At 39.1% G+C, this 72,089-nt stretch overlaps 2 protein-coding genes across 3 annotated transcripts; one reads left to right on the plus strand and one right to left on the minus strand.

The window, feature by feature from the left end:
• Nucleotides 1-436: 436 nt before the first annotated feature.
• LOC139977878 (low-density lipoprotein receptor-like) lies at nucleotides 437-34,722 on the plus strand. 2 transcript variants are annotated; one of them, XM_071987582.1, is made up of 14 exons: nucleotides 437-1,202; nucleotides 2,001-2,045; nucleotides 13,722-13,847; nucleotides 17,846-17,953; nucleotides 18,761-18,883; nucleotides 20,452-20,676; nucleotides 21,841-21,960; nucleotides 25,209-25,530; nucleotides 26,712-26,930; nucleotides 27,200-27,470; nucleotides 28,090-28,231; nucleotides 29,288-29,503; nucleotides 31,015-31,173; nucleotides 32,753-34,722. In XM_071987582.1, the coding sequence occupies exons 1-14, from the start codon at nucleotides 1,109-1,111 to the stop codon at nucleotides 32,779-32,781; spliced, it is 2,199 nt and encodes a 732-aa protein (XP_071843683.1). In that variant the 5' UTR covers nucleotides 437-1,108; the 3' UTR covers nucleotides 32,782-34,722. The 2 variants fall into 2 exon arrangements, with proteins under 2 accessions (XP_071843683.1, XP_071843691.1); XM_071987590.1 differs by lacking the exon at nucleotides 2,001-2,045 and having other exon boundaries at nucleotides 439-1,202.
• An 8,071-nt stretch (nucleotides 34,723-42,793) lies between these two features.
• LOC139972805 (uncharacterized) lies at nucleotides 42,794-49,425 on the minus strand. Its single transcript, XM_071979202.1, has 3 exons — nucleotides 49,364-49,425; nucleotides 44,724-45,717; nucleotides 42,794-44,094 (listed from the first exon to the last, which is right to left on the minus strand). The coding sequence occupies exons 2-3, from the start codon at nucleotides 45,699-45,701 to the stop codon at nucleotides 43,327-43,329; spliced, it is 1,746 nt and encodes a 581-aa protein (XP_071835303.1). The 5' UTR covers nucleotides 45,702-45,717; nucleotides 49,364-49,425; the 3' UTR covers nucleotides 42,794-43,326.
• Nucleotides 49,426-72,089: the final 22,664 nt, after the last annotated feature.

Raw genomic sequence — 72,089 nt, forward strand, 5'->3', positions numbered from 1 at the left:
ATGGAATATGTTCCAATTACATCAGTAACTGATAAAATGTTCACACATAGACTCTCCTTTAGAAAGCTTTCTATTTTCTTAACCATTCACTTTTATACTTTATATAGGAACTCTGTGAACTGTCTGTTATAGTCTCCCATGGTTTGTCAAACTATTTACACAAGGATGCCACATATCAGAAAAAGTGTTAACACTTAACATGCATTTTGAAGAAGGCTAGAGAAACACAGGGCATCAACAACAAAAAAATATATAAAAGATTGAATGTTTTATGTGTCAAAGGTTATATCACAAAGCTTGAGGCGATACGCTGGGAAAAAATAACAACATTCGTGATTGCTTGCTTATTTTACATCATCGGGTTCACGACCTTTTTAATATATTTCTCTGATAGGACTTCCGGCAGGAGTTGGTTCCAAGTTTCGACGTGGTTGTTGTATATACGACGACACTGTATTAATAGAACAGCGGGTTCTCGCGGGTACCATATTACACATGAGTCAGGGTGATCAGTAAAGCAACTCATGTTTCCACTTGCTAGTATATTTATAGGACGAATGAGGAGGATAAGCAAGTCGTCGAGGTACTCGGTTTGTTTCTTTTAACCATTTGGAATGACCTGTTACATTTGAATCAATTCGTCGGTAAACTTCTCGGCTGTCGGTTTTTATAAAGTTCTTGAATACATTTGGGGCCAGATTTTGACATGAGTGGATTCATCACGCACCGGAAAATCGAATGACCTTTATCCCTATTCCCGTGAAAGTTATGAAACTGGTAAATTTTGCCGTTTTTTTTTCCAACAGTTATAAACTATAGTTGAGTCATTTGCGATGCTAACAACTCTTTCATCTGGGTGATATAGTTCACAGCAAACACGGATTTCAAGTGTGTATAGGTCGTTCTACTTATTAACTGCGACCTGTGTTGGATTTTATATTAACAAACACAAAAATGGTTTCAAAATAGAAATCATTATTATGAATCAGGATAACGCTAATGCTAATTGCTAATTTAAGTTAAATTTTGTACATTTTTGTTGAGAAGTTCATCAAGGTTTTTTTTTTTTACTTTCGCTACTCTCCGGGGAACTGTGATCTTTAACATCATGTTGCATCGAGTTTCAGTCACGTTGCTAAACTGTTTCGTAGTACTTGTCTTTCGAGGTGTCCTGTGCTGTACGTTCACTTGGCATTCAGTCGGTAAGTAACCTAGATTTTTTAATTTTGGTTTAAATATTGAGTTATAAATCATGCAGGTAAATAAAATGTTCGAAATTAAGAAGATTATACAGCGAGTGCAAGAGCTAATTAGGTTAGATTCATGATGCTCACAATGAGGCAAGTGATTGCCATTGTCCCGTGCTTTCAATATAACAGCAGCTATCTGACTATAAGTAGTCATCTGAACATGCGGCAAGCCAAATACGCATAATAGGCAAATAGGTATATATATATATATATATATATATATATATATATATATATATATATATACACACATATATATATATATATATATATATATATATATATATATATATATATATATATATATAGCCTATATGTATAGCCTATATGTATAGCCTATATAAAGCCTATATATAGCCTATATATAGCCTATATGTATATATATATATATATATATATATATATATATATATTTATACATTCATATGCAGGAAGATACTTATCTCATTATGTGGGATGTCAGCACGTGATCCGGCGAACATATGACATGCATAGGAAATTGCCATCATTCTGGACATATATACAAAGAATGCTGAATCTATATGGTGCGCACGTTGCTCAATTAACTGCGAAACGGTAGTTCACGATCCGAGGTGCTCCCCGAGAGAGGAGGGTCAAGGCTTCCATTGTTGCCATAGGGACATACATGATACGTGTACAAGACCTATAGTATTTATTTTCTCCGGGTCCCATCTGTCCCAGGTAGTTAACATGCGTGATCAATGAAGTATCTCTTTATTCATTCGGTAGATGTTCCACCAACTCACGAGCAACCGTATGGCAACTTATATGCAGGTAAAGATATTCCTTCGTGGCATCAAAGATCATTTGCCACCCTTGTGATGTTTCCTTGTGTCCTCGAGTGCACCACTTACCCTCCCCCGCCCCTCACGCCACCTCCTCTCCCCCCAATACCTTCCATTTCATGAAACCTATGAGTACATGCACATGAACGCTTTACATGAAAATTCAATCTTGCCGTCGAACATTCATACAAGTGTCGTAGTGAATGCTGTTTCTTCCAGTGTAGAAACGAGGACCTCCAACCCCTTTTCCTCACTGACAATGCCAAACACCCTCACCAATTGAAACGCCTCATCAACCCCCCCCCTCCCCCCCCCCACGAACTATAAACCAACAAAATAGTGTGCTCTTGTTCAGGCCTTCAGACCAATTTATTATAATTAACGAGTACAACGAAACCAGGATAATCAGGAACTTCAAAACAACGAGATATTGAATTAGGCCTATCATGTTAGAAACCTGTCTCTCGGAAGTCGAAGGCAATGTTCATTACTTCCAGCTATATACTTACTGACCAGTGTTTAGTTTATTGTTTTCATTTTGCAAATATTTTCGTTCTTTAATATTAGGCCAGAGGTCATACATATAGTACCATTCCTTTAAGGATAGGGCCTTTCAAACATCGAGAACTTCAACGAAAAATGTTATGGAAGGGAGCTGTTGTTCTTCCTGTAAACGTATCTATATACAACATTACTTTTGTTACTTGCCGTTCGCAGGCAAGTAACCTTTCCAGTCAAGTTGGCGTGTGTGTGTGCGTGTATGGTAGGCCTTTCGGGAAATAATTGCTGATTTAATGTACGTAGGAATTCAAACTATTACCGGTATTAATTATATTTAAATACCGGCATTAATTCTCAGCCAATCACCATGCAGCTCCATATGCCGGTATTAAATAGAATTAATACCGACATTACAGATACTTACATTAAATTAAAACCGGCGTTCAATAGAATTAATACCGGCGTTAAATAGATCATCTTTGTTTAGTTAGCACTGCAATTTTAGTTGCGCTATATAGTGTAATATGCAATGTTATTTACAAGCTTCCTTATGTGTTTCCAGCTCTTGCGCCAAGTGTGAAACTTCCCCGTTAGCACGATAACAGCTTCAAAATTTGCTAGCGTGATTGGTCTATTTAATGCCGGTATTAATTCTATTTAACGCCGGTATTAATTCTGTGTAATTCTATTTAATGCCGGTATTCATTTTATTTAACGCCGGTATTTATTATATGTAATTCTATTTAATACCGGTATTAATTCTAATTTATACCGGCATATGAAGCTGAATGGTTATTGGCTGAGAATTAATGCCGGTATTAAATATAATTATGACCGGTAATGATTTTAATTCGTACGGACAATAAATCAGCAATTAATTCCCGTTTGGCCTATACCATTTGTGTGTGTGTGTATGTGACGCCCTAGCTTTTAAACTCGAAATCTCAATATGAGTAACATTTGCAGTTCTCATTTATAGCATTTGGCTTCCCCATAAGTAGTACAATAACCCTATTGTTTTGGGTGGAGGTCAAAGATCATTTTGGTCAGCATAGGGCAAAATGCGAAAATCTCCAAAACACTGTATCTCCCGGACCTGAACATCAAAGAAACTCATATATGCATTGTGGCCTTATGTAATGTAAAGTGTTTACACAATTTGGTGTATGTCAGAGTTCATTTAAGGTCACGAGGGGTCAAAACATGAAATCCTTGTAAACATGATATCTCCAGATGGCTCCCTTGTTTTGTATGTAATTTTCCATTAATGAATACAAGAACTGTATTGTTTTGGGTGGAGGTCAAAGGTCATCATGGTCAGCACAGGGCAAAATACTGTATTACAGAACCTGAACAACAAAGGAGCTCGTATATGCATGGTACGATCACCGTCTGTAGTGTAAATATTTTACATATTTTAGTGTAGGTTAAAGGTCATTTAAGGTCATCAGAGGTCAAACCCTTCAAACCTTGTAAGCAGAATATCTCAAGATAGGAAACGTCATGAAACCTCTAGTGACACATGGGTTGACTATAATGAGTACAAGATCCCTAAGGTTTTTTGTATAGAGGTCAAAGGTCATTTAAGGTCAGCAGTTGCCAAAATGTGAAAACTATATGTGTCTTCCAAAGACGACAATTTGGTCATGGTTGTATATGTGCATGGACTGTTACTGACTCTTATGATGAAAAGTATGTGAAGGGGACACAATGCATAATAAATCACATGCATATGAAATCTGTATACTTGCAAACATCTACTTTCAGTAGTATTTCAAACCACACTTTCAGTATTTTTTACCTCACTATACCATATCACTGCACATAACAGTTGAAAGATGTTATTGCTAATTTCAGCTAACCAAGAGGTCAAAGCTTATCTGCAAAGTACAATTAAAGATGATTTAATTTTGTCCATTAAACACAGACAGTAAGCTGAATTCACTTTATCACTTTATTGTGGAGTGTGGAGTGCTAGTATTATGCCTCAGTGGTTAAAGCCGGTGCCTTTCAATCATAAGGTCCCGAGTTCTTGTCACTCCAATATTAATGTACGTCGTCCAGTTACAGAGTTGTTGACAATTGACAATTCCAAATCTAAGAGACTGACTTCGGTCGGCTTGCGGCTTTGGTAAGCCAATTAGGCTTCTTCGCGAGTTCCTGCTTGCGGGAGGATCTAAAAAGCATACATATATACATACATTTCACCATCACTTGAACTTAACAATAGGTCAACCATTTATCTGATCATATAGATGCAGTGACAGAAATTGTCACAATATTTTCGTACTGGTAGAAATGGGATATCCATTCTGATGGCAGACTTCATCTGTTAGCCAATTTTGAGAAATTTGACATAACTGCTACGATCTCTAGGGAGTAAAACTGGTTCCTTTTAGAGCAATTACAGGGTCACTGATAATGATCTTTTTTTACAGTTTTCTGTTTATAATCCGTCACCTCAAAAATGATTCAGAAGAATTTGTGAGGAGTTAGTTCCCAAGTAGCAGTTCCTTGAGATGCCATATATCTAGAATATACCAGAATAAGTCAACTATTTGAACGCTTGTTCTGCATATAGCTGCAAGGCATTGTAACCATGCACTGGGAGGGTGGATCTTCACTATAGTTTTCACAATTGCTTCAATAGTTCCACAGAAATAGCTCAAATAGTTATGGGAGATTAATGAAGTAAGATAGCCAGCTCGTACGTTGGTGGCAGATGGTACTCATATAGAAGCTTTAACATGATTGAGGACATTAAGTTAAGAGATTAATTCTTACATTCGAGACATGATCACTTGCGGCATGTAGGGTTATATTTAATCACACGATTGTTTGTAACTCAAAGTGGCAGTGACGGAAATTGTTTTCGATCAGAAGGGAGTGGGTGGAGGGGGGGGGAGTCTAGAGGGTGGGGGAAATCCGTGTTTGCTGCACATTGACACAAATAGTTTATGGTCTTTATTCATTTACTTTACTGTCTGAGTTTGACTTTGAAAATTCACCTTTTGCTTCGTTCAAGTTTCACTGTGATCAACTTTGAATGAACTTACTGTATCTCAAAACGCGAACAGCCGCACGTAGGTGTTGAAACTTGATTGCACGAGCATGACTAGATTGAGCTCCCCTTTTACATTTCAAACTAAATTTACCCAGTCTGAACAATCCCTTTGAAAACAGACATCTGTAGGCGTCACTCAGCGACAAGCGTAACATAAACAAGTCAGTATGATGTCGCCAGTTAAAGAAACATCACATTGTCATGAAATATCTATTTTGCAAGTCAATAATTTAATAAAATCGATATTTTCTCAAAATGGTTATATTAAAGTCTATATACCTATATAATAGTTCTTCTTTAAGACTCTCTCTCTCTCTGGAGGATTTATGGTTTAAATCTGACTTTTTGTAAACAGTTCATCGGTTGCATATGGAAATGTGTAACTTGTAGGACAAAACAAAATACCAAACTGCTACCACACTACCCATATCTCTACCCTACCCTAAATCGCTCGACCCCCCCCCCCCCCCATCCCGCCATGTCTCTCTCTTCACCCCTCTCTCCACCTTTCGCTTATACCCTCTGGAACTGTGTATGCATAGATAGGAAGGTGGTCTAGCCGAAGTGACATGCATCCATCTTACCCCTGTTTATAGCCTTGCACAAAACATGACACAATTGGTGTATGTACTTCTTGCCTTAAAACATTTGATAAGTTTACTTGCTGATAATTTAACTCAAATAACATATCAACTCGTTATCTGCACTACTTAACGTCTCATTATTAACACTTTGCAGGGACTAAAATTAAGCGTATTTCGTCGACTCAGGAAGCCCATGTATTAGCAGATGTAACCAATCACAGGGAACTATTTTTACATGTGACCTAAACCAACATCGAGTCCACCAGCCGCACACTGCCCGTGTCTCCTGAAGCCCACCAGCCGCACACTACACGTGTCTCCTTAAGCTCACTAGTTGCACACTACCCGACTGGTCTCCACCCCGACTCAACGGTTAGATCTCTATGTTCCGACGTCTCTATGTTCCGACAATATCAAATAATTTTTGGACTCATAACTTTTTTGGACCAAATTTCTTTTGGACCAGCATGTTTTCGGACCAACATTTTTTGGACCAACATGATTTCGGACCCAAAAAATTGAATCCCCCCCCTCCAAAAAAAAAAATAGGCCCGAAAAATGTGGGTCCAAGAAAAATTGTCTCCCCCAAAAAATTGGGTCCGAGAAATTTGGGCCCCAAAAAAATGTTGGTCCGAAAAAATTTCGTCCGAAAACATGTTGGTCCAAAAAAATGTTGGGTCCAAAAATTATTTGGTATTGTCGAAACAGAGAGACGTCGGAACATAGAGACGTCGGAACATAGGGATGTCACCAACTCAACTTGACCGATAAATCTGTGCTGTTTTTAATGTAGTAGTGAATCATCCATCGCACACTGCCGACTGCCAATATGGGGGGGGGGGCGGGCATGTTCAGTTTTTTCCCCGACTGACAGCCGATACGTTTAAGACTGGCAAAATCTTGATCAATCGTACTGTCAAGTCTTAAGGCACACGTACGCTGACCGACTATCTATAAGATTTTCCACGTAGCAACGGTCGAGTCGGGTCGTGGTCAATGGGGCAGTGTGCTGCGGGCTTTAACACCATGGGTTCTCACGACTGTCCAATACTTTGGTCACGCTGGTCGAGTTGAATCGGGTCCGCGTTCAGTCGTGGCAGTGTTCGGCCGGCTTCACATGTATATAGTCACTCGTTAATACAGCCTCTCCTGAATGAAGCATTTATTCCAGTTTTCAGTAGTACTAGTGCAGAAAGGTTTGGTGTAAAATTATTCCGAAAAACAAACGACCGAAACTCAGAATGCTTTAAGCGTAACGCTGTCTTCGTTTATTATCTTACCATGAGATAAATCAAGCGTTTACAGAACAAAAACACAAGAGGGGGGGGGGGGAGAGAAAAAACAACAACAAATTCCACATTCGTGGAATTGTATAATTGATGCTGGTAGACATCCAACATCTTGCCCTAAATTGGGACAAACGTACGATCTCCTATTGTTTAACAATGACCTGTGACCTAAATTTTTCAATAAAGGAACTGTGACTTTGGTTTAACTAGAGGTGAACATTGTTCGCTTCTTGACAATATTAGAGTAGACCCCCACCAATTTGTGACACATAAAATTGAAAACAATTGAAACGAACATTCAGTTTATTTTGGTCTGACACTTAACATTCCACTCCTACAGGAAGTCGCATGTCGTTTACTGTCAGAGTGGTTGAATGATTAAGCATATTCAATCTAGTGTTTATAACTACGACTTTAATATTGATCTTGAGAAAACTTGGCATTGACCCCAGTATATCATCCGCGAACCCTTGGCCTAACCCAAGCTATGACGGAGAAAGAATGATTTGCGAATCTCATGACATTGCATAATTTTTACAATTTTTGATACTTTTCTTCAGCAGAATATACTATGATGGTTCACTGACTGGTTTCTTTAAATGCGTTATAATTATTTCCATTTTATCATAAATATAAATCGATTACATTTATGTTCGCGTTTTTCTTCTTCTGCTGAGTTTATATATACGTTACTATGTTGAATGCTTTCAAAGGTTTTGAAAAAAGTATTTGGTTTATTGATTGCCCTGGTTGGTGGTAAATCAGACATGCTGTTTATATAATGTTACTGTGGTTAATCGAAGTATTCATTGTGTCGCCATGTTTCGTGATTTCTCTGTAAGATAGGTCATATAGTTTCATATTTGTATTGAGATAGGGACTTGATTGAAGGGTTATTATTGTACAATCAAGTTCAGTGGTTGTCCAATCCACTTTAAAGTTACCGGTATCATTTTTGTTAGATTTAATCGCCTACAGTAGAAGTGTAACTGAAGTTCACCGGAGCTGCATTACTTCACATAAATATACCTTGGTGGACTTTAGCCGTTCCATTGATGCGTTGTTGTCTGGCCTCTACCGTAGTACGATTTTTTACATTGTTTTATGCTTGACTTGCTACTTGACTTGTGAATTCACTTGATTTGAGATACCGACTTGTGATTTGACTGCAGCGACAAAATAATTACGTTACAGACCGGTGGTCTATTCCAAAGTAAAGCAGTGGGTGCCAAGAGCCTGCAGTAAGGACCCGGGGCAAATATGTCACAGGGTCTCCCGTTTTATGTTTCCTTCATAACATGATAAAAATGACAATTAAATAGTAATTACTATAATATTTTCTCGTACCCCCTAAGTAACCACGGGCTCAGGGATGTGAACCCCACTGGGTTGCGTGTGTGTAAACAGAAACTGTTGGCAAACTAGTTTGCCAAACTGGCATAAAAAACTTGGCCGCATAGTCATATCAAAATCTGGCAACCATGGAAACAACAACGTTCATTGTTGGTAGGACTTGTCGGTCAATCGTTCGTTCACGAGGGCCTAGTATGTTCAAGCTTTTGGCTTTCTTATTTGCCAACAGGGAATTCGCTACACATTAGTGGCCTTGGAATATACCACTACGATGTCACTTTCTAATTTATGATGCTAAGGTAGCCTAGCCAAATAATAGACCTAACACTAACAGTTAAGCCTCGCCAATGCAGAGGCTAGGACTAGGCCCAGTTATCCTAGCCTAAAGTAGGCTATGTTTTCTTTTTTGCGCAACTACGATAACACCATTAAGTCTAGGTCGAACTCAGCCTAGCCTAAGCTTTGTATGATACTAAGATAACACTTTACAGTACAGTTTTTCTTTTTCATAAAAAAAACCCCTAGATGATCGGTGAAAAACCTGGATTATCTGTAAATTAACCTGGTTTTTAGCGGTTGAAAATCCAAGATTATCTCACCCATACCCAGAGATTTTAAGTGTCAAAACAATTAAAGGTTCGTTTAAAGCACGTGAAACCCAAATGGGATACGGCTACTTTGTCTTTAGTCTGACGTTAGGCCAGAGGCATCAATGACATTGTAGCATACTACGATGTGCCTAGGCTCCGTTCTACTTACAGACGGAGTATAGTAGCCTAATGATTTCCTACGTTCTTGATCACTGTGGGCTAGCCTATATTTTACCTTGTAAACTGGGACACGAAACCTTCTTATCAAGTGACCTCTAAACGTTAACTTTCTTTAATAGCTTTATAATTATATATGTCAGTTATTATCCAATCAGACTAGACAAATAAGAGCTGATTTATCCATCCACCCTATAGACAGATAAAAGCTGATTAAAACCACGGTCGGATTTGTCTCCTTGGGGGGGGGGGGGTGGGGGACTATGAAGCAGTCACTATATGTCTTCAGTTCCCATAAATTATCTGTCTAATCTGTCATAACGGAGGGGTACGAAAACCCTAAGATATGTGGTTTAGATGTTTCTAATCGATAGGTCAATGTTTCTACATTCTTTTCTTTTTTGGCGAGATTTCAAATTCCTGAAAATTGCCTTGTCAAAGGACATACTATCACAAATTGTAAACTAGAATGAATGCGGCCAACGTATGTTGCATGTAAGATGGGGGCCCAGTTGGAGGGAAGGTTGTATTGGGGCGGGGGGGGGGGAGGGAAGGGGAGCGGAAACGAGTGACTCGCAATTCGCTTATATATTACAATACTTGTCACAATGTTGTCTCTGATGGAAGGCGTTCGCTAGAATCACACCATCATGTAGAGATTGTTGTAGGCTATGCCTATGGGTAAAAGTGTTTTACATTACGTACCGAATGATTAATGACTAGACGTGTTTTATCAGAATATTTGGATGCCTGCTTCATTGTGGTAGAAGGTTTGGTTGCGTCCATGTCTCATCAACCGTTCAGAAGGTCGTGAATGTAGAGTGGGGGTCCACGGCATGAAACTTTATATTTACAAACATTTAAACCAGCCCTTCTGGTTGCATAAAATCACTAACAAGTAACAAATATAGTGACGGAATAATTCGATACATCGCAACCAGAACCGGTAAATGTTAACGATACAACTCATCGTACGATCCAGTTTTCACTTTGGTACTAAACGTTTAAGATTTACAGTAGTAACTTGCATGTGTTCTCTGTGTGTATCGAGTGAACTCATAAATACAACTCACTGGGGGCAAAACACACATACAGTAGGCTACACATGATGTTGGTGAGTGTCAAAGACCTCTTCAGGTCAACAGACTACAGTTTTGGAGACCTTGTGTATGTATACACGTAGACAGTAAAGTTTGGATAACATCGCAATTTTGTTTGAAAGAATTAAACAAACAAACAATAATTCAAACATGAAAACGACAAACCCGACTGACTGATAATGCCACATGATCATTTCAATACTATATAGGCTTATCGGTCGGCAACCTTTAATAATCACACGAGAAACAGGGTTTAACGTTGGAAACCAGGTTCATCATTTGAACTATCATTTTGAAACTGGATTGTTACAAGTTGCAAGGGACTTACGAGACATACGTCTGCCCAGACGATGGGAAAACAGACTTGATATTAGTGGTGTACCAAGATATCCTTACAACCCCACCCCCCCCCCCTTTTTCCGCTCCTATACGCCCCATGCGGTTGTGGAAACAACTCTTTACTCTAATTGCTATACCTTTTCTTAACCATCGTTGTGGAATTTTATTTTCCATAAACTGTTGCTTCTTACTTAGGTGCTCAAACCTGTTCACGCTCTCGGCCTACGATTTTCCTATAGTCTGGTCATTTGGGAGGGAGGGGGGGGGCAAACATACGCACGTACGCACATATACACACAAGAGATGATACCGGTCCTATTGGCAACGGAAAGGTGTTGTTTAACTCATCTTTTAGTGCTTAGAGTGATGCTTGAATGAAATATTTTATTACATGTATACAGCATGCCAATAAGATACATAATAGCAAACTTCTGTTCGAGGCGATACCACTGCATTGACAGAACTTTAACGTTTATGGTGCGCCTAGTGTGCCAAAAGTCCTGGAATCGAAATAGCCTATGTCAAATTAAAATTGACAGATGTCGTTTTCTTGTGCTCTGATTGGACGACATCGACATATGTCGAATTTAATTGACATACGTCGATTTAAATTGTCGTATGCCGATTTCATGACCTATGGTACACTTGGCGCACCATACATTCAAGACGTATAAAGTTGGTCTTTAGTTCAACCACAATCATGCTGAATAGGTTGTTGAAAGCCGTAAACTGTTGGTATCAAGAAGCAAGCACGAAGGCATATTCTTCCAGTTGATTTGGGTGTGGGTTGGCTTTAGCTCCCGGATTGAAATCAGGAGAGCGCCCCCTCCCCCACTGACAGACATTACAAAACAAAACTCCTTGTGTACAGTACGTAATGATACACAAAATATATAACAAGCCTGTGCGGTACAAGCCTAAACAGTCGAAAATTCGTAAAAATTGTTTCAAAATTTAAATAAAAAACATAAAGCACTAATTTGCATCCACGCAATCTCCATCATATCAAAATGTCTGAAAGTGGGAGAAGCCACTTCCTCCTTAGAAGAAGTGATATCTCCCTCTCCCTGCATAAAACCAATCCAACACCAATCTCTCACCCACCCCCACCCCCTCTCTTCCATCCCACAGACATGCTTATATAGAGAAGCATGAATATAGCTTGCACGAAAATCCATAATTATGTCTTCTTTTTTTCCGCTCCACATTTATATTTGTCTCACGTTGAAGTTTGTTGGTGCACCTCTAACTGAACCAATCTGAGGTTCTCTTCTTGCCAAAGTTACGTTGTAGAGTTACTTTATGTCATAAATTACTTACTAGAATGACGTGCCTGAAGTCATGAGAAAGTCCAAAAGTCTTAGAATTAATGAATTGGAGATAAATTATAGCTGTTATCTTAGTGCATATTTGTATAACGGGTTCATATATGACGTTATGTATCGATCCGGGCCTTGATTTCTCTTATGCAAGTCAACCTTCCGTTTTTTTGTTTTGTTTTTTTTTCTGGTCGTAAATTACCGAAAATGTTGTTTTAAATATATATGATGACGAACTTAATGTGACCTCTCCTCATGACATATATAGCGATTGTTGCTAACCACATGTGGTTTACATTATATAACCTTTTTTTCGCATTTTTGAGATATAATTCAAAATTATCCCAATAAACAGTTATGACAAACCAATCAAAACAGTCGTCATATTTTTCCCAATGATTTTTTTTCCCTTTTAGTCTTGAAATACGCAAAATAACTCATTTCCCAACACGACGTATACTATTCCTTTTTATGGGATGTAAAAAGGTGAAGAGTTTAGTCTTCAATAAAGGGAGAGGACAAGCAATGGGTGTGTATGTCACGAAACATTTGTATGCTTTGAACTCCCCACCCCTACCCCACTCCCACCCCAAATGACGATGGACAGACAGGTCTTCGAGACCATCGAAAAGTTTATCACGAAGGACGAGTTAAGCCGTGTTCTGTTCAGTATGGTCAGAGTGTGGCCAGGTTATATCGAAACTGAGCTGTCACTATGTGCATAATTTAAAAAAAAACTAATAATAATATTTCAGTTAATTCATTTATTGAATACATCCACTATTATGTCCCGCTAGGTATGGATAAAATGTAACTTTTAAACACAAAAAGTCAAACACAAAGGCAAATTTTTTTTTAAAGAAAATTGCGATGTCAACCAAATTTGATCCCCTCTCATCGCAATATATCACATTTTGAGGCGCATTTGTTTATTACTGTGTATATAATATGAATATATGTTTCCGATTTGACAACGTGTATTGGCGTTGATTAACTCTTGCGAATTGTCACATATATTGGCGTACATTCATTGCATTTCTTTGGGTAAACATTTTAAGAGCCTACCGTATACACTGGCCCGACTGAACTCGACCGTCGTGACCTAGTTTGCGATAATTCTCAAGCCTCCCATACTTTGAACGACTGCATAACTACATGATCGTTGAAAAGTTTTGACGTTACGTTTTACATCTGTAAAATTTATACATTTATTAAATCGCATATTGGTCACCTTTCGGCGTTCCATACATATCGACCTCTTTGTTTTGTTTTTTTCTTTCTTTCCTGATATCTTTATGAAATGCATGATATACAATGTACATCGGTTGTTTTTTCACTATCCTCTACAGATGCTAAGCAAGTATGTCAAGACAACGAATTTGAATGTGACAACGGTAACTGCATCGATGGGTCGTGGGTTTGTGATAGTTTCAATGATTGCAGCGACCGTTCGGATGAAGTGGAGTGTCCCAACAGTAAGATCAATATTATTTATGATTTATCTTATCTTTCTTCCTTTCTTTCTTCTTGATAGAATAAAAGAAAAACATCAGTTTTGTTCCATTTAGTTTAATCTGACATTAATATTACACACATTTTTTTCTCTTTCATTTTGCCTTATATCAAACCCACGAACTTGATGGCAATATGACTTAGATCCTGGTGATCATATATATTATATTCAATCTTTTGTAACTTTATGTATGTATTTGTATGTATTTTAGATCCTCCTGCAAGCGGGAACTGCAAAGAAGCCATCATTAGCTTATCAAAGCCGCAAGCTGACAGAAGTCAGTCTCTTAGATTCATATTTAACGTCCATGATTATGAATTGTCAACTGTCAACAACTCTTGTCTGTAACTGGACGACATACATTAATCTAGGAGTGATTCGAACTCGGGACCTTATGATTGGAAGGCACCGGCTTTATGAGTCTGAGCATTATACTTTATAAGTCTGAGCAAGATGAAAAATAATAAATCGTTACACATCATAAAACAAAACTAATATCAATGTCGTAACCCTGCGTGGTTTCTCTACTGCAGGGCAGACATGCATAAACAATAAAGTACAAATCGAGGCCACCATGGTATGAACGTCTAGTCTATTCGGTCCGGGGTATATATATATATGTATATATATATATATATATATATATATATATATATATATATATATATATATATATATATATATATAAATATATATATTTATATATATATATATATATATATATATATATATATATATATATATAAGTGTTAAGATACGGTGATCTATGAAATATGTAATATGATCTCTTCGACATCTAGGATTGCTATATATCATTCATTTGGTTTGAGTTACCACAATACACAAATGAAATGAGCCGAAGAAATGAATGAGATGAATCACTTGTACTGAAACAATGGAGTCTTCAATGATTAAGACAATATTATACCAAACCATAAGTATAACAACGATATCACACAACACGACATGATAGACAATATAAAAGCGCGTACCATGGCAGACAAAATATGAACGTTTAAGACGAATGTAACAAACCATACGTTTAACAACGTATGACAAAGTACAGATAACATATAAGCGATACAGTACAATGTCAGAGTGAAGACTGCACTTAGAGCGATATGGCTGCAAGTGGCAAACAATAAAACTTATTTTGAAGAGAAAATTACTCCACATTACTATTGTCAAAATCAAATGCAATGTGGTTAAGTCAACACGTGTTAAGCTCATCTAATAGTTAAGAAAAAAGAAGTGTTACAAGATGCATGGTTTCTCTTCCAAACATGGTCTTTGAAGACTTTCGGTTATTGTTCAACTATAGGGTGAAGAAAAGAAATGAGATTGAATAAAACTTGTAATCATTCGTTGTAATTATTCTTCCATATCATGTATTCTCTGTTGCTATATGCAGCGTGCTCCACGCAAAAGCTTTGAATAGTTAACTTTTGAAGTATTTATGGAAGAAAATTCTTTTTTGCTGCCTGTTATTGGTGATAAAACCGCAGACATCTTTAAATTTTGATGAGTAGATACGGGCCATGCATGGAGGAGCCCGAAGTTAGTTAAGAAATTCGGTCTTTTTTTATGTGTGTGTTTCAAGAAAAAAAAGAAAAAAATTAATGATGATAACAAGTACAACGAATGAAATGATAAACATTTCCTAAACCACCATCCTCCCAGACATTTTTACCGAATGACATCAAAACGGCGATTTTTACCTTGTCACACATTTAACCAGGGAGTTGTTCCATAACAACTCCCTGATTTAACACACATACATGATGAGCATAAAACGACTTGTTTAAGCTGTTCACCCAGTGGTGGAGCTAGGGGTATTGGTCAGGGGGGGGGGGGCGAGAATGGTCTGTAGGGGCGCTTCCGACACTATCTAAGCGGAGCGCCACCACGGGTTGGCGCGGAGTGTACCGAAATTTTTGAATAAAGATACTCCCTAGATCGCCGGAAATGACCCTTTCCGGGCCTTGCTAATTTGCAGATAAACAAAGAATAAGTAGGTGTCATCGCCAAAATAATGTGACAAATGTCAATAGGTAGATGAGAGCGCAATAAAAAAGTCAATAATCGCGAATAAATAAAAAGTGGTAAAAAGCTGGAAAGGGCGCCAGCAGTCCATTTGAGTCCGTCAGGGGGGGGGGGGCATCCGCCCCTGACTGTATGGACGCTTCGCCACTGTGTTCACCTACGCCGTACTGACCTGTCTATGATAAATGATAAGTAAACAAACCGTGTGTATACATACTCTGTTTATAGCTCCATGATATACTGAAGTGATGGCACTCTTTCGGCACAGATATAGGTAAAGACTTGTATATGGACGCATTCTCTGAATGTAGTAATATGATCGTGAAAATGTACGTTAACATCATGTACTGCGACATGCTCTCTGGTCCAATAAGATGGTCCACACGTCTCTCTGGTCCAATAAGATGGTCCACACGCCTCTCTGGTCCAATAAGATGGTCCACACGCCTCTCTGGTCCAATAAGATGGTCCACACGTCTCTCTGGTCCAATAAGATGGTCCACACGTCTCTCTGGTCCAATAAGATGGTCCACACGTCTCTCTGGTCCAATAAGATGGTCCACACGCCTCTCTGGTCCAGTAAGATGGTCCACACGTCTCTCTCTGGTCCAATAAGATAGTCCACACGTCTCTCTGGTCCAATAAGATGGTCCACACGTCTCCCTGGTCCAATAAGATAGCCTATACACGTACTGTTAGTATTTGAGATGCAATAATGCATATTTTGTGACAATTCGTATCAGGGCCATTCTCGGTCACGTGTGTGACTGAAAAATGGGGAGATTTGCACTTTACACTAAGTAACTACTTTGAGGTAAAGAAAGTTGGGTTGATTGTAGTACTTAAGTATGCACTAGGGGACTCTTTCACAAAACCATATAGCTTAGCCAAATTCAGAACATTCATGTGCTGGCAGAGGTCATATAAAGGTCGGTCACGTGTTTGACGTGAAATGAAACTGGGTTTTTTGCACAAAAAAACATTGGCAAATTCATCAGTTTCTAACAGGGCTGGATAACCCTAATTTCTCATGTTTCTACCTTAATGTGTTTCCATATAACAAGACATTTCACCTCAATATTTCACTTCTTAAAATTAGCATAATACTACATGAGCCAAAAAAATCCGGTCACGTGTGCTGAATTTTCAGTCCATAGTATGCAATCTTGCAGTGCAAATGTTGACTCTAGTAATGACCACAGAACAGCACTGATGTTGATATTCCATAGAAATTACTTTAAAACAGTTTTACTGCCATGATTTGGAGGGTCACGTGTCTGACATTGTTGGGTTACGTGTGTGACATTCTACATTTTCATGGATAAATGTCACACACGTGACCATCGGTCACGTGTGTGACGACTAATTAGAGGCTATTAATTAATCGTAGGAATAATTATTTGACTGGATATTTTGCAGAACTAACAGTCTTTACCAAGAACGGTTGCATATCAAGTGTGGACATCATAAGACACATCAGTTACTTTTTATGAAAACTTTTGCATTACTTTGGTCACGTGTGTGACATTAAAGTTATGCTAATTACCACCCATTATTAACGAAGAATTGAAGATCAGGAACCTCTGCTTTAGGAATGAAATAAATGAACCCATGTATAACTGCCTCCATGTGATAGTTGATAACTGAAATATTATTTCTAGATACTCATGTAGAAAAAACAAATATACAGTTAAAAACTACAAATTTTGGCTAAAACTTACAATAATGCAAATTTATGCAAATTAGTATGTTATGGTTGTAATTTTAATGAAAAAATTATGAAACAGAAAACTTGAGGAATTCCTCTAAAAAAAAAAGTATAACATTTGGTCCTGATGAACACTTTAGTTTTTTCATGCCAGTTTCATTTTCCAGAGAATGGCCCATCATCATGACACGTTATCTTTCTATATACAGCGTGCACACAGGACTACTTTCGTTGTGATAATGGAGAGTGTATCAAGCTAGGATGGCAATGTGATAACGACACGGATTGCACTGACGGTAGTGATGAAGTCGGGTGTGGTGAGTAATGCAAACCTTTCAGGGCCAGAGAACTAGCGCTCATGGTTCACAAGAAGGGGACCGGGTGGGGGGGGAGGCATTATATAGCCCCAGATCCCACGTGGCACGGGAAAATAATTGCCACATACAGTATATCTATGGAGCTATGTAGAACAATGCCTCTCGATCTTTGAATCAATTTGGCCACATGCCAAGCAAAATAGGTTGGTTTACTGTATGTTCACATCAACCCTCCCCCCAGCCATCCCACCCACTGATCGATCCGTACATCTTTGTGTCGACCATTTTATTAATTGAGCCTATAGTTCTCATTATTTTGAAAAATGAAAATCTCAGAAGCCTCATTAGGAGACTGGATAAAAATAGCTTTTACACCTAACAAGAGATTCGTGATCATTTTTCCAAGGAAGCATTCATTACGGATGGTTGGCAAGTATACAGTTTGGAGGGCAAACATGTGATTAAAATGCAAAAATGCACTTTTTTTAAAACTCTAATTTGACCCCACCCTTACCCAACCTCTCCCACTTAAATGTGATAATAGTAACAAGGTCAAATTCAGAAAAACGTGAACATTATACATCCTACAAAGGATTGTGGTATGGTATCAATAAGCGTTTGGCTTCGGATGTGATTATAACTTGATGTTTGTATCTTTTGCTTTATCGTTTTCGTCGAGTGTAGATCTCGTGACAACCATGCCATATATGGCTTCCTTTTATAGATCTATATCATCATATAAATGTATTTTGTACTATGTTACTTTCGTTGTTCTTTTTTCCCCCTTTTTTCTTTCTTCATAAATAGAGGAACCGTCTGATTGTCCTGCGCACATGTTTACCTGTGCTGACGGGTTCAGCTGTATTCCATTGTCGTGGCAATGTGACGGTGCCCAAGACTGTACTGCAGGGTCCGATGAGGCTAATTGCTGTACGTGCATTCCTCGTTTATAGATATCATCACATATACCATTTGTTACTGGTCACTTTGGCTTCATTTTGATAACATCATGTATTTTTTGCTAATTGAAGTTATGTCTTCGTTAACAGGTAAAGCCTCGGGGGGCGATTAACACCGCGGGTGGTTCTTAAACAGGGAAGAAATCCTTGAACAACAGAACACAAATTAAATGAAACAATAGAATACCAATGAATGACATTCAGCACCCGTTTATCCATGCCCTTTTTTGTTGTTGACACGTTGTGATGCATGTGATGTGAGGTTCCATTGAATATTGCATTGCATCTGATGGGCTGTGTGTTAGACTTTACAGTCCAGTCGCTTTAATTAATAAACCCCAGTCATGTCTCAATAGTTAAAAGTGATTTAGAAATGCAACATAGACATAGAAATACGTAGAAAAATACATAGAAGAAACATAGAAATGCAACAAAAGGTATCCATAGAAATACGTAGAAAATACATAGAAGAAACATAGAAATGCAACAAAAGGTATGCATAGAAATACATAGAAGAAAAATACATAGAAGAAACATAGAAACGCAACACACTGTAGAAATGCAACATAGACATAGCTGTGTTTTGTAAGTAATTACAACATATAACAGTTAAGTTTGTGAGTTAAGTTTTCCTTTTTTTTCTATAAATAATATTAACTTTCAAATGTTGAAACAATATATAGATTATTGAAAAGCAGGAAGAAGGGCGGGAGAAAAGAAACGATACAGACATATGTTATCTCCACCCATTTCCCCACAGCTCCCCCTCCCTCCTCCCCTCCCCTTCCCTCCCGATCACTGAAAAATTGAGTTGTGCGATATTTAAACTACACAACAATACAGGTCACTAGCGTGACTACTTACGTTTCATTTCAAATGAGTAGAGCTTTCGTGTAACATTTTTTTAATTTGCTATTTTGTATGTGCTTCATATCGGTGGAAATCACATCCTAATAACACTGATATTGTATCACGAAGGGTTTTCACATTTTGTAAACAGCAACAGCAGAATGGATTATGTCATCATGCATACTTCAGCTGCAAATAAAAAAAATATATCATTTAGTGTTATTAATAATATTTCAATGAAATATCTAGATATGAGAAATTTCTACAAAAAGAAAAGATCGATTTTTTTTATTATATACACAGATTACTTTGATAAATCATCAAATATTTAAAATGTAGTAAATTTCAAGAAGTAATTCGACAAGAAGATTATTATAGCCTCAGTAAAGATTCCATCCGTGATGGCATCACAGACCACCCACTGTTGGCCATTTTCTAGTGTAAGGGGTGGGCGAGAAGGGGGGGGGGTTAGTAATTTCAAAACAGTTTACATTTAATCAACCATATCTCGAGCTAGGAATAAAATACTGAGATGTGGGAGGGAGGAGGAGGGGTGGCTGGGGGTGGTGGGAAGGACGTCAACCAACAGTATTTAATATTGTTCTTTGTAAGATAAACCTTACTATAGGTTGTCTGTCACATGTATTTATTTGAAGTATTTTTGATTACTTTATTCCTTTTCGAGGGCAGATGTAGAAGTATATAGGCAAACTTACACTTGTTTGAACGGTACAGAAGTTGACGCAGTCTTGAGATGTGACTCTAACTCGGATTGTCCCGATGGAGAGGATGAGGAGGGATGTATAGACTGTCCTGGTAGATTATGTGATGACGCTCGATGTATTCGATCTAGTAGTTACTGCGATGGAGTAACCGACTGTACACATGGAGAAGATGAACCGGCAACTTGTAATTGTAGGTTTTTTGGGGGGAATTTAAATTTCTTATTTCCTCATTTTTGCCCCGATGGAATAAGAATTCAATTACCGGCCCTCCCAAGGAGCTGCTAAATGTAAAAAAATTGCCCCCCTTTTTGTTGCTTGAGTTATTTTCATAGTTTTGCTAATATGTGATTTTGAAAGTTAGTGTCACCAAGCAAAAAAGCAAAGGTAATATAGTTTGCGACACGGTACATATAGTTCGGTTGTCTATATTGTAATAACGTCTATATACCAGGCCATAAACATCGGTATTAGCTTTGAGTGGGTTGCTTATTGCTACAAACGCCCTCTAATCCGTTTCTTTTGCAAGCCTTTTTTCTATTTGTTATGAAATGGTGTGATGTTGTTTGTTACCTTAAGACACAATCCTGTGTTTTGGTAATAACAGATGGTATTGCTAAAAATACCGTCTTTCAATGACTCCTAGCAATGCGCCATGAACATTCTTTGAGTGGTGTGTGCGCATTATAAGTCTCATTATTATTATTATTAGGTCTAGTTGTTATCATATATGGTGTGATGTTGTTACCTTTAGACACAATCCGGGGTTCTTGTAATAACAGATGGTATAACCATGGAGCTATTTATAGCTCCATGGTATAACTGAAAGTAATCAAGCCAGCTTGCTTGTATGCATCATTATGGAGAATCAAGAGAAGATGTATACTGTTGCTATGGTAATTCGATGTTATTGTACGCCATCTGCAAATGATAACAACACAGGCCAGTATACAGTATTGGACACAAACATGAAGCCTCTACTGTTGCGATTTTAACCTAGCGACAAAGGGGTTATTTAATCCTTAAAGAGTGGCAAAGCAAGCTTTTACAATGTATGTGTGGTGGGGGGGGGGGGAGCGGGGGGCACAACATGGGATGGGTCTGGGGATGTAAAAATATAATTGTATTCTAGTTTTGAAGGTGGTCAGGGTGGGACTTTGAAAATTTTGATTTGATTTTGTCATGTCTAAATGGACCCCTTTTCTGAACATGTTTGAGTTTCATAAAGTAGCACTGTCGTGGAGTACTTCTCGTGTTCAAAAAGTGAGGGCGCTGCTGCCAACCCCCCCCCCTCCCCTCCCCGATTTATCAAAGTATTGCAAACCAATTTTCGGACATTTTCCTTTCTGATCATCAGTGGCCTGTATGGAAGATAATGGTGGATGCCAGCAACGTTGTGTACAAAGTGGAGATGCCGTCATCTGTAGCTGCTTTGAAGGATACCAAGTGGATGTGAACAACATTACAGTTTGTAAAGGTCAGACGTAGTACCAATAATTACCAAGGGCGTAGGAACCGGGGGGGCTGGGGGGGGGGGGCGCCAGCCCCCCCAGTGAAAAATGTGGAGGGGCGGAAGTATCATTCCGCCCCCCCCCGCTCCGCAAGTCAGAAAACCCCTTTTTCATTTCCAAATGAGAAAAAAAAATCTCATTTGGAGCACCAAATTGCATCTAAGGCCAGGTGAAAATACAAAATTAAGTTTACAAAAAGGAGTGGGTGTTGAAGTGTGCTATATTGCACCAAATTGCATCTGAGGCCACCTGGAAATGCAAAAAATTCCAAAGGGGAGGGGGACACCCCTCCCCTTAGACCCCTCCCCCAGGCCGGCCATCAGTCTTCAGCCCCCCCACTCAAAAGTACCTTCCTACGCCACTGCTCTTTGGTAATATCAGGCGTAGGAATCTATCAGAAATATACCCGCAATTAGACGCTATATATTTCTAGAAGACAGCAACCAAGTAGGCATATTCAACAAAATCTTCAGATAATACTTCTACGCAAGGGCGTAGGAACCGGGGGGCTGGGGGGCGCCAGCCCCCCAGTGAAAAATGTGGAGAGGCGGAAGTACCATTCCGCCCCCCCCCCCCGGTTCGCAGGTCAGAAAACCCCTTTTTCATTTCCAAATGTGAAAAAAAAATCTCATTTGGAGCACCAAATTGCATCTAAGGCCAGTTGAAAATACAAAATTAAGTTTACAAAATGGAGTGGGTGTTGAAGTGTGCTATATTGCACCAAATTGCATCTGAGGCCACCTGGAAATGCAAAAAATTCCAAAGGGGAGGGGGTGTCCCCCTCCCCTTAGACCCCTCCCCTTAGACCCCTTAAGTCTTCAGCCCCCCCACTCAAAAGTACCTTCCTACGCCACTGATAATTACGAATCATATATAACAACCACAGCAGTCAAACAAGCAGGGGTTCAGCACCTCCATCCCTCCCCCATCCCCCTCCTCCGCCATCCCCATCGCACTCTCTGACAGAATATCATGACACAAAAATTCCTAGGGTAGAGTACAGAAATATATGACATCTATATTTTACAGCACAAACTTAAAACGTTTCCAAATTTGCCAAATGTTGTACCATTTTTGCAACGAGGCACCCCACCGACCATTTTACCACATTTTGCTCTAAGATTCCTCTAAATTTCGCAATGTGTAGTTTCACGGCAGTCTAGGGGGGGGGGGGAATCGTTAAATGAAAACGGTTAATGGTACAGATGTATATATATCGTAATGATTAGCTATATGAAACCATGAAAGAAGTACCCAGTTTATTGTGTCGCCCCAAACTCCGGTGGTCCATACAATTAGGTTTATTTTCGATGTTTGTTGGCGTGGCAAGTGGACGACGGCACTTGCAAGATGCAAGAACAAAGGCTCACTAACAAAAGCAAAGAATCACAAAGAGATTCTGGAGTAATGCTTGGTTTTCCTGATGAAGGAGGAACGAAGCTCTTGGCCATCTATGGTACAGAAAAGAGACTGTACGCGTTGCTGAATGAGCTTGCAGTTTGCATTTTATAGCTGTCACATGTTAACTTTCCACCAATAAGACTAGTTTAATACCCAATTTGCATATCTCTACAAGTCCGGCAACCAATCATTGATGAATCTTACCACCACTTCTAGGAAATAAGTCAAAGGTCAACATAATTTAAGGTAAAATTCACATATAATAGCACAAGGGCGGCGGAACCGGGGGGCACAGGGGGCACGTGCCCCCCCCACTTTTCCTCAGATTAAAAATGTGCCCTTTTTCTACATAAAAACTTCTAAATAAAAAAAGAGTTTACAAAGCGAAACCCACGTCGAATGAAATATTTCGGGAAGTTTTAAATGTATAATACCACAGGCGTAGGAGCCCAATTTGATTTGGGGGCTGTAACGACTTGCCCGAAAAATATTACCAAAATTTTTCGCGCGCTACGCGCGCGTTCAACATCTTAATGTGCATATCATATAGGCATACATTGGTTATTACATCGCATGCCAATAACATACAATCATTTGCCGTGTTATAACCCTTCCAAATTGGTTACAATTATTGGCAAAGTCGTTACAATAATAATGATCATAATAATATCAGTTTAACCATTGAAAAACACATAGAAAATTATTTTTCTTTCAGTATTTTCACATATTTCATTTGCTTTCATGCATGTATCGATCGCGTGTGCACGGACTTGGACTTTATAATGATTTCACCTCATTTTGTTTTTTTCCTTGTTTCCCAATTTGCACATTAGATACTGCAGTGCTAGTATGCATTGTTTCCTTGAGGAGGGGGGGGGGGGTGGCGTTGATGGAGTGATGTGTATACGCAAATAAGATAATACAATAAGAGTTATAAAGGGTACTAAATATCAGGCTGCATCAGTCCAATCGAATTTCTGCAAAGTGCCCTTCGACGTTGGTGCCCCCCCCCCCCCCCAGATTAAAAGTGCTTCCGCCGCCCTTGTAATAGCGATCTCTAGAGTAAGGCAAAATATGTCACCAAAAACAGAACTAGTATTGTTCGATACAGGTGACAAACGCCTACAGTGGAATTACCACCTTCCTTACCCGGTTTCGAACCTCTGGACATACAATCAGCGTCCATGGCCTAGTTGGTTAGGGTGTCCGCGTACAAAGCGGGAGGCCCGGGTTCGAATCCCGGTAGAGGCTGGAAGTTTTTTCACTGTTCTTGATTTTCCAACTCATTACGATTTTCATATATATATATATATATATATATATATATATATATATATATATATATATATATATATATATAAACATATATATAAACAACCACATAGTATATATATATATATAAACAACCACATAATATATAATATATATATATAATATATATATATATATATATATATATATTAATTTAATAATCGTTACGACATATCTAGTTGTGGGTAAGACATTATAGGCTCTAGATCATATGTTCTGATAATTCGATATTAAAAGTCTGTTCCACAAGTTTGAAGCTGTTGGCAGACATTTCGTCATCTTCGAGGTATGAGTGTACCTCACTAACGTCGTGCTCTCAGATCCGAATAAATGAAGTGAATATTGACCAAAATTGAGACAATGAAGCCCTCCCTCCCTCCCCACCCCACCCCCACCCTCACCCGCCAAAATGACCTTGCGGTAGACAATATTCACGTATGAACAAAACGAGATATTCTCAATTCCCTGACAAAAGTTGATACTTTTTATTTTTCTGTTTCAGACCGCGATGAATGTACAGAGAATTTGAACTCATGTCCGGGTGCTCCCATTCATTGCCACAACGAGGTAGGCTCATACACCTGCGTTTGTCCATCTGGATTTCAGTTCGACACTAACAAATTAACCTGTTACTCCAGCAACTGGATCTCTCCGCCAGTCATCTTTTCGACACCGGACGATATCACTTATCTTGCCCGTGTAGAGTTCAATATTACCATGTCACTGACTAGTGCACACGAGTTCCACGATATCATGGCTATAGACTTTGATCCAACTGGAGGGGCTTTCTTTTTCTCAGAAATCAATCCTCAAAGAATCGTTATGTAAGATTTTCAAATATATTACGCTATTGAACGTGTAAACTTAACGGACAGGGCGATGGACGAGGGCTCAGATTGGGCTGGGGTAAGTGGGGGGGGGTGGGGTAGAGGGTACACGGGGAGCGAAGAACAGTGAGAGATGTGACTTTGATTTAAGGGAGAAACCACAAAGTTATCGCCATTTTGCTTCTGACAAAATGGATTATCTGTTTATTCCGTACCACATGTTTTCTAATATTTGAATTTCTTTGAACAAAAGGTGCTTAAGGTGTACAAGGGCACTTCACCAACTTGGAGCAGGTGCTTGTAGTACCAAAAAGCGGCCCATGGCTCCGTCGCCCCTGTGTTCGGTCCAGAGTTACAAGTGCAAAGAAACTGCATTTACTACGACTTACAAACAAAGAAGCAACCAATTAACATATGTAGGCCTTAGTTATAACTGTCTGTATTTGATGTAAACAGTAACGATTTATGAAGGCCTACGCTTTAACTGCCTGTATTTGATGGAAACAGTAATGACTTGTTGTAGGCCTAAGCTGTAACTGTGTGTATTTGATGGAAACAGTAATGACTTGTTGTAGGCCTAAGCTGTAACCGTCTGTATTAGATGTAAACAGTAATGACTTGTTGTAGGTCTAAGCTGTAACTGTCTGTATTAGATGTAAACAGTAATGACTTGTTGTAGGTCTAAGCTGTAACTGTCTGTATTTGATGTAAACAGTAATGACTTGTTGTAGGCCTAAGCTGTAATTGTCTGTATTTGATGTAAACAGTTATGACTTGTTGTAGGTCTAAGCTGTAACTGTCTGTATAAGATGTAGACAGTAATGACTTGTTGTAGGTCTAAGCTGTAACTGTCTGTATTAGATGTAGACATAGTAACGACTTGCTGTGTAGGCCTATCAAGCCCTAAGTATATGTTGTTTGCCAACACATTTGGTTGCTCTGGTTATAGTTTAACACATACAACTACTAAAATACCCGTATCTTAAGAGATTACACCTCTTAACCTCTTTAACTGTTTCGCAGTTGGAAGCGAACACCAACACATTTTTCCACAAAGTTTGACTTACAATTTATGACCAAAACTTCACATATGTTCTCTCCATATTGTTGGTGTGTAAAAGATAGAATATCCTAATCATTTTTCTATTTTATGTTTACCAGTGATTTGTCTGTTACAGGTATCTACCGACTACCGAGGAGGAGCCTGTCGTCATGGCAGACCAAGAAGTAGAGGCAGTTGAAGGAGTCGCATTCGATTGGATCTATGGTAATTTATACTTTACCGAATCACGACGAAATAAAGTCGAAGTCCTGTCTACTAAAACATATCACAGAAGAGTTTTATTTGATACAGATTTGAATCAACCTGGAGGAATCGCTGTCGACCCGCTCCATGGGTAAATTATACATATCTTTATCCCCCCCTCTTTCCCCATCCCCCCCCCCAAAAAAACATATCAACATTTGTAACGAAATTATTACCTCATATGTTTTGGGATTTTTTTTACAATACTGGAGTGATTTCTACCATGTTTTTTCTTTCCGTTTTTTAAGTACAAAAGTTGAGATTAATCAAATTAATCACTGCTTGGGCTGTTACGTTTACGATGATTCTAGATATAGCCTACCAAACAAAGAAACGGGGTTTTTTTTCTGTTTCATTTAGGTACCTGTATTTCACGGACAGGGGAGATGTACCGAAAATCGAGAGGGGTGCAATGGATGGATCAACGCGGGCCATCATTATACACGATGGCATCCACAGGCCTAACGGTCTGTGTATTGAGTACACTCTAGGTAGGCTCTATTGGGTGGATGCAGCACTGTCGTATGAGGACAGTTACATCGGTAGCAGTTATCTAGACGGCAGCGGAATTCAGATTTTGATTCAGGGCCCATCTCGTGTGAAACAACCATTTGCAATCACCGTATTGCAGGTAAGACATATTAAGCTCAAAAGAAAATAAATGACTTAAGCAAAAGCAACCAAAAAAAGGCAATTTTGGACTTTAATTACTCTGTTATTTTCAGAATATATTTACTACGTCATGTTTGGGCTTGATTTAAAATCACGTGATATGTTATTGCTGTGACTGGCTGCCCAGATATGATCTGCTTGCTTGAAGTCAAATTGAACATCTCAATTGTCAGTTTGGAGAGGGGGTTGGGGTGTAATCGTTCAATTGGAGAATTGTTTTCACAATTCATACATATATTTTATGCACAACGTTCGATTTAGACCTAATTATAGACTTAATTTGTAGTCTAAATATGCATCAAAACCCAAAATTTGACCTCTAACCGGCATTTTGGGGGGAGGGGAATGGCGGGGAGATGGGTGACCGCCAAACCTCTCTACATTGGAGTCGCCGCTCATGGGTTACCAAAACTGTTCGTCCTTAAAGGGTAATGCCCCTCCTTAAAATCAGAGAGGGAATTTTGCCCATACAGTTCTTCCTAAAGGATAATGCCCCCTACTTAATATCAGTGTGTGAATTTTGGATTCCCCCCCCCCTCCACCAGCCCCCACCTTTGAAATCCACTTTTCGTTTCTAGGACAGAATTTACTGGACGGATCTGGAGATGGAAAGTGTTTTAACTGCTAACAGTTTTACTGGTGATGATTATTTTATTGCATTACGACGCGTATCCTCACCTAGAGATATCAGAGTATGGAACAAAAAAGCCAAATACAACGGTATTATCATTTTTTTTTCCTTTTAAATCTTTCTCACTTTCTCTCTATCTCAATGTCTCTCTTTCTCTGTCGCTTTCCTAAAACTAATCAGTAAATTAACCGGACGGTCTATTAAGAGTTGATGTCTTCTATATTCGATGTAATTTTTTACAAAGGTAAAAAATACGATGAATTGATGGATATTTCTGCCTGGAAGTGATGATGCTCAGAATAAAAATATACTATACCTGAGTAGAAATATTTGTTTTCGGTGTATTTGTCAGGGGCGTGATAACCATTTGTTATTGTACGGAGATGGGGGAAGGGGCTAAGATTATATGTCGTCCAGGGGAGGAGTCTACTAGGAGGGACACCGCAGATACATGTTATACATTAATGGACTGTGCAGTAGGGTTGGTTGTTACATATTCTATGTCAGTGCACCCCCCCCTCCCCACGCCGATTTTATTCTAGGGAATGGATTAAACCCCTCCCACCTTCGCTGCCCCTTCCCCTCCCCCAAAGTATACGTGTCTGAGTATCTGGTGTTTGTTGTTTTTAATTCAACTATATTCAGTCCAAGAAATAGTAAAATATCCCGTAAACAATATCATTTTATGAAATCACCTGATACACACAGAGAACACAGTTACTACTGTAAATCTTAAAGTTTTGTACCAAAGTCAAAACTGCATCGTGCTAATAAATCGGTAGCATGTGCTATTAGGATGACATTAAGAACTGTGGATATGTGTTATTCCAACAAATCCAGTTGTTTGGGATTTGTTGGGATTACACATAAACCTAATAGCATATGCTACAGATTTTTTAGCACAATCCAGTATTTAGGCCTACTGTGGTACCAAACTTCAAGATTTACAGTAGTTACTGTAATCTCTGTGTGAATCGGTTGATGAAATATATCTAATAAAATCTTATAAATTAATAGGTATGAAAATATATAGTCAACATTTGACATCAAAATTAAACGAAGTAGGCGACCTTATATTATTTCTTGTAAGTGTGACACCAAATACGGTCACCTTACCCAACCAGGACCACCTTAATCTGTTTCAGGGGATAATCTGTGTCCACTCGGTGAGTCTGCCTGCTCTCACATGTGTTTCGCTGCTCCAAACTCCAACGGATTTTCCTGTGGTTGTCCTGGCAACAATACGCTCGCGGAAGATATGAGAACGTGTCTCTGCAATAGGACCGCTATTTTGGGCAAAGATGGCGTCTCTTGTGGGAATGACACACCTGTGCAGCCCACAGGTGCCGTACCACAGGTCGGTGAGTGCACGTCCTCCCTGAAAGAGTTAACCATTGTCGGAAAGATGTCCTTAAAGTGACCTCACCTACTGTAGTGATTTATTTTGGCAAATTGTTGAGTCATTACCATTCTTTTGATGCTTGGATGTTGAAGAGTATGAAATTAATCTACTGGTGGTCTAAAGATCTGGAGGATTGAAGGTAATTTTTTAAGGCATTTTTAGGAAATCCTGGGTGATAAAAGAAGATGCCACAGCGAGAGCTGGGGGGTTGGGGAAGCAGATGGGTTGGGGGAGCACTATGCTAACATTTGAGTTCTTCTAGCTCAAAATCTGTATGTGCTGTGATAGCCGCCCAAGCCATCAGCTATCACATGGTGGGTAGGAAATGTCAGATGATAACTTCTATCTATGCTCTATCGGCCTTGGAAAGTAACGAGTTTAGTGTGTAAGTCAACGGAGCAATTAATTATGGTACGACACCTTCACGAGAGTAACGTGTCGAAGGTAAATAGCTGACAAGGTATGGAGGGGGAGTGGTGATCATGTTTACAAGCAGGCCGAATGGGTTTATTTTTTTTGGGGGGGGGGGAGGGGGGTAGTTCTAACCTGAAATTTCAGATGTGTAAACGTAAGTGGGCCTGTCATCTCGACAATTCGACAAATTTTACCGAGATGTAAAATTAGCGTATAAGTCAGTATCTCGACAAAAATCAAAATTTTGTCGAGATGCCGAGTTAGGTTTAGCAGGGCAACTCGACATTTTGAAAATGTTTACCGAAATGTCAAGTTAGCGTAAGTCGGTATTTCGTCGAAATTTCAATAATTTGTCGTGGTGGCGTGTTATTCTTATATGGTAACTCTACATCTCGCATATCACCTTATGACTGCCGTACATATGCACTGATTTGTACATACATTTAATCTAATTGAAATGTTACTTCAGATATAGGAAAATAATTCCTAATTATATATATTTATATTCATATATCTATTATGGAACGTCGGAGAGGGTAACATATCTTTTAGTCAACGGCATAAATATTCACGGCTACGGCTCAAAATCTCAACAACAACATGAACTTATTCACAGCGACGGAACTTTGTGATGACAGCAACAAGAACGAAAGATACAGTAATGGTATTTGATGTTCAGAAACAACATTTAAGTTGGACAAGGCATTTAAATTGAACATCGGCGTTCATTTAAATCAACAACAAAATATGTTTCAACAACAACGCTATAGAAGTAGAAAACGGCATAAATATGGTTACAAATTAACTAACAGCTTGAAACGAGACTAACGAATTCATTTCGACGAAGGCCTGAATTTTGACGACTGTTTCATTTCAGACAACAACAACAACCTGTTCACAGAGGACAACATCATTTTTGAACAACAACCGAATGAGAAGTTGATCAACATCTTTACATAAGACAACAACAGAATAGTTGCCATTTCCGCGTTCCATGACAATTGTTTATTAGCAAATCCATGGTTTTCCTTTTCTCTTTATGTTTTGTGTCATCAGTAAATGAGACAAACGATGACGGATTCATATCCAAGTTTGATCTTCGAATGACCTGCAATCTTTTCGCGGAAGAGATCAAATGTCAGACTCTCGAATCACGAGAAATTTCAGCGATACCAGCAGATGCATCCGAGAGTTTAAATTGTCGACTGTTCAAAGGTAAACATCTCCCTGTATACAGACAGGACGTTAATGAATTATCTATAAGCCATAGTACTTCATGCCGTTAACAGATAACCAGAGATAGCCACACTTCCCATCCTCTATACTTGGCAATCACTCCCTCATTCCTTCCACACCCCTGCCTTACTCTACTTCCCACTCTCCTGTCCCACAGGCCTCCCCTACTCTCCTGTCCCACATGCCTGCCCCACTCTACTTCACCACCCATCCCACTCTCTTCCCCAACCTTCCCACTCTCTTTCACCACCCTCCCCACTACCCTTCACCACCCTTCCCACTACCCTTCACCACCCTTTCCATCCTCATTCCCACTCTCCTTTCCACTCTCCTTCACCACCCTTCCCACTCTCCTTGACCACCCTTCCCACTCTCCTTCGCCACCCTTCCCACTCTCCTTTGCCACCCTTCCCTTTCTCCTTCCCACTCTCCTTCCCACTCTCCTTCACCACCCTTCCCACTCTCCTTCACCACCCATCCCACTCTCCTTCACCACCCTTCCCACTACCCTTCACCAACCTTCCCACTCTCCTTCACCACCCTTCTCATTCTCATTCCCACTCTCCTTCCCACTCTCCTTCACCACCCTTCCCACTCTCCTTCACCACCCATCCCACTCTCCTTCACCACCCTTCCCACTACCCTTCACCAACCTTCCCACTCTCCTTCACCACCCTTCTCATTCTCATTCCCACTCTCCTTCCCACTCTCCTTCACCACCCTTCCCACTCTCCTTGACCACCCTTCCCATTCTACTACCCACCCTTCCTACTGTCCTTCACCACCCTCCCCACTCTCCTCCCCACTCTCACCTCTTTTTCCCCGCCAAAACTTCATTTAATTATTACATGAGGAGTTCAAAGCCGTCGATCAGTATAGTCTGCGAGATGAGCCTTACCCAGTAGGCTAAAGAAGAATGGCTCATAGAAAGGTCGCAGAAACGAGTAGAGAAGTTTCAAAAACGAGAAAAGGTTGAAGAAACGAGAGAGAAAAATGATGTAGAAACGGCAAAATTATTGTTAGCATGACCTGTTATATTCTTCCGTGGGTACGGTTCTCAAACCTCTTCCTGAATTGCGTCACTTAAACACTTAAAACTAAACTAAAAAAACTTAAAACACATTTAAGATGTTTACATTCATCATTATTGAATGTCTTCTGCTTTCCTCTTCTTCTTCTTCCTTTAAATCAAATATTGTTGAATGTTTCTTCCGTCCTTTTATCATTCTCCCATCATAATAAGTCGACCAGTTCATATAATGTAATATTATTATCAATTCCATACGTGTAATAATTATGTTAGAATATTGTTTCGAGTTTTCAAATTACAAATAATCTGTGAGTACCTCACAACCTTAATTTTAATATTATTTTCATATTCTGTAATATTGTTTATCATTCATTTGTTTTTGTATTCAAATGTTTTGGTCTTTCTTCATGAATACATTTATTTTTTCTTTAGTTATCTTCTTGTTTCTGCAACAACAACAACACCAGCAACAACAACAAATTTATTTACAATTTAATAGTAATATATATTTCATTTCCATCTTTACAGAAAGCGGTGAGTTAATTTGCTCCTATTAGATGTGGCGTGTACCTCAGTGCGTCTTGGTTCAACGGCTGCCGAAGATCACACCAACTGAAGACAAAGTTACATGAAATCTGTTAGCATTGCAAACGAGAACAATATTCTTTTTCTTTCATCACGTTTTTTAAGTCTTACATGTTTCTTTATGATTTGCAGTTTCGACTTGGATCTCATATTTGACATTTATTAAGTCACGAAGTGACATTGAGACCAAGGTCGATTAATCGATTCTATAAATATTTTGCAATCAATCCAATCAGAATCAGAAGAAACGAAAGAAAAATCCCAGAGACCATTCTATATGGCAGACTTAACGGTCGGTGTTATTTTGTATCTTGTATACATTAGTCGGTCACTTCCTGTGCGTCACTTCCTTTGAAATACGCACTGACGTCATTTTTGGCTGGTGCTTTTGAAAACTCGTCAAATCCTCGACCTTCACGCCAAAAAAGAGACACATCGTTATTATAAAATAGAGCCGCATACCAGACTGTGTCATGTACACTTGACATGTCACCCTCTGCAGATGAGAAAAATGGTCTACAAAATATGCACATATAGATGAGATTTACGTGTACTTCAGAGATTGTTACATCGTAAGAGTATGATCTGTAAATTGAGAAGAATAGAAGAATCCACTTTCCTTGAAATTGATACATTGGGAAACAGAATTGGTGAGAAGTTTATTTTATTGTGAGTGTTTGGTTCATCACCGGCCTACCTTCAAATCTTTATACTACGTTTGGCCTTGCCACTCTGTCGGTCCAAAATACTAGAGCAATACAGTGGTTAGCTTTCACGGAGCCGGGGGTGGGGTGGGTGGGGGTGCAGGCAAAGAATAGATTTGTGCTTGTGGGTTATTGCTCCAAAGAACTGTAGGTTTTAGTGAATGCTATTGTGGCCTAAATGAGACGTTGGAATATCAAATGTTATCTCACTATTCCTCTCGAATTTTGGGGCTTGTGTTTTCCAAGTTTCGAGTTCTTTTTGTTCCCTCAGAATTTCGACTTTCTAATGTCAACATTTTATCTTCAGATTTCGACTATATGATCGAAATTTCGCTACTGTGTACAAACATTTCAACCTTTATTTTGTCTCGAATTTTGAGCGCTTCGTATCAACCTTTCAATTATTAACTCTCGAATTTAATAGAATCAAGCCGACATTTCGACGTTTTATGTTGAATCTCCAAGTGTTTCTTAACATGGTACCAGGGGATCCCGGGCCTAGGATGAATAGGGGGGCCGGGAAAATAAGGGATAAACAATAACATGTTTTTTAAAAAAATATAAAAAATCATCCTTTTTTTTGAGGCCGCAATTAACATTTTCTTGTTAATGCATTACAAATTTACCAAAGAAAATGGCTGTTAAATGTCAACCAATGGTGTGATATGTTGTTTACATGAAGTTCAAAAGAAAATTTGGATATAAGGTATTATAATTGATATAACAATGGGTTAATATTAACATTGTAGCTTGCACTGAGCATGAACACGACATCATCGTCCAATTTAGCCTTAAAGGAACGTTCCATATTTTAACTTTTCAATCCACAACCGTCGATAACTCTATACCAAGGCTTCAAATGACATACCGTATGCCGTGCCGACTAAATCAGTACAAGATGGGAAATAAACCAATCGGCCGACAAAATACCCATTCATAACATTTCGACCATGATTTGATACTATAGGTGTAGTTAAGATCAACAACCTTAAGACAATCCAGTCATTGAGGAAATGATCGTCTTTTGTTCCAGGATTCTGAATGATATTAATTTGTGTCGCTTTAATTTAATATTATCAAAATTCTTTCTTCTTATCTCTTCTTTTTTTCTCATTGGTGAAAGTGGGTGCAATTAAGCAAGATCTCCAACTGTGGCTTTAAATAAAACATTCTTGCTTTGCGAGAATGAATACATTGCATTTGGTTTAACCTGTTCTTGTTGTCAATTATTTGTTTTGCTTCGTTTCCGGTTTTTGTTTTACTCTGTTCTGTTCGGTTATGTTATGTTTCGTCTCGTGCTCTAATGTTCGTTCAGTTATGTTTTGTTTCATTATGTCATGTTTCGTTCTGTTCCGTCCTGCTATGTTTCGTTTTGTTATGCTATGTTTCGTCTCGTGCTCTAATGTTCGTTCAGTTATGTTTTGTTTCATTATGTCATGTTTCGTTCTGTTCCGTCCTGCTATGTTTCGTTTTGTTATGCTATGTTTCGTCTCGTGCTCTAATGTTCGTTCAGTTATGTTTTGTTTCATTATTTCATGTTTCGTTCTGTTCCGTCCTGCTATGTTTCGTTTCGTTCTGTTATGTTTCGTCTCGTGCTCTAATGTTCGTTCAGTTATGTTTTGTTTCATTATGTCATGTTTCGTTCTGTTCCGTCCTGCTATGTTTCGTTTTGTTATGCTATGTTTCGTCTCGTGCTCTAATGTTCGTTCAGTTATGTTTTGTTTCATTATGTCATGTTTCGTTCTGTTCCGTCCTGCTATGTTTCGTTTTGTTATGCTATGTTTCGTCTCGTGCTCTAATGTTCGTTCAGTTATGTTTTGTTTCATTATGTCATGTTTCGTTCTGTTCCGTCCTGCTATGTTTCGTTTTGTTATGCTATGTTTCGTCTCGTGCTCTAATGTTCGTTCAGTTATGTTTTGTTTCATTATGTCATGTTTCGTTCTGTTCCGTCCTGCTATGTTTCGTTTTGTTCTGTTATGAGGGCGTGGTGGCCAATTGGCTAAGGCGTCGGACTCGTGATCCAAGGATTGCTGGTTCGATTCCTGCCTAGTTCATTACGTTCTGTCCTTGGGCAAGATGCTTTATCTCAATTGCCTCTCTCCACAAAGGGGTTAAATGGGTACCTGTGAGGTTACTTGTCATTGGGCGCAGTATATAACTGCTGCCGACTGGAGGGATTGTCTCTGGGACAGGCTATCATTGACCAGGAGTAATATAACGTCTGTAAAGCGCCTTGAGACCTATCGCTGGTATAAAGCGCTATATAAAAAGCTAATATTATTATGTTTCATTTCGTTATGTTTTGTTATGTTTCGTTCTGTTATGTTTCATTTCGTTCTGTTATGTTTCGTTCTGTTCTTATTCGTTTGTTATGTTTCCTTTAGTTTGTTTTGTTTGTCTTTCTTAAATGTTTTGTCCACCCTGTTCTAAAATAAAATAAAAATATTATTATTTTCTTCCCGTTAGGTGTGTTAAACACACCTTGTTACCGACAAGTATAGCTATTAGCGTATTTGGGGTGTTTTTACGCGATATTTGTTTAAAGGCTCAGAATAGCGCATCGATTACTAGTTTGTATCTTTGTAATACGTGCTGTTCAAATTAATCAGCTTCTTCTACAAATATCTCATAAGTAATTCTTAACTTACGTTTTTCTTTGTTTATATGTCCACACATATATCACCAACTCCGTTATTACTCCATGCTTACACCAAGGACTTAAAAGGGTTCGTTTAGAAATGCTTCAATTATTACAGAGACTTTTAAGTGCTCATTGTTCAGCGCATGCCAACATGCCATTGCAATAAAATGGTGGATTCGGACCTAGAAACTTAACAGATTATAAGCCCTACCATTCTTCACGACCAGAGATATAGATTTAAAGGCGGAATATACGTCGCATAGTTCTCATGTAGTTTACATATCAAAGCGGGGGAGGGGTGGACAGGGACAACCACTATATTTCACCTGGGGAGGGGGGTGCTAAGATGTTTTGTCGTCCAGTTTTGTCGGCAATGTCAGCTGAATTGCATTGGTAAGGGAACCAACAGCAATGAACACAACAAGCCGCTTAAAAGCAGTAAATAGTATCATTATAGGATATAATCTCATTGTATCTTTTAAACTTACAGAGATAATAAAAATCGTGAATAATGGTAAGAAAGATCAGAACAGTAGCGGCCTTTTTTTAGCTGTGAAATTATTTTATTATTTTTTATTCTGGACATTCGCAATTCTTAATCTTTTCTAACTGATGATCTGTCTACTGCACTGCATGATTTGCGGAAGAGCTCATGATGATGATGATGTTACATTCCAATCGTTCTTAACAATGCTTTCGGAGTCCAGAAGGTAGGTAGGAAGGTGACTTGTCAACGGCTGCCTAATAAACGGATGAATGACGAAGGCTAGGAGTCAGGATTTGCTTCCAGCCACTATACGATGTTGCCCAATGTGGCTCTCTTCTACTGGCGATGATTTCGAACCAATCAACGTTACCCTTGTCGTATTACTACTCTTTTCGTTGGTTAAGCTCCGCTGATATCTGCTTTGAATAAAGCTGGTGTTTCCCCGTTGATGTCTTAGTTCGAATCACGAGACAGGTTGAAGGCTACTTGTTTTAAAAGCAGATAATCAAGTGATCTTTTCTCCTCGAGTCTCATCTCTCAGTTGTCTTCACAGTACTTAACAGGTGTTGTTCACATACTTGTTGTGGGTAGAACAGCTTTTCATGGACTTAATTTTTTTCAGCGGGGTTGTTTCAGAGCATTTATATAATTTCTACCAACATATCACAAAACGTTTTTTTTTTTTTTGTATAATGTGAAACATTAATTTGATGCATTCGTGCCAATGCTCACTTATTAGCCTACCAAACACTCATTTTTCAACGCACACCCTATGTATCCCACCCACCCTCCACTCTCCCACTGCCCCCCCCCCCCTCATCCATTTTCATATTCTCAGGTAAAACCACAACATTCTGTATCTGGCCGATGTTTTGGCCACGGGGAGCTCGACATATGTTTTACTCCCCGAAGTTACTGCAGTCCACACTTGCCATACCCTTTACCATCAATTCTCACAATACTGTGTACCATCTCACTTTTTTTCAAGGGGGCCCATTTTGTCAGACCTGGGGCGACCGTGTGCTCTCTTTGTAACCGTGGCCCTGAGATAGCTGAAGGGGCAACTGACCCGGTCCGAGTCTCGTTATACCAAGGATATTCGGGGATGTCGATGTCTCACAGCAGACATGGGGGTAAATGAAAGCACCGTTGAAGGTAGAATATCCGCCCTGTCTGTCACCCATTCTTAATAACACAGTATTCCAGAACTTACGTTATGCGGGCGGAGAAAGAGGGCGACACACAAGTATAAACCAGCTAATATGTATGTAGCATAGACTCTAAACTAGCAGAATGTTGGATGGTGCAAAATCATGTCCACCTAGCAATCAGCGCCAACCAAACACCCCCCCCCCCCTACACCTTCGAGCAGATTACCAAGTTTATTTGATGTTAATGATAGGCATTACAAGGTTCCAAAATTAAAGAAGTACAAGGGTGACGCAACATGGGAAGCTGTACTTATATATGTAGGGAAGATGGAGTGGTAAGGTAAACAGCAGGTAAGAGACTATGGTATTGCAATATTTCTTTCCCTCTTTTCAATGTACTGAAATAAAAAATTAAAAAATAATTTTCGAAGTTTCAGTGGACAAAATGAAAGTCATTTAGGAAGGAAACTCTTGTGGGATGTCGCTACTACTGATAATGTACCTAACCAATCTATGACGTATCGGTTTTTTCATAGGCTTCAATTTAGATTTTTTTTTTTTTTAAATATTTGAGGCAGGGGGCGCTAATGCAGTATATCCTCATATTGATAAGTTAATATAGTCACTAAAGAACCTTCCTCTCTCTCTCCCTCGCTCTCTTGGTCTTAACTATTTTAATAATACCCAACTGCACAAGATAAAAACTAACACATTTCAAGGAGTGCCAGGCTAATTGTTCGTAATAATAAGTGAACTTTTTTATCTTTAGGTTTTTGCCTGGAAAGGTTTACTGACAAAATGACAAAAAAAAGGATGTTTCTTATCATTTAAAAAGCCGAAAAAAAATGGGGGAAAATTCATAGTTATTCCAACAAAAAAACAAATAAGTCCCTTTGTAATGATTTTTTTTAAAGGAACCCGTCGAAACCGCTTCCCACCCTGGTTTAGATCCAACCCTCTTCCGCGGCCCTACTATATACAGACTAGAGGTGCACAAACGAAGTGTAATGCTCAGTATAAGACGATGTACGATGTACGATGTACTATAGAAACGGTTCCCTGCTTTCCTTAGTTACATTTATAGTCCATCCTAATATGTTAAGGTAATGTTTAAATACAAGCTATATGGATTAGTTGTAAATGCCTAACAGTATTTATAGATATAACTACCAAAATGATACTACAGTCCTGCTATTATAAGAAGCATGAAGAACAATTGAATGTCACAATAGGTTTATACCGGGAACAGTAAGTTGTAGGATGCTTGTTTTCGAAACTTGCAGATACCATCGATGAACATCGACCCACTTCCTCCCACTCTAGTTATACTCCTAAGGTGGCTTTTTACGTGATATTTATGTTGTTTTTCTTTATAGTCCGATCCTGATATGCTAAGATTATGCTTAGATTAAATACAAGCTATATGGAAGTGTTACATGCATGCCTACTATTAATTATACATTAATTATGCTTCTAAAGCATGAAAATTTAAAAATTAACATTTGTGCTGTATGTATCTCCCTGACACGACCGACCCCCCAAATCCTCCCCACTCCATTTAGGCCTATACTCCTAAGATAGTAACGATCGCTTTTAAGTGCTGCTTAAGTTGTGTTTATGTCTTGTCCGACCCTGATATGCTTAGAATATGCTTACATTAAATAAAAGATATATGCCTATGTGTTAAATGCCTAATATTAATTATACATATAAATAATATACTACACTCCTGCTTGTAAAGCATGAACATTTAACGATTAAAAGTTGTGCTGTATGTATCTCCCTGACATACCCGACCCCCAAACCCTCTCCCACTCCATTTAGGCCTATACTCCTAAGATAGTAAGGATGGCTTTTAAGTGCTGTTTAAGGTGTGTTTATTTATTTTCCGATCCTGATATGCTTAGAATATGCTTACATTAAAAAAAAGCTATGTGTTACGGTACATGCCTAATATTAAATATATATATATATATAAATAATATGATACTACACTCCTGCTTGTAAAGCATAAAAATTTAAAGATGAACGTTTCTGCTGTATGTATCTCCCTGACATACCCGACCCCACACCCTCCCCACTCCATGCATATACTCCTAAGATAGTAACGATGACTTTAACGTGCTATTTATATTGTGTTTCTTTATTGTCCGATCCTAATATGCTAAGATTATGCTTAAATTAAATTCAAGCTATATGGAAGTGTTACATTCCTGCTTGTAAAGCAAGTATTAGGAACACTTGAATGTCACAATAAGTTTGAGGAAAAGTTTGAGGATGCTTGTTCTCAAAACTTACAGGCACTATCGATGAATATTGTGTTGACACAATATGCATACCTTGGATGTTTTAGTGAAGTACATGGACGAATATTTTTCCCCGAAGGTTTTGAGAGAACCTTGTGGTTAATCCCCCCCCCCCTCCCTCCCCGCTCTCCTTCCCGGCCAGATTCAATCCTGTTCCGTCGCCCCTATAGTGCTTTTGATTATTTTATCTTTTCTGATTGTTGCTGTTTCTAGTTCTTCAATGAATTTTGACAAATAATAACATCTCCTATATACTAACATCCCCTAAATTATTACATAATATTTTTCATTTTACAGTGATCAGCAGCCTGTGACGATTCAAATTAAAATGTCCCCAAGTGTATAACTGATTTTGACTATTTGACAAATTTACAAATATTTATGAATTTTGAACGTTATGAGTTTCCTACAAAAATGGTAATTTGCCTATGCTGGAGCATGAACGCATCCCAACATTGCCCGGTGCGTGAGTCTATGCTATATACTGCTATAGCAGCACATACATGTGATTACGCCATGTGCTCGGGAGTGTATCGGTCGGTAAGTATCTCGTTCATGTTATACAGGTCTCGCTGTCTGTCCGTCATTTAGTAAGTCGATCAGTCTGTCCATTATGTTCAGTCTGTAAGTCAGTCAGTCAGTCAATAACTATGGTTAGTCATTTATAGTCAACAATTAACTCAGTCAATCTGTAATTCATCCGCTTCTTATTCATCATGTTAGCATGTCAATCAAACACACACACAGCCAACCAGACAGACTATTGTTCATCAGTCCACCAGACAAGCAGTTGGATATTCAGTACTGATTCAGTCAATAAATAAATCAGTCAGTCAGTCCGTTACAATGCAAGTTAGCATGTCAGCGTCTCAATTTCTTCCACAGCCAGTAAGTCAGTCACCGGACAGTAAAAGGACAGTCAGTCGGACACTAGTCAGACAGTCAGACACATAGTCAGTCAGACAGTCAGACACATAGTCAGTCAGACACATAGTCAGTCAGACAGTCAGACACATAGTCGGTCAGTCAGACACATAGTCGGTCAGTCAGACACATAGTCGGTCAGTCAGACACATAGTCGGTCAGTCAGACACATAGTCAGTCAGACGCCTAGTCAGACAGTCAGACACATCGTCGGTCAGACACATAGTCAGACAGTCAGGCAGGCACATAGTCAGTCAGACAGACACATAGTCGGTCAGACACATAGTCGGTCAGTCAGATACATAGTCAGTCAGACAGTCAGACACATAGTCAGTTAGACACATTGTCAGTCAGACACATAGTCAGACAGTCAGGCAGGCACATAGTCAGTCAGACAGACACATAGTCAGTCAGACACATAGTCGGTCAGTCAGATACATAGTCAGTCAGACAGTCAGACACATAGTCAGTTAGACACATTGTCAGTCAGACACATAGTCAGACAGCCAGACACATAGACAGACACATAGACAGTCAGACACATCGTCGGTCAGACACATCGTCAGTCAGACAGTCAGACACACCGTCAGACAGTCAGACACATAGTCAGACAGTCAGTCAGCCAGCGGGTCTCAACAATTAATTAAGTCAGTCTTTCAATAAATCGTCAATCTAAAACACAAAGTCCTTTATGTATTCCCACTCCTCTGAGTGAGTCAGTAATTCAATCAGTTAGCAAGTATGTGCTTCATTCCATCCACAATAAAGTCAGCATTCACTGCGATCATTTCCTATTTGTGAAATAATTCAGTCAATTAACAATAAAATCAATAAATAAAAAATTATTAATAAAATTATTAAAAATTAATAATCAATAATAAATAAATAAAATAAGAAAGTCATTAAGTAGGCGGTTGTTTGTATGGTTTCTAGGTAAGTCAGTAAGATGTCAATTCAATCAATCAGTCATACTTATTCCAGTTACTCTGTAACTGACAGTCAATCGGTCATTCGGTCAATGTGTGTCCATTGCTTAGTCAAAACTGTCTGTCTGGTCGATATCCGTATTTGGTCGTCGGGGTGACTCTAGATAACTATAGTCAATCAGCCTGCCCTTAATCAGTGAATTTGTCTGGTGTTTCAACTTTAGATGTCCATCCTAGAGTCCCAGTGGTCGTTACATGCAAGTAGGTGAATCATCTGTCCATGTTATATGTCAATGTCACGTGTTTATCACTTTCTAACCCATACTCAGCAAGGTAAGGAATACTGTACGGGTGGCTATGCAGACAATATAGACAGATATTAATTTATCAACGGTGTTTTCAATGGCCCCTCATACCACAGGACCCTTCACCATACCCGGATTTCCTTGAGTATAACCAGCCAGCGGCTGCGAGCCATTTGCCCCGCCCTCTACCCCTACACCTGCGGCTATTACCCGAGAACACACTTCCCCCAGATGACAATATGTCACCCCTTGTTTGGTACACAGATTGCGAGAGTTGATGATAGAAGGCATGGCTTTGAAGTTCTGCAGCAACTGATACATGATGTTGGGTAACCTTACCTGAGAATATGAAAATGGATGATTCATGGCCCTATCCTGTTCATTTTCTTTCCCTACGTAGTAGTATCTACCGCCCACGTCTGTCCATCTTTGTCAAAGCATCACTTCTGCTGCTCTGTTTTCAATATCGGCTGTATAAATATATTTCAACATATCAACATTAGGCAACATTGTGAAAGAGAGGGGGGGGGGGGGGGATGGTGGGACTGGCGGTGATTCTTTTCTAATGTGACTAACGGGTCTCTCTGGGTAACAGGTTAATCACCACCAGCAATAAATTATGTCTACCAAGTATGCAAACCTTACAAGTCGAGTACTGATTAGACGCTTTTACGAGACAAGATTTGTACTTATCCTGTAGATAATAGTAATATCTGGGGTAGTAGCTTTCCTTCACGGGTCACTCCAAGTGGGCAGCTAGTTGCCGCAGTCAAACCTCCAAATTGTTCCTCTTCCGTTCCTTCTCCTTCATCCTCCGCTATTCTGATCTCATCACCTTCCTTCATCTGACATGTCTATACTTGTCCTCCAAAAGCTCTCTTCCGGTAAACCATCTTTGAAATTTTATCGAATGTTCCAGTTTTTTTTTTTTTGGTTTTCACGCATATCACTTGATATAAAAATTGTTTTTAATAAGTTTGTTGACATGAATCTCTCATTTCTTGTTCTTCATATAAAAAAATGTATAAATTTAAAGTTTTGTTTTTGTTGTAAAATTGGCTCTGATATAAGAGTTAATATTTTTGGAATGAAAATTTTGTTCCTTGGCCGAGGTTGAAAGATGAATTGAAGTGCTCCTTGTAGTACCTGTTAAGCATGTCTTGTATATCTTCCCTGGTCCTTGAACACACGAGGATAATTGCTCCTGCCTTCAGCTCGACATGAGGATGTTCATCCATGAGGAGAATTCGGCCATCACCGGTGGGTACAAAGACTATAAAGTTCCCGCTGAAACAATAGAGTAAGGCGTCCCCATCCTCGACTTGTAACTGAGCTACGTGGTGTGCTAGGGCACTTTCGTCCGATTGTGGTGCGATGAATTCCATTGAGATTCCGGTCGGTTGATCTCCCTTCGGTAGATCGATACCGAGGGCTTTGTAAGGGGCGAGGATGCTCTCCATGTCCCAATTGAGCATACCCGATTTGCACTTCCTTCTCACCACGTTGAATGCTTCGATAGCTGTCAGAAACCGCTGAGGACGATAGTTCTCAAGATGTGCAGTATTACCCTTCTTAATGACTGAACGCAGCATCCACTCGACTCCATCGGGACATATCGCACCGCGGAATATCTGCCCACCTTCGAGCGAATTAACGTAGAATGCCACGGCCCACATCGTGTGGATGATGCCGCATGACATGATGTTGTGAAACTTGTGAAATCTGTGTGGACCTTCTGGTTGAATGTGAAACTGGGTGACACCGCGTGGAAAAATCCACCCACGAAGACCACATTTGCTTCTTGTTATCAGCGGGAAGAAGTCGTCGTAGTTAAGAAGCTCCTAAAAATGACATTTTTTTAAAAAGAAATTAAGAAAAAGAAATAACGATGAATATTACTTCGAGTGCTTTAATACTGTAAAATCATTGAAACAAATATACCTATTTGTAGTTTTGTGTTTCCTCCCCCCCCCCCCTGCCCCCCCCCCAGGTAAACCACCAGAATCCCCATCCTACATGTTCATGCACATTGAAGCCTGAAGTATATTTAAATTCATGTGATTTACCAAAAGCATCATCCGTCGACACGAATTTTTGTTTTAGGTTGTTTTGTTTTGCATTCTTTTCTTTTTGCTTTCTTTTCTTTTCGTTTTAGGTTATTTTGCTTTGTTTTGTTTTTGCATTATATTTTTTATGTTTTTTTTTCCATCTTGTCTTTTCTTTTGTTTTAACGATTATCTGTGATTGTAATAAAGAAAAAAAGTGTATTTGTCGCTCAATCGAAAATGTTTACAATTTTCGAATATTCGTCATTAATTGACTTAGTTATTGACTTAGTCCCATGGGACTTTAGGATCGAATAATACTAAATCATTAAATAAAGTAAGAAAGTCTTAATCACCTTCTAGATATCATACAAAATGTGATCGGTTATGTGCCAATTCGGAGAAAAGTAAGTAGAACAACAAACCTCCTCTTCCTCCTCATCTTCCTGTTGATTCTGAGGGTCGGAATTACTGGGCTGCTGTTCTTCAACACGGGATTGCTGTTCTTCAACACGTGACTGCTCTTCTTGCACGCGTGACTGCTCTTCTTGCACGCGTGGCTGCTCTTTTTGCACACGTGATTGCTCTTCTTCAACACGTGATTGCTCTTCTTGTACGAGTGGCTGTCCTCCTTCGCTCTGCACTTCCTCGCGTGGAGTTTCAACTTGCTCCTTAGCGCAGTCGAGCTTCTCCACAGTGCAGACGGTCTTCTCTTTGGGTGGTTCTTCATCTTCTGAGGCAGTGACGTATTCATCCGATGAATTGTCGTCTGAATGGTCACGTGGTTTCGGAGACCCGGCCTCGGAATCGATCGGCTCAACGGCGTCGAAGTATTCGTGCGAGCTCACACTTTTATCCGCGACTCGTAAGCGAGCTACAACTTCGCAAGAAAGGCTCGAAATTGCGAGGGAAGATTTTCTAGGAGAACCTTCTTCGTCTACCTTCGTTGAAGGTTGGACTTTATTGGTAGGCATACCTGCATATTTTTCAGCTTTTAAGGTATTATTGGCAGGCTTTGTATTTTGGCTGATTGTGGGGGATCTTTTCCCTGACTTTGGTTGGGCCAAGAACGGATCGACGTCGCTATAGGTCTTTCCTGGATGAATTGTTGTCGGAGAGCTTCTGTCATTGGAAGCGGATTTCTTCCTCAGAGGGGCCTCTTCTTGGTTGGTAGTAGGTTTCTCTTGAGGGGTGGCTGTTTTCCTATGGGCCTCATATTCATCACAGATAGTGTAGGTTTCCGGACACACGGCATTGTCGGACTCTTTGTCACCAGTACAACAAGAAAAGGGAAAGATCTTCTGGACAAATCGAGCTAATTTCCTTCGCTTTCTCTCTTTGCGTTGTTGCTTTTTCTTGTTTCCAATAGGATGGACGCGGTTCTTCTTCGGCTTGAAACCCATATCGTAAATTGTGTACCTATTTTATGAACAATGAAATATTTTCATTCTTTGATGTCTTTATAAATTTCATACTTTTTGTGTGTAAACGTTTCATACTTTTCATATTATTCTCAATGGCAACTATATGTTGTAGGTAACATCTCATAGTGCATAGTAAAATAGCAACTCTTGTAACTTCTATTGCGTGAAGAACTTTAATTGTTTCATACAGAGATTCTAGTTAAATTCATTGCACTTCGTATCAATGACGTGCACAGAATTTCAAAAGTGTGGGTAGGGGGATGAAGGGGGGGTACAGGGACATTTAAAAATTCCCAGACTGAATTAACGACATTCACCGTTATGGATGAAGCCCTGTAGAAGTAGCCTAATTCTTGCCCGACCGAATGTATAAAATCCCCAACTCTCAACTGACGATAGTGGTGGGGAGAATTTCCCCACCACCCCCCCCTTACCCTCCTCTGTTTTGCCACACCTATTTAGTTCAATATTGTGATAAATAATTGTAATTCCAATCCACTAAGTATTGATTCACCTATATACTACACAGTTTTCTGAAGCAATATTTTTACTGTCCTTTTTTTTTCGCTTAATAGAATATTCTAATGAAATTTGTTCTAAGACTCTCGTAACACTAACTGCATGCATATGCATATTTAAAATAGTTTTTATACCTTTTGATGTGAAATTGATAGCCTGCCAAATTCTCTTTAACTACGTCCTAAAACATTTATCTTTATTTTCCTAGTCTACAATCATTATCCCGACCTGTATACTATAACAATTTGATTCGTTGGTAAATATACTTAATACGCCAACATCATGGAGTTCTGAAGACATTTTCTAATTTGAAATAAAACTTTGACCTTCATTCCACCCCCCCCCCCCCAACCTCTTCGTCCAGATCATGGAATTCATTAGAGAAAGAAAAAGAAACCCATCCAGCCACCCCACTCCCCCATGACTAAATATAACTGAAAACTAGAGGACTAATTTCTGCCAATGTTCCTTTGGTCCTATGCAGCGCCTCCCCCCCCCCCCCCCTTGCTACATGTACCACCAATACCAGGATTTTAAAGATGGGGGCCAAATTCCAATTTTAACTAGGGGTTGAACTTGTGGGTGCCAGATGCGAATGAAGTATTTTTGAAATAGGGGTGCTTCCGTGGGGTGAGTTAAACCATTTCCCATGTATGGGGTTCTCTGGGGGTCCTCCGCCAGTGCATTGACTATTATCTAGGTCTTTATAAGTAGCTCTAAACGGAATGTTGTGCTAATAAATAATGATAAATTCACAACATTTTCCCGACTGATCAAAGAAGGGCTTGAAGATTTATGGGAGGGCCAGATGCGAATGAAGGATTTACCAATGGAAGGGGTAGTGCTCTGGGGTCATTGAATCCGTCTTCTATTAAGGAGTTTTGGGGATCCTCACCCAGTGTAGTAGACGTCGAATGGTGCAATCTGATGCATAGTTATAGGCTATAAATTAGTTCTATATTAATAGAGGGGTGGCTAATAAATACTTTGTGTGTTGTTGAAACCCCCCCCCCCCCCATGGAGGTGGTCCAATTCTTCACCAGCTGAATGTGAAACTCCCCAGACTGAACAATATTCCGCGACTGACGACCAGAGATGGGTGGAATCCATGCCCCAACTCTTTTGCGCACGCCACTATTTATACCTCTTTTTCCAAGCTTGCCACCAATTGCAACAGGCAAAGGTAGCTACGTAATGCACGCAATAGTAGATAGCACATACAGGCATAGAAATATGATAATAAAGCTCTTTGAATGTACCTCTAGAAGTCCAAATATAAACTAAAGATATTATCACTTATTTAGAGTAGTCCTAGTGCATCTTGCTCCTCCCCCCACCCATCCCGCCCCCCCCCCAACTTACCAACACTTCCGATTCCAAATACCCTTCTTGTTGATCAAATGTTCGCATTCCTTCTACCTCATCGCTTCGTCACATTATCCCCCCCACCCCCATCCACCTGCTCCCTCCTAAGTTGGTGTTCATAGAAATGTAAACCTCGTAACTCAAGGCAGCATTTCGTATTGAGAGAAATCCGTTTGCCTTTTGCTCTATGTTAATCCCCCCCCCCCGCTCCCCTCGTATGTAAGGGAGTCAACTAAACAACCTATGACTTACTAAGATATAACTTTCGATTAAAAAGGTCCTCCTTGTTGAAGTACGTCATTGGTCAAAAATGTTCTTAAATACAACATTAAAAGACTCTTCATCATCATCCATCAACCGGTCATTCATGCTCTTACCCCCCCCCCCTCCCCTCCCCCATCCCCATTCACACACACATCCACCCACACAGAGGTAAATGTTATATCCATTTTAGGACGCGTGCACGAATTCTATCAATGGCGCATTTGCACATAACGACCCCTCTCCCCGCCATCCACGCCCTAAGAATACATTTTCAAGGGACACTCATCAATTAATTCATAAATTTATAATAAAAGGCGAGAAGTGTCATTGCTATGGGTGAACCGTTTGCCGCTACACACATGCAAACATAGGCGTAGGAGCCCAATTTGAATTGGAGGGGGGGGGGGGGCTGTAACGATCGCTTGCCCGAAAAATATAACCAAAATGTTTCGCGTTCAATGGGTTAATGTGCATATTATAAAGGCATGCATCGGTTATTACATCGCAGGCCAATAACATACAATCATTTGCCGTGTTATTACCCTCCCATATTGGTTATAATTATTGGGGAAGTCGTTACAATAATAATAATGAAAATAATAATATAAGTTTAATTAACCATTGAAAAACACAATGCAAAGTTTGTTTCTTTTAGTAGGTGCCCGAAAAGTTCTCAACATATTACCCGAATTTTCACAAAGATATTTGGTTGGGGCTGCAGCCCCCCAAGCCCCCCCCCCCCGCCTCCTACGCCTATGCATGTAAATACTTATATAAAATTTAAAAAAGTCAAAATATGGAAAAGGGCCAAACATTAATAGAGAATAACTTGCATCAGCAAGTTCTCATTTGCTACATTATACCCCTTCCCCTCCTATACGCCTAAATAAATCACCTTACTTGCATGTCCTTACAAACATACACATATATACACACACACACACAAACATAGGTCTCTCACCTCTTCCCACAGGTACTTATTTATACGAGTCATACACATTATTGGCGTTAAGGCCACTCCCCTTCTGATTCTAAACTGTCGGCCTACCACCCAACCCCCACCCACACTCCCCTCCCCCTCCCCCAATTCACGCATAAAAGCACTCTTAAATACACCATAGTGGGTTCTTCATGTACAAAACATAACTAGGCCTAGCAATTTCACAAATTGCAACAAAGGGGTTTCATGGGAGTCTTTGTTTACTCTAGTACATAGGCATACCTTACACATAACAACTAAGTATATGTAGCCTACCACCCCCCCCCCACCCCATTCCCCAACACGTTTTATAGTAGCGTGGTGAAATGCCAGCGCCCCTTGCCAGCCCGGACTGTCTCCCTGCTAAAGTATTTAGAATGATGTTGGGGATTTCATCGCATCGTTATGACGGCAGGACAATAAAATCATATATATGCTTCATTTATTACGTAACTGAGGTCCAATATTCACATCTCCGGTGATTTTAAAGGGTAACTAAATATAGAATACTTACTCGTTAGCGAGGAGCCAAACTTCCGATGTTCACAGCAAGTTGCAGTAAGATGTTCTGTACACTATATATATATAGTACATGCATTGCGATGTTTGCGAACACTTCATGGAGACGGATGCACGCTATACGCAATAATGGATCAACACGACCCTTGCGCGCGTTGTGACGTCATGCCGCATGACGTCGCGGTTATGCATGGTGATACAGTGTAACTGATAGGTGTGCATTGGCTCTTAATTAGACGCGCACATCATACGTACGCGTATTTTCCAGGGCGTAACGGTAGCAACGCAATGCATATATCACCTTATTATACTGTTCCTGCGTTCCCGGTTGATATGCGCGTCCAGATTTGTCAGTGAACTCCATGCTAAACAATGAATATTCAATGATCCTTCTGCAGGCCATTCAAACATACAGGGCATATTTAACACGTTGTCATGGCTAAATTCATGCATATCTGACGTCACGATTTGTTTACACTGTGAATTTGATGGACACGTCATGCTGGCCGGGCGGCAAGAACGCGTGCAGTACATATTGCAGACCGGTACACACAAAATAGCACTGTGCACGCTATCTACACTATAGCATATGAAACAAGAATGTGTTTGGCGCAAATACAAAATACCATGATACAAATACAAAATATATCAAATACAAAATACCTACAAATACCTCTGTGGATATAACAAATCTTGCGATTTACTAGATTTTCGCCGAGGCACATTAATAATAATCTCGGCTCTATAATCGTCTTTCCCTTTACCCTTTTTTTGTTTGTCTTTTCTTAAAGACAAGGTACTCTCATACATTTAATGTGATGTTATCACACTAATAATTCTGGAAAACAAATTATTATAAATCAAACTGATACCTCTTTTCATCAATCTCAGTCTCTCTGCCCCTATAACTAACTGGTCCTTTCTGTCTGAGGTTTGTCTCGTGGAACCGATTCATACCTACGGTGAGTCGTATTTGTATCAGTGCTTGTATCCAGATATTGTCACATTTTGTACCAAAGAGCGGGCTGGAGGCAAGCAGGTGTGATATAATAGATGCACACTGATATTAATGTTTAGTTTGTTTTAATTTACGATGGATTGAGAGATTTGTGTGTGTGTTGTTGTTGTTGTTTCTTCAATGTTCCATACACGGGGTTGTGAAGCTTACGCAATACCAATGAACATGATGCATTTCCAATCCAAAACATGCATCTTTGAAGAAACAAAAAGGTGATACAAAACTATTCAAGAAAACTAGACATTTTTATTTCTTTGCGCAATTTATGACATCACACTTCACACTTAAATTCCATTCAAGTTTACTTTTTGCTACAAGTTTGTCAACTTCAAATCGTTATATCTCGAAAACGACATGTTTAGAGATTGAACTTTTACCGGGAAGTTATAACATAATATTCCTCTTGTTTAAGTCGCAAATAAATTTTAATAATTTTAATAAAATTCTTTTAAGCTACACTCTTTGCATGTGAGGCAAGTATAAAGCATACGTTACAAAAATACGGTCTTGTATGACGACATGACAACACTATTATAGTCTGTATAGGACTAATTAGGTCATATATACTACGTGATAGGATAGTATACTGTACTATAGCCTCTGATCAATGTAACTATAAACAGCTTATAAGACACTCGGAATAGTGCAGGATGTATACTTAGGCCCCCCATGTTCAAATTTATCATAGTTGGTATAGGATTAATTAGTTCATACTACATGATAAGATAGTATGCTGTAGTATAGCCTCTGATCAGTGTAACCATAAACAGCTTATAAGACACTTGGTGTAGTGCAGGAAAAAACACTAAGGCCTATGTTCAAACATTCTCATACTGTAGTGTGTATAGGATTAATTAGGTCATACTACGTGATAGGATAGTATGCACATGTACTATAGCCTCTGATCAGTATAAACTTATAAGACACTCGGAATAGTGCAGGATATATACTTAGGCCTAGGTTCAAACATTCTCTTAGTCTGGATAGGATTAATTAGGTCATACTGCGTGATAGGATAGAATGCTATTGTATAGCCTCTGATCAGTGTTACCATAAACAGCGTTTAAGACACTTGGTATAGTGCAGTATATATGTAAGTTTTGGCCTAAGTTCAAACATTCTCCTTTCTGAGCTCAATTCCCATTTCGCTTCGTCCCCTCTACGAAGCATTCTATTTTTTTACTCCGGTTTCTACTTTGGTATTATGAATTATGATGACAGATCATTGGTGTCTCCAGGATTTTATAAAGGATTATATAGGTCTGGCCCTGGGTTCCTTCAAACCAGCGATTCTCACGAAGAGGGCTCTAGTGGTCCTCGCCCAGAAAAAAAAAAACTAAAATTTAATATGTCTATATGATGAAGTCTAAACGCAAGATTGTGCTTATAGCTCATTTTCAAATTTTGTATGAGGTTAAGAAGGGGATTGTTCACTGTTCACTCTCCTTGGATCTGTGCATGCCTGAAGATTTAATACACTGTTTTTTGCTTTCCAGTTCGTGGGGAAAACCTCAATTTGTCCCTTTTCCTCGTTATGTTTCGTAACTGCGCCATCACTTCGGTTGGGGATCGCAACTTAGCAATGTGGGTAGAATAGGTACGTACGCGTACGGTAAATGTAATCATCAATCAAAAGTGCAGTCGTAACCAACCACCCTGTGTTGAACGACACGGTCAAGTTTTCAAGTATCGCTGTCCTGTAATGTTACTTAAAGGGATGTAATGAATATTTCCTGGTTGCCAAAAGAGGCATATATAACAACAACAACGAAATTGTATACTTTTGTAATGTCCTATATGTAAATTGTTGAACAGATTTCTTCAACTTTGTGATTCACGTTGTACATAGATTCTCCAATCAGGATGAAGACTTTTTCCTAGCGATAGATCTAACTACTGGGAGTTGAATTAGGATATTTTTTAACCGCAGCTAACACGAAAGAATCTTTCATTCAGAACGTATGAACCGTTTGTTATAAGCCATTTCATGCAAACAGTGGCGTCGCTGAACATTTGGATATAGGGAGGGTCACGGCAACATTTAGGGGGACACAAAATACGCGTAATGCATGCTGGCACCGTACGCAGAGTGCGAAGCATGTAGGCGTGGTGTACAGAGGCCACCGCAGGGACCCTGGTGTCGTATTCATCGTTTCCAGAACTAAGGCTATATCAGCTTCAAAATTCTGTAGAATTTTGAAGAGGTAGACATAAGTAAATGATATGCTGCAGGCGCCAACCTTAATTGTTGGACATGAACAATTTCATATTGGGGTACCAAGGGGCACAAACATTTTGTGCCCCCCCCCCCTCACTTGGCAACGTACTATGCGAATGATGAGATCGAAGTCATTAGACGAGAATAGCAAGTAACACGCCTGTATCTGCAGTGATAATACAAGTTTATACCCTCGAAATGGTAATATAGTCAATGTAGGGAAGGTTCTTTATATGATATGTGATATCATTAAGTTAAATGAAATACCGCTTTGGAATGCCCAAGTATACACAAAACAAAGCCAAAACTGAAGAGTAAGTTGCAGCCATAACACGGGCACATAAAATATAAAAGTCCGAACTCAAGCGCACTCACTACACAAAAGTCCGAGCACAAGCCGAAGCCGAAGCCCTAGCCAGAACCAAACGCCAATCCAAGAGGACTTGCCCACACCCAAGGATAAGCACCAAAAAAAAAATCGACTTTCATGAAATAGAATATTCCCAGAATGTTTCAACTCTTCTCTTGGTCTCTTATGTTCAATTGTAAACGGTTGTTTGGAATTAGTTTTTAAAGTACCGTAACTCATTGCAAAATATTTCTTATATTACAAGATATGGACACAAATTTACGAGAGGAATTCATTACATTTTATTTTACATTTCTTTCTCCATTCCGTTAGCCTAAAGGGTGTGAAGACTCGCGCACAAAGAAACGTCTCATGCCGGTAATTTGACCTAGTTTCGAATGAGGTGTAACAGAAGTGTTAGACACCACCAAAAAAAAATACACACACAGCTTGCTACCGTCGGTAATTAGACACTAGTGTACAGTCAATACATACAGGTACGGTCAATATCCACAACACAGTGTATTAAGCAGCGATGGACATCTCAGGTCTAGATATATAGATAACAGGTACCACGTTTCATTGCTGTCTGCATTTTGTAACGACAGGAAGAAAACTTCACTTGCAAGCAACCGAAAGTTAACTTTTCAGAGCGCGGTACGCGATTTGGGACGAGTCTTCAATGCCTTTAATGTGATTTGCAATACCAATGCTCACACCACCCTTTGAAATGCCTCATCATCACATCACTGAACTGAAATACGTGTTACATTCACTAATTGTTTCGTTGGACACAGATAATTTGATCAGAGTCATCATTAATCATTCCCCAGAGAATAATGTTTATACTTTCAGGTTATAGCAACGTTCATAGTGAATGCTTAACGAAACTGTCCAATTACTGTTACATCTAGTACACAGCTTCAACGAGATACTGACGTCATAGTCTAGACTATAGCTGCTTGGTTGAAACATGGAGCTATAAACCTCCCAGGTTTATAGCTCCATGGTTGAAAACAGAGATGGATATGACTAAATGTTTTACAATTCTCTCTATCGTGTGAAAATGGTTGTAAACCTCGTTAAAGTTGATTCATGTTTTGAGAGTTATTTCATTAATATGATCCAGCAGGGGTTATAATATCCGGGTGGATAATATTCCCTCAGACGTTGACATGCAAAGACGTTTAGAAATTCCGTCATTTTGTGACCATTGTGCAGATTCATGCAATCTAGCATATTAGGTAACAAATCGGTCGAATATTCTTATTCGTGATGCTGGTGCTCTCTTCCGTGTAAGTCGGGAACTCTCCAGCCTGAAGTATATCCAGAAGTCATTAGGTGAAAATAAGCTATATTTTAAACGTGGAATAGCACTTTAAATTATAGATTTGTATTGTTGAACATCATTATTACAATATTGATGGTTGAAACTAGTCCCATGTGACCAGTATGTAACGTCATCGTTCCTTTTGTTGACGTAGCCAACAGCTGTCTAGAAAGAGGTTCAACGACTGGAGCTCACCTTTAACAAGATCAAATGCTCGAGTTATGACCGGGCTCCACACTTAAATTTTTGCACCTGTGTATACCTCTCTCCACATATGAAATAAGGTATATTGACTGGGAGCCTCGCCCTACTGTCAGGGTGCATTTGTGTTTCGATAATCCCCAGGGGTAGTGCAAAGTTACAGGAAAGGTTGAAAGCAAGAAAAAATGTCTTGATGATATAAAAACCCATAGTAACTCGAAATTTGACTGATCGTGTCAAAGGTCACATCAAATTTTCCGACTTATTATATTGAAATTTTTATCTCATTTTCGTTGATGGTCAACTAGAAATCTATCTGTGAACGAGGTACCTTGTTTATCTGGTAGTCATGTACAAAACTTGACGTTTTATATATAACGAAACGAAATTCAACACCTATCCATATTTTTGTGGCATATAATTAAATCCATAAAAAGAAAAATCTCGATGAAAATGATTGCGTATACATCAGAGTCGGACTCAGACGTCAAGATGTTTGAGATTCGTTCAAGAACGATTCTCTGATAAGATCACTTAACAGTCTGACCGTAGATATAATTAACCATCACGGATCTCATTCGGACAGGTTATGGACATGTCGTAACTGATCAAAAGTGGAGCGAGAAAAGGTTGTCATGATAGACTTTCACTCATTGGTTAGTGTTTATAGGCCTATATAAATATATATATATATATATATATATATATATATATATATATAAACAGGTCGGGTCGGTTGGAAGTGATGGTAGATAGTAGGATTTGTCGTGACTTTGTATATATACGGCACAATTGTTTAACGATAAAGGTGTTTGAATGTTCTATGTACTAGTGACGGGGGAGCCGGTGTGCCAGGGGATTCAAACCGTCTTCCCGTCGTCCCCCTCCATGTCTAAAGAAAACGCCACACTAGCCAAACGTAATCATCATAAACAAAATAAGAACTGGCTTTAATCATTCACAAATTGTGAACAGGCCTAAACTTACACAACATGTATGCCTGTTTCGACGTCGGTACCGCAGTAAAAGAAATGCGTGATTGCCTCCCGTACGTGGAAATTGATGTCATACGATCAATATTTGAAGTTACCCAAACTGACCGCCAGGTTTTTCTCTCTCTCGCTACCTCCTCACCCCAACCCCCACCCCTGTAGGCTGTATGACGGTGATAGTTTCCTACCCATACCACTGCCGTTGGTGTTCTATTTTGCTAAACCTCTCGCCCCAGTCACGAAATACACCACAGACTTGATACATCCACCACGCCAAACTAAATGTAGGGAATTCAATGTTCCCTGCAAATTTCTCACGGTGGATGTTTACTTAATGTGGATATACTAAGAAAGGATCCTGGAATTGATAACAATGTGTTTCCACTGTTGATATGGGCAATGTGCCAGCACATTGTGCAGCTCAGACTGGACACTAAAGTATGCTTGTTGTTCGTTATATATATACATAGAGCTCTATATATATATGGGTTCCCCTATGACTCCATTCGTTGTGCTCTGCTTCCATATACTGGCATACAGCTAAAATGCGGTACCCCTAACAGATATTAAGCACATGGTTCTTTCTTATAGATCTGACGGGGCCATTCTCTTCAAAAGATCAACTTATACAACACAGTAATGTCGAACATAAAACGTAACGTCTGCGAGTCCATCCTAACACCAGGAAGTTATATCTTTTATTCATTACTTTGTCTTTTGCCTTTTGAAATTAGTGCTTTATACTATACCAATCTTCAACTAATTTCTTCTCATAGAAAATGCATTACACAAATTGATGCGGAAAAGTTTAATTAATTTTGATATACAATGGACAGGAACCACTATAGAGTTTTAATCCACGTTTTAACTGCACTTTCGTAAGAATTGACCCTTCAGATATCTGAGACTCGTCAATAAGAGTGGCTGGACTACTAAGTCTAAGAGAGAGAGAGAGAGAAATAGATCATTACATTTTTTGCTGCAGATGCAGCACAAAACTATATAGGAAACATTAGGCTTTTATGACAGCAATTAACATGTTAACAACTTATGTTATACACTGTGGTGTTGAATATATCTCAGATATCTGGGACTCGTCAATTAGAGTGGCTAAACTACTTAGTCTAAGAGAGAGAGAGAAAGGTGGTGGCGGAGATAGAGAGGTGTGGGGGGGGGGGGGAAGGTAGAGAGAAAGAGTTCATTACCATTCTTCCTGACATATCAAGATTTAAATTTATCTTGTGTCATCATTTAATCGGTTACGAAATTGACTTCTTCTGCAGCATCTGTTACATCATGTCAAGCACATCACTATGTGCACGCACTTCTTAATTCTGTTAACGTCGGACGTGACTGATATAATCGAATTCAAATGGACTGTTTTTACTGATATTATTTAATTTAGATGTCATGCCACTCTTAAGGAACAGAGAATCAACAAGTTAAGAGTCATAACTAAATAATATTTACACGGTTGAAGGTAGGAATATTTGCGTTTCTTTAGGTTTATATCATTTTCCAATTATTGTTTGGCATATACTCCTACGGGTTAATGTGTTTTATGTTTTCGACCTACAAGACACATCCTTGCGGGAGCTCTCACTGGAGAACCTTCAAAATTAAAGTGATGTAATATAGATCTCAAGGTTAAGCAAACTTCGAACATAATTATGAAAATTGGAGGCCCTGCAGTGTGTCATCCATAATCGTGCGGTGCTAAATATGTTTACCTTATAGTATTATTATTATTTCTTAAAATATGTATCCAAAAAAACAAAAGCAAACATGTTTATCATTGGCAGGTCGCAAGGTCCTTTCGAGATAGTCAGTTCGTCGACCATTCGGTACCACAGGACAATAACCTGCATACCCGTCGTATGTATTATATATCATCGTGCCCTCGAGCAATGAGGAATCACAAGAAACCACTATAAGCCGTTGTGACGTTTTCGATGTTACGTCGTGTTTTCGTCATAGAATTCAATGCAATGGCATCCCCCGGTTTAGTCATGCGTACTGCGGTATATCATGGTTAGTGTCGTGAATATATTTTTTAAGGTTAAAGGGTGTGAAGACTCGCGCACAAAGAAACGTTTCATGCCGGTAATCTGACCTAGTTTCGAATGAGGCGTAACAGAAATGTTAGACACCACCATCGATCCCAGAATATACACACACAGCTTGCTACCATCGGTAATTAGACACTAGTGTACAGTCGATACATACAGCTACGGGCAATACCCACAACACAGTGTACATAGCAGCGTGGACATTTCAGGTCTAGGTAAAAGATAACACGGTATCACGTTTCATTACTGTCTGTATTTTGTATAGCGACAAGAAGAAAACGTCATTTGCAAGCAACGGAAAGTTAAGTTTTTCAGAGGATGGCACGCGGTTTGGGCGAGTCTTCAATGCCTTTAAGCGAGGGGTGGGGGTCAGATTCAGTATCTTTACTTTGGTTAGTCTTATATGTAACATGCAGTATATCTTACTAATAAGGTGTTACAATACCGCACCCTGGCACATAAAGAACCAAACAGCCATACATGGTCTTTATGAGCCACCAGGCCCGTCGATGGCTGTCAGTAGTATTTTGAACATTTGGGATCACTGAATTGCAGGAATCCGCTCTTTGGTTCCACCACATGTCGCCTGTTATCCCTCCACGACAGACATGACTGGCCCACGCGCGGCTGTCGCTAGTTTTCTTCCGTTCCACGGGCAAAAACAAGCAAAAAGACAAACTTTCATAAGCATTGGTCAGACGAGCAGGCTATATCATTTACACGTTTACTGACAAACGGATAGCTCACACTGGCAAGAGAAATATGATATACAAGAGAAAAGGGTATAAGAAAAAAATTTAAAAATCCCCGAAATCCCAAACATAGTACTGCAAATGTTTTCTTCTCCAAACCACAAACTCATAAGATCTGGAACAGTAGATCTGGAACAGTGACTCATTCACCAAAGTTTGCCCTTCCATATATATATATATATATATATATATATATATATATATATATATATATATATATATATATATATATATATATATATATATGTATCCTGGTTGCCCATGCGTGGTTAGAACAGGGACTCTCGAATTAGCACGTGCTTATGCTCATGCTTGTACGTCAACAATATGGTGACGATTGGTCTCCATAACAACGGTAAAAGATGCCAAGTTCGATCTCTTTGCACTGTACTATAATGCTGTACCGCCACATATGTTGATGTATGCTGCACCGCCACATATACTGATGTGCCGTTACCACTTAGAGCAACAACAAACAAATATAACGTTTCCAGATGTTAAATCTTCCAACTTTTTGGAGGAATTGTGACGGGTGAAATGATACAATTCGTTGTCCCTCTCTCTACTGAGGTAAAAGTCCTGTACATTATTACGTTTGCCAGTAGAGATAATTGTAGCTGAAAGCGTTACAGTGGTTGGCAATTGTCGGCAGTTTCACCAATCTTTTCGAGCATTTTTTAAGATAAGATTACTTGTAGAATAAATGTAAGCATATTTCACAATAATAAGTTAAAACTCCCCATCTTCTTTTCGACCACCTTTCCATGAAAAACTTCAGGGCGGAAATGTGGGGTGTGGCCCTAGGGTTATTGAAATGGGGAGGGGAAGGGGTAAACATATATGAAACAGGCGCGCGCATGAGTATGATGTAAGAGAACCATATGATATTCATGTTCACGAAAGTCGACAGAGATACCATGGGACGCCAAAATATAAATAAGATATGATCATGTGTATATGTAAATCATATCTCCATATTCATGTGAATGATATTAAATGACACATGGATGATGTAGCCACATTATATGCTGTTCGTTTAACAGAAAATGTACACGATGTCTCTTAAACATATCGGTTCACAAATTTGATAACCTTCAGACCCTTGTTGTATTTGGTGAGCCCTCGGTGCGCGCCGTGCGTCAGAGCGTGACGCTCACCAAATATGATGGAGAGTTCTGTACAACGGCGTGATATGATAAAGGTTAAAAGCAATTTTTTTTTCTTCAAAGTACAGAACAATCTAAGACATTTGTATCATGTAGTTATACATATTATATTACCGTAATGATATGTCTTTCCGAGCATATTTAAATATATAGATATTTCCGGTAAGTAACACATCTTCGTGGCCTTTATGGCGTTCCATAGCAGTATCCATCCATGTTCGATATTTTGTTTAGAGAAAAGTTTTACCTCCCGCAATGCTCACCGTGAAGATTGTCTTTTCCCACAAGAGTGAACAGCCAGGTGGTACACTTCTAGTGCGTTGTTAACAGATCACTTTTATTATCAACCACGGGGAGACGAGAAAATAACGACAAAACTTGACTTTTTGAAGAGGAAAATACGAGTTGGTTGGAACATCTGAGAAAACATCAAGGTTAATAATAATAATATCTCATGACAACTTCGATGACATGAGAAAACATAAACAATTGATGCAAATGTGACTCGATTATGTCATATTTAGACATGATCTTGTCGTCGTACCTTTGTTGGGTGAAGGAACATTAAATATATAACATCTCCTAACTGGAATAACCTTTTTTTCTCCTTACATGTTTAGGGACGTTGTTCTTAACAGTTATCTCTATCACACAGACCAACAATGATATAGTCTTGGGTGTGTATCTCCCTTAATTATTGGTATGTCGCACTTAAACATGACGTAAATTGTGCACTACGTATACACTCTCGTGTTTCAAAACTTGTTGTTACTTATACGGCACAATGGCTTTCACGCGCATGCGCTCTCTTCGATACTTACAAGAAGAACTCAATCAATGTCATCAGTTTCAGTATTTGCCGACAAATATGCTAGCGAGACAGATAACGGTATAGCCAGGGGCGTAGCGAAGGTTTTTTTGTTGGGGTATGTGGAGAATTTGATTTGCCGACGGATCTGGAAGTGGTGACCGAAATGGGGGAGGGGTCTAAGGGGAGCGGGTGTCCCCCTCCCCGTTTGGCAATTTTTTAGTTTTGAAACGTCCTTAGATGCAATCTGGTGCATATTTTAAGTCAAATTTGATTTGCCGACGGATCTGGAAGTGGTGACGGAAATGGGCGAGGGGTCTAAGGGTAGGGGGTCTACCCCTCCCCTTTGGAAAATTTTTAGTTTTGAAACGTCCTTAGATGCAATCTGGTGCATATTTTAAGTCAAATTTGGCACGGAAGAAGCTCCCGTTCTCCTTTTCTCTATTCAGCTTTCCTTCTTTCTTCCCCTTCCGCTCTCTTCACCTTTTCTCCTTTTGCCGACAGACCCAAAATTTGCCGACAGCGACCAAATTATTGGGGGTGTGACACCCCCCCACACCCCCCGCCCGCTACGCCCCTGGGTATAGCCTGTGCTCAAATTTCAGGAGCCATTTTTACTGCCACTCTGATAGTAGTTATCAACACTGAGTATATACTAAAATGTCTAATATAAATAATCCTCACAATGGATTGGACTTATCTCTGATACTTTTTGAAAACCTCTCTGCATTTTTTCTTACGCGCTATGATACTGGGGGCCAATACTGAAGATTATCATTAGGTTGTGTTAGGTTGTATGCCGTAACGTGTTCCGCGACGTAAAGATGAAAGCAGAAGTTGTATTACTAGTGCGATGCATTGTGGTTACGGCACCTCCGATGGTTTTACTTGGATGTTTAGTCAACATTATCCTAACTTTGTTTCACATTTCATCTATAAATGATTTTCAATGGTCATTTGTTGAATTGTCCCTCTAACCATGAACTTATACCATGCTTCAAGAAAAGAATATGAAGAGATAGATATACAATAAACAGAGTAGCCAACAGGAACACCTTCTATGATAATATTTGATATTTCAATCATAAAAATGTGTAAACGGTAGGCCTATGTGGAAATTAACATTCTTTCACAACCAACAAAATTTGTATTAAAGTATGACACAACTGAAACGAGAGGGACCGACTTTATATATTATATATACAGCAAATCCTACTAAGAGTAACTAATATGCAAATATGCAAATGAGACAACTCTGAACATGACAGTAATTAAAATAGTAAGAACCTCTAATCACTGATAATCGTGTCCATAATCTAAACACAGTTGGATCCCAAGTACAGGGTAACCTCGGCCTTCTCCCCCTACCTCCTTAACACCCACCCCTCCACCCCAATAAGCTTTCGAAAATTGACAACTCATCATGACAAAGTGATCTCAATTGTACTGGATATTTCTGACAAAGTGAGAAGGTGAGAGTGACTTTGTACTGATAGAGCCACGACTGCACATTCTGCATTATGCTTGCTCATAAATAGAGGCAATTTAGCGATTCGTAATTTACTAACGAGACTGACACTTACAATTCTGAAAACAAAACGACCTATAAAAACAATACCCTATAGGGTTGACTAATTAGGGTTAACTAATTTGTCAATATGAGTAGTTGCACGTAAAGGCATACATACAATTTGACTTTATTGTTCTAATAGTTAGCTTTGCATTCTTGCAGGTCAACCGTATTGTTTTACTTTCAAATCATTACTGAGGTAATTATCATATCACTGTTATTTTTTATCGATAGAAAGTCTATCGAAATCAAAAGTTACAATTTTTCTGAGAAAATAATCATTAGTGAATTCTCTATCAAACAAAATGTTTTGAAGGGTAGTGACAAGCAAAATTAAAATGAAAAAGTAAACTGCAGGAACGGAAACCAAAAGAATGGCCTATAGGCCATTATTCATATATGTATATATATATATATATATATATATATATATATATATATATATATATATATATATAGCTCCTGTGAAGGCTGTGAGTTTCGTGACCAGGGGCATAAACTCACTACGTGCCATGCCGTTGATATAAATCTTGGCCGTTCAAAGCAGGTGTTTGATATTGGAATTAAAACTGTTACCCACGAGGAAACATTTCAAGCGGACTTAATTACCCCATGGGGAAAATTCGCACTTTTATTGATATGCCAAAAAAAAAAAAAAAAAAAAATATGATATAACATTTACCTCACAATGTACTGTTGCGTCGTATATAATAAGGGGTTAGTATTTATATTCTTAATAAATCATAGAGAATCAATCGGACGGAAGTAGACACGTGGAACATATCCGACAGTTTTCTTCCCCCAGGGTTGTAAAACGACACAAGCTCGAGAACAGGTGAATATTTTGAATGTTCGTGCTGAAGAAAGAGCCCATCATGTAACTATAACTATTCTATGTTTGTCTATAGATGTTAGCATATATATACACTTCATACGATAGCTAGTGTACTGATGTACATAGATATATACACGTATATAACGGGAAATATCGTTTTAGACAATGCACACAAAAAAGTTGCATCGAGAATCGATTCTTATTTTGTCGGTGTCGTGGATAGGAATGCTATGCACACATTTATAATTCACTTCAGTTTGGAGTTATATTGTTTTCTGCGTAGTTTCATTACTGAACGTATCACGGGCGAATCCTTGAATTTTAAAAGGAGCGGATTGTGGCCGTGGGGTCGTTTAAGCCGATTCTAATGTAAGAGGTGTGGTTGTCCTCACCCCCCCCCCACCCCACCCCACCACCACCCAACGAAAACACAAAGAACATTTTAGACACGTGGAATGGTTCTTTCTGAGGCATATTTAGGCTATAAACTATACGTCTACACGCAAGGTTGTGCTAAGGAACTATATTGTGTCGGATTGAAAGAGCGAGGGTGTACAATGATGGCCCTGGGATCCACGCCTTCATATTGTTCACACGGTCAGTTTGCAGTGTACTAGCCACGTTATATATCTCTATAGTTTATGCTAATGTTTCCTCCTCCCTGTACAAGTTATGATTATATATCTATATACATGGAAATATGAATACCATAAATAAATCATACATTCAGGTTTATTAGATAAATGAAGGGAAAACTTTTAAATTTAAGTCGTGGTTGAATCCAGTGAACACTTCGTCCATAGAGACCTATAATATTTGGAAAATACAGGAAACTTTAACTCTGCTGTTAAGTGACTATATCAACCATTTTGTCATACGCATAATTATGTTTTGTCATACGCATAATTATGACATATAGAATCTGACACACAGGGGCGTCAAGATTAATTGTCCTCGGTCCCCGCGGCTATAACCCCTCATCCCCCCCCCCCCCCCGATCCTACATTCTCATCAGGCCTCCTTAGAGTCCTTACACACAGACGCATATAGCAAACAATACCATACTTTTAATCTCCTCATTCGTCCATTGGGAATGAGTTGAGCAGTTGTCAATATTAGGAGTTAGCTTATCTTGCTCTATCAGCATTAGACACTGTTCACTTTCGATAACATAGCATACATTATCCTTGTACATATAGATATACTGTCATCACGTCCGGGATGTTCGAAACATAGCAGTACCCATGTACGTAAGTCGATACTATCTCAAAACAGTGACATGCACTGCAGGAATTTTAAAGGTTGGGGTGGGGGGATTCAAAAGTTTTCCCAGACTGATTAAAGGCAGGGGCCTGAACTTTTATGGAATTGCCGGAGGCGAATGAAGGATTTTATAAAGGAGGGGGACTGCCTGCTCTGGAGTCTTTGAAGTCAACTCCTATGAAGGATCTGTTGGTGCGGTGGAAGGATAGATTATAATTTAGGTCTATATAAGTAGATCTAAACGATTGAAGAAACACTAACCCCCCCCCCCCACACACACACACATGTTTGTGTTTCATTCAGACCGAGGACCCCATTGTATTTTCCATTGTTCAAATCCACGTACCCTAACTTTAACAATACCCCATACAATAGAATTCTTCCGAGGACGTGGTGATTCTTTAGAAATCACAACCGAGGACCTGAAATTCTTTTGTTCAAGTCCTCGGTCAGATAGCAAAACAAACGCACACACACACACACGTTGAATGTAACCTTCCCCCACCATTTTGCTCACGTCACTGTCACAAAATGTCCGAACTTGGAAGACATACTATTATTTATCTATAGGTAAGTAGATATCACGTAATGTACGTAGCATTTTCCATGAACGTATAAGAATAGATATATAACACAGACTGGATTTGTGTGTTAAAAGCAGCAGCTGCTGCGTTTGCAGTAGAATTTTTCTTGCCGTTAAATACTCTTTAATTATATAATATATGTTCAAACTCTTGAGAAAGTCGACATGAAGAGAAATCAAAATATGCATGGGCAGATTGCCTTGACCTATACAACACATTTCATAGCAGAGGTACCTAGTCTAGTCTAATTTGCATAGAAGAATCGGGGCTGAAGATTTTATTGTAATTTTTAACTGCAAAGACTATAAACTATACTGGTAAATTGCGATATATTAGCTGGTGATAAGTTAAATATAGGTAGTGAGTTATAGGAACTGACCCGCTGCCTCTAACTGCCGTTATTGGAAACGCATGCCATAAGGAATTTTTCCGGTCATTTTAAAATATGAAGAAGAAAAAAAAAAAATTTGTTGGTGATGTCATGGACATGTGTGAAAAGGTCAGTAATAGAAGAACCCCTCTGTGAGTGGACGCTAGTATCTCAGAGAATTGTACCGATTGGTAAAATATCATTTGACTTTCGGTTTTGGCTCAGTTTTCACAGCCATGATGTGTTTGTTCTATATTGTACTCACTTATATTATTTTAGCCTTCTTGAAATAAGACTGCGACTGGAGTAGCATAGCATATATCGTTATATTGCATAATGGTCACATGAAGTGATAAATACATCCTCTCACTGACATCGAGTCAGAAAAATCAGGGGTTATTGGGGCTGGAAGCGATCATTTGCTTTTTGTTAGAAGAGGCGTGTGATGGGCCTTAGTTTACCGAAAGGATACTACAAGTTACGAACAAAAGTAATTACATCCCGTTACCCCCCCCCCCTCCCCCACCCCTCTCCACTCCCCTAGCTCCCTTTCCCTTCTCTCGCCTCTTCCTACTTCACCGCCCTGCTTTTGTAACCGTTTTGCCAAGTTAACTTGTAAAAATTCCTCTTTCTTATTTGAATACTCTTCAAACAATTGACGTCACACATCGAGAAAAAAGTAACCGTATTTTGCAACGAATCAAAGGTCAGCAAAGGTAAAACTAAATTGGCACTTTTGAATAACAACCGTTCGTTAGATTAAAGTCAGGTCAAATTTTTAATTTTTAATTAAGATCTCCATTCAAACCCCCATATTCCATGTCCATTCTGAAAGTTGAAACCCATGGCTAAATGGAATTCATTGAACTCGAAAATACAATTTACTAAGATACAAAACCCTATTTCATTTCGTGTCAAAAGCTAATCAAATTTCAAATCATTGATGAAGTGTATCAGTATAAAGATAGCTACAGATTACAACACGATATAGAACAGACTTCAGAATATTTAAAGACATAAAGGTACTATTCATCATCCCCGTTTTTCATCATTTCATTCCTAGAACAGATTTCTTGACACCGTCGAAGTTTCGTCTGTCAAATACCGATAAGCTCGAATTCCAGTTCCTGTGTTATCCCATCGAAAATACAGACATGTTTTCCGTCTGCCATCTAGTTTAGCTTTTGTACCTTCTTTTTTGTCTTCACATTGTCATGAAAATTTAATACTTCCACTATTCTTGATCAATTTTCTCTTCACATCCGTAATTCAACCCTTCAGTTGTGGAACGTGTGCAGATTGTAAGCTGAAGTCTCCCGTGAAGATGTCAATTGTATTTACCAACTGAACGGACAAGTTGCAAAATAGATCGTAAAAAATTCTTCTTTAAATATATAGCTATTTGTTATGCTATATATATATATAAATATATATATATATATATATATATATATATATATTATATGTTCTGCTCTGGTAGGCTAGTCAGCCTAGGTCCCATTCCATTCATCAAAATTCGCAAAACGTTGTAGACGACTATACATAGTATATCATAATTGCACGTATCAGACAGTGTTGATATCTGGATATCGTCACTTTGACAGACTGAGCAAGACATTCTCCCTGGTAAATATTATTACTGAAATCTTTCATCGCTTCATATTAGCATACTGATGTATGAGTCCCACAAACAGTGCCTGCAGACGACACGTCTTCCTCTACACATCAGCATGCAAGAACATCTTGGCATCGTAGCAGACCCCGACAAACTCTCAGCATGTTATTCCTTCCGTCACGGTTTCCTTAACGAATATAGGTATATTCTGTATATTAGCCTGCTTGGCGATCGTCCAGTTTTTCTTGCATCAAAGGTGGTGCACCAGCCAGCAAGCTAAGCTGAGGAAACGGAAAAATAACAGACTCATATAGTATATGTCATTAGTCATAATCATGTTTCCTTTATTATGATCTAACGTTAAACGTTACTCATATTATAATTCATATAAAAAAACAGTGAGTAATGTTTCGAACTATTTTAAACATCACACCTTATTACGTCATCGAAACACCATTATAATCATTCTGTTTTCGATATTTAGTCATATATAGGCATACCTTTATTGTTCGGAAATCGTTTGCTTGGAAACGAATAGCTACATCGTTGTACACTGATTAAATTTGTTAACATTTAATCATTAGTTAGACTTACTCAATACTATACGACAATATTTCAAAGGCAATCATTGAGAAATTAGAAAATCACATTCTTAACCTAAAATTATACACATCTGAAGAGAATATATACTCCAAGCACGGATCTCTTAAACGATAAACTCATGCATGTGTCTACGTGTTTTACTCTGAGAGTGTTGCAGAATACCATAAATTTATTCCTTTCTCAACTGCTTTTAAGAGCCTCGTCTGTACACTGAACTTGCAATACAGACTATAGAACATGCTCATACTCTCGTACACGTTTATTATTATATTCTATGTAGCCTACGCTTTTATGGCCAAAATGTCTAAGACAGGCATACAATTTGTTACCAATATCAAGTAATTGATCATTGGTGACCATGTATTGATCTTTATAGCCAATTTGGGGAGGGGGGGGGGGGGGCATATCGATATTAACTGTGGTTGTTTTCAATACGTATATTTATGCTGTTCGGATACTAAAGTCCCTGAACAATTTAGGTTTTGAAAGTTTTCGAACTCTCTTCATTTTTCGTTTCATTTTATCACATAACTGTCCATTTCGTTTTTAGCGATTCCACAAGTTACAAGTGTTACATGTATGTGGAATTTTGAGAGCGTGCGGTACTCATATATATATATATATATATATATATATATATATATATATATATATATATATATATATATATATATATATATATATATATATATATATATATATATACCCTGGTTTCAGTGGCATATTAACGTATACTTCATCGTGCGGTCTCCCACAACCAGGGCCGAAAAAATGGGATCGGGGGGGGGGGGACCCATGGGCCAGATTTCAATTATGGAGGTCGGGGAATCTATGAACGGAGACCAGGAAAAATATTAGATACAGCATATAGTGTATTCTCTGCTGTAGTGGGGTCAATGAAGTCGACTCCAATGAAGGGCGGTCTGGGGGTCCTCTTGAACATCAAATGGTGTATACTCTTAGGCATATTAGACTCAGCTTCATATAGGTTAAGGATTTGCTAATATATACTGTTTGGTTGAAAACTACGGGGGAGAGGGGGGGATAATACCCCGGGTGTAGTAATGGTCCAATTCTTCCCCGTCTGGATGAAACAATTCACCAACGACTCGGAGCCATTTTCTCCCGACAAAGGGTGAAGAGGTGGGAACATGATTCCCCCCAACCCACCCCCCCCCCTTTGCGCATGTCACTGGTCTAGTGACGTATAATGTTTCCTATTCATTTTCTTATTTTTCTTATTTTCTGCATTTTCTTAAATCTAGCAAATAGAATATGAAGCCCAAATGTTAGTTCTTATTTAGAGAAAGGATTTGATGATATGACTAATGTAAATATTTTCTCATGATTTACAGTCATTTTAATTAAATGTGAAATATTTGATGACATACAACACTGGTAATATGAAATCAACAATATTACACGTTATATTTATCCCATCATAAGATTTCTTTGTGGCCGGAATAATGCTGTTTTTATTGTCAACTTTTGACTCGGTTTCCCTTAGTAACCGAGTTCTCTGGGTAAGTCGTCGTCATTCAGTCCGCTTTCCCATTCTAATATGTCTGGGTGATGCTTTCTTTTTCTGTCTTTTTTTTTTCTTTTTTTTTTTGCTTTGAATTCAGCAACGATTTGATGGATAAAATGCTCGACAGCTTAAAGATAGGGATGATCATTTATCCATTATAGAGTTGCCCCCCACCCACCACCACCACCGCCACAGGAAACAGTGGCACAGTTGTAATTATTTCCAGACAATAAGATGTACCACTGAGGGAAAAACTGCAGTTCCAGTTGTCAGTAAAAATGCTTCTTGAAATCCATTTTGTCATTCATATATAGTGAGTGACCATTCCCTGTACTTTCTAATGTATTTGAGAGGTCCTAGCAGTCCAACTTAGTTTAAGACATGGGTGAGAGGTCAGTTAGACAAGTTACCGTGTCAGAGTGACCACTCTTTTAGTTTCTAGCATATTTGGAAGGTCCTGGCAGTCCAGATTATTTCAAGACATTGATAAAACAAAAGCTGTCAGTGTGATTAGGAAATGCTATAGTTGAACATTGAGTATCAGTGACCATTCTTCTACCTTTAGCATATTTAAGAACAATACTGTTCACCTATAACAGCGACGATTTCATTGTTCAGTGACAAGAAGATCTACAAAAGGTCCCCATGTACTCTGCCCGGGGGATGGGAGAGAAGAGGGAGGGGGTAGGGGAGGGGGTATCCGCTCTCTTATCTCACGTAGTTTAGTATATTCCCACTAGGTTGTGTCTTTAACTGTATTGAGAGTTCAAAGTGCCAATTGAAACATTAGATAAAAAAAAATATTTGAATTTGAGAGCGACAGGCGATTTAAATTTTTAAAGAAGGCCGGGTGTTTAAGAATGTGCAGAATGGAAGATCTTTTGTGTGATTTTCATGTGACCTGTATATAACAAAGAAACGATGAGGGTCACAACGACTCCCTCTGGGCCCCCTCTGGCCCTACTGGTGTGATCTACTTGGAAATTTCAACGATAAAAGTGCCCCAAGGTTTCTAAACCTATGTGAACTTTTGTACTTGGACCTGAAATGATGGATATTATAGAGGTAATTTTTTTTTTTTTGATAACAAAAATAACAGTTCTGAAGAAGAATGTCTGAATGTGTATAATAAAACTGATTACAAAATTATGAGAAAAATTCATTCTTGAAATGATCAAGATGTCAATAGGTTACGCTCGGTCGATGGTTCGATGTTAGGATTTGGCGGAGAGAGAGAGAAAAAAGGGAAGAGATTTGTAACAAAGGTAAAAGACACCAAACACGGGAGAACCTTTTGACCGACAAAGTGAGATATTTATTCGAGGGAAAGATTGTATATGTTGATAATCGCAAGACTGTCGCTTCTCGGCCTTTTGTCTAAGATCATGTGTAGTATCTGTTCCCTTTCGAGGGGAATGATGATGCACACCCTAAGATGATCACACAGTCACAGTCCCGATGCAAGGGGACTGGGGCTGAGAGCGGATCGGTCGTTCGGTAGTTTGGTTTTCGTGCCCATGTTCTTTCTTGGGTGAGTTTTCATAAAAAGTATAAGTAAGGAAGGTGATATGGTATACCTTACTAAAGGAAAAAAACTTGGTTAAAACTAAATTCAATCCAATTGATCCGATTGCAACTCATCTATTTTGAATCTTTAGTGATCAATCCAGGGCCGGATTTAGACATGTGGAGGCCCGTGGGCAACCTTCAGTGGTGGAGGCCCCCCTCCAGTGATCGCCGTCCTGGGGGAGGTGTGTAAGGGGAGGGGTATTGGATTTTTTCCAATAATTAAGGGTTCTTGGATGCGAAATGGTGCAGTATTTTGTGATTTCTGAAGTAAATTTTGTGATTTCTGAAGAATTTTCATTACGGTATGTAGGCCTGTTTGCCTGCAAAATTGTCAGTACAAGTGAAAAGGTTGCTACAACCTCTCTCACTCTCAGTACGAACGAGCAATCATGATCATCGTCTGCTCTAACTGTTCGCAAGCTTTCAGTGAATACAATAGTTCGGCAACATAGGTTAGGTTGTCCAAAAGCGAGGCCACGAAATCGGCTGAAATAGGAGGCTAGTATTTTCGTCGACGCCCGGGCGCTTTATTTCTATTTTTCAGGACGGTTGTGGGCAATTTGGGTTTTCTGGAAACTGCAAAATGTTTTTAAAATCAAGGTTAGGGTTAGAATATCAGGTCAGGGTCCATTATAAGGGGATGTAGAGCATTTTCTTTCATAATCCGACGTCAAAAATGTCTAAAGTTATCTAGAAATTCGGTTCTGGAGAAAGGGGGTGTTGTCCCATTTCCAAGAATTTGATCGGCCTGCATATGCTAATTATCCCGGAAAACCGAAAAAACTCACACCCCGGGCCTAAACTTGCTTTTAGCTGGACTGGACTATCATGATTCATGACGAACATGTTAATGCCAATTGCCAACTGCCCAGACGCGCACGGGCCTGTGTATGTGTGTGTAGAGGGGGTGAGAAGACAGTTGTTTCATCATTGCACATGAAAAGAATCAATTAGCAATACCTGTCTGAAATCTAGCGGGAGGTGACAGGCGCACTGTCAGGGTGTACTGAAATGTTTCAACCAAAACCATTAACCTAGTTCTAAAGAAAATAGACGTTGAGATTGATGACTTTGGATATTAGGCCAATCATGTTTGTCTGCCGACGTGTGATTTGCAATAACGGGAAAACAACCACTTAGCTGTTTCTACCGTTCACAAAGAGATAAAATTAATATTGAATATGACTTCAAGCGTATGCATGGCGTAAGCCGCGCGCAATATGATTTTGATTGATGATATTTGTCAGCCAACATTTAATTTTTTTCCTTCAAATTTCCCCTTATATATATATTTTTTCATGAAGTATGTGGAGGCCCCTTGTTGTGGAGGCCCGTGGGCAGCTGCCCACGTTGCCCATTGGTAAATCCGGCCCTGGATCAATCTAAATAGAATGGAAACAGGAAATGGAAACAGGAAAAGTGACTTCCTCTTTTTTACGGCTTTTTACTATTCATGCGTTCTATTTCATGTACATTATATTATATATTTAAAAATCTAAAATAAAGCCGAAAAAGTTACGCCAACTATTCCACATTTGTTAAGTCTAACAACTCCCACCCCCCCCCCCCAAACCACCCCCAACGACCATCCACCAATCTCACTATATTTGTCCTTACTCTGTAGATATTGCCGATATAAAGGTAACTTATATAACTTTCGATGGATAATCCCTTCATAACTTGTATGTAATCTAATATAGAGAGAGGGTGGTCTGAGATGTTAGCATTGCAATTTTTTTTTTAAAAGCTTAATGTTCCTTTTGTAATTCTGTAATTCGGTGACTTTTTCTTGAAATCTGGCACAAATCATCAAATTCGCTAAACTGTCGCTCTGAATTTCAAGATTTCAGCAAAAATAGCAAATTTATGAATATATATGAA

This window comes from Apostichopus japonicus, chromosome 2 (assembly GCF_037975245.1).
Source record: "Apostichopus japonicus isolate 1M-3 chromosome 2, ASM3797524v1, whole genome shotgun sequence".
NCBI classification, from domain to species: Eukaryota; Metazoa; Echinodermata; class Holothuroidea; order Aspidochirotida; family Stichopodidae; genus Apostichopus; species Apostichopus japonicus.

What these genes read in the sequence shown, in the direction of transcription:
- LOC139977878 (XM_071987582.1), top strand. Translation starts at nt 1,109, where the DNA reads ATGTTGCATCGAGTTTCAGTCACGTTGCTAAACTGTTTCGTAGTACTT. An exon ending in GTTCACTTGGCATTCAGTCG is followed by an intron (nt 1,203 to 2,000) that starts GTAAGTAACCTA and finishes TTCATTCGGTAG; the next exon opens with ATGTTCCACCAACTCACGAG. An exon ending in CAAAAAAGCCAAATACAACG is followed by an intron (nt 28,232 to 29,287) that starts GTATTATCATTT and finishes AATCTGTTTCAG; the next exon opens with GGGATAATCTGTGTCCACTC.
- LOC139972805 (XM_071979202.1), bottom strand. Translation starts at nt 45,701, where the DNA reads ATGGGTTTCAAGCCGAAGAAGAACCGCGTCCATCCTATTGGAAACAAG. An exon ending in AAGATGAGGAGGAAGAGGAG is followed by an intron (nt 44,095 to 44,723) that starts GTTTGTTGTTCT and finishes TGTCATTTTTAG; the next exon opens with GAGCTTCTTAACTACGACGA.